Here is a 68724-nt window from a genome sequence, read left to right as displayed (position 1 = left end):
TTTGTTGTATGGAGTGGAAATGTGGATCCATTATCCATTCTTTTAATTCTAAGATTTGATCTGCATTGGATGTCACAGTGATGCTTTTAATCTGATGCTCTTTGAATTTCTTATGTAGTATGAGCTCATTATAGTATCGTGTGTCTTTTTTATGGGTGCACAGTATAGTTGTGTCCTTGTCAATGAAATCGTTTGCTTCACTATCACTTATGATTAAATTACCTAGGTAATATTGAATCTCTTCTACCGTTGGTTATCTTATTCTAATTATGTTTAAGAATTCTATGTATGTTGGATCTTCTAGGTGACGTATTGATGTGTGAAGGAATGAAAAGGTTGCAGTTGTCCAGAAACCCGAGTTTCCAATATAGCATTTTCTACAGAATTCATTTTCTTGCACCTTGCATTTGCATACTAGAGGCAACTCGGACATATCTCTAAATAAGAGCATCTTTTTATTTTCAAAAGGTTGCAAGATTGTTTGCTTGCAGGTTTCATAGAGTTGTCTAATTACTGTGTTTAATGTTTGGCATGTCATCATTTACATCTCATCAATTATTATGATTTCTACATTTTGCAATTCTATGTATCGTTCGTCTGACATTGGTAAGGAGGCACAAAACATATCATGTCTCTTTGGTAGAGCAAACTGATGATGGACAGTAGTTACTAATCGACTTAGTCTCATTGCAGGAGCTCCTGTTGTTGCTACTAGAACAATCGATTTTCCTTGTTTTACATAATTATGAGTAATGTACTTGATCATAAATGTCTTTCTTGAACTAGGAGTACCACAAATGACATGAAGTCCTGTGGGTGATCCATTTACCTTTTCGTAAATTTCTTGTTGTTCAGAAGAAAGAGTTGCATTTTCGAAATCCTTGAACTCGTTCATCATTTGAAGTAATTTTGTGCATGTTGTGTTATGTATATTGGTATCTTCATGAAGGTTGGTTGAAGCCATGAAGGAGTTCTGAATAACACGTAATGGGCTTTTTTGGAGTATCATGTTTGTTAGTTGGTGGCAATTTTGATCTATTAGCAAGTGCACTTTGCAATATTGATCGATAAGAGATTTGATGTCTTCTTCTCTTTTTACGAGGTCTCGGATATCGCATTCTAAGAAGTAAGATTTTGTATGATTGTTTTCAGAAATGAGCTCATTCTCATTTCTAAAATTTACGTTCTTTAGTAGAAGGTTGTAAAAAAATCCTTCAAAATGGTGAGCAGGGTGGTAATCTATGAAACATACGAAACGTGTTGATGGATACACATAATTTCCGAAAGAATCTATGATAGTTATGTTATCTTTGTTTTTTTTCTTTGACTTTTGGACATTGTATTTTTTCCAGAATTCATAGAAGGTCAAGTTCTCCATGACACTTGGACATCCGCAATATGTATCTATAGGATGCATTACAGAAACACAATGTTCACAAAGGTATTTTTGGTGCATAGATGGGGGAGAGGAGTCAATGAAATGCACAGATTCACTTCTTTGAATGTTACATATTTGTAAGCATGACAATGCTGCCTCTGTTGGAGATGTTGGCTTTGAAAGAATGTATGCAGATATCATTTTTAATTTAATTGGATCTAGATTATCTAGTCCTAGAAGTTTCGCATCACCAAGATTCAAGTTCATGTGTCCCATGGGTCACTTGAACTTGAGGCCTCCTTTGGGATGATGGCCACATTCTGCTCTTTGGACAATACCTGTATAGCTGAGATAGAGGAGAAATGAAGATAGAGACAGAGACTTGCTCTTTGGACACCTTAATAGGTGAGATAATCCATAGGGACTTGCTTCATCGCCAAGCCCTACTTGCAGGTGAAGATTAAACTAGCCACACAAATCACACAATGCTTCAGATTCTAGTCCACATGTTCACAAAAAGTATACTGGCATAGATGCAAAGATCTAGAGAGACGTATAGCCAAATAGTAGAAGCTCTAAAATGAACTACATGAAGTAAAAGTTAACGTGTACCATGTGAATGTGAAGATTGTGGGAGAGAGGGAAGGAGTCTCACTTGCGGCTTTCTCACATGCACAATGGGGGAATACACACAAAGGTGGAGGCTGAAAATAGTTTTCCTCTTCTTAGTTGTGTAAGCCAAAAGAACTCTAGTACAAAGAAATAGAAGAACCCTATATGTGGGTCTAAAACCAAACTCAACTAACTAAGGTGGCATACTAACTGAGCCACGCACTAGTGTAGATAAGGATAGCTGTCATCCAGCTATTATTCGTGAGCGGTGTACCGACCGCATCTCCAGCTAACAAGTCGGTGACATAAATGCACAACAGTCACCCTGGCATATCGCGAGTGGAGCTCGATATCTCAACACTCCCCCTCGAGCTCAATCCCAAATCCTGCACACCAAGCAGGTCTCTGAACTTGCGCAGCTTCTCTGCGCCCAATGCTTTCGTGAATATGTCAGCTACCTGATCCTCTGTGCTGACATAAACTAGATCAATAAGACCTAGTAAAACCTTCTCCCGCACATAGTGATAATGCACCTCAATGTGCTTTGTTCTAGCATGAAAGACTGGGTTCTTTGCCAAGTGTATGCTACTCATGTTGTCACAATAAATGACAACTGGCCCATCTGTAGACTGATGCATATCATAAAGTAGCTTATGCAACCAAGCTACCTCACATGCAGCCATTGCTGCACCCCTGTACTCAGCCTCTGTGCTCGACAAGGCAACTGTAGGCTGTTTCTTGCTGCTCCAAGTGACTGCAGCACTCCCAAAAGAGAACACATATCCACTGGTAGATCGTCTATCTGAAATGCTACCAGCCCAATCAGCATCAGTGTATCCATGCAACTATATCTGAACCCCAGCCTCATAAAATAGTCCATACTGCAATGTGGACTTCACATACCTGAGTATGCGTCTAGCCGCATCCAAATGCAGTTTCCTTGGAGCCTGCATAAACTGACTTACCAACCCAACAGCATAGCTCAAATCTGGCCTGGTAATAGTCATGTAAATCAAACTTCCTACTATGCATCTGTACATAGTAGGGTCCTCCAGAAGCTCACCTGCATCTGCGCTCAGCTTCACATTCTGCTCCAAAGGAACTGAAATAGGCTTACAGCCTGTCATCCCATATTTGGACAGCATGTCTAGTCCATGCTACCTCTGCAAGAGCTGTATCCCACTTGGTGATCTAATCACCTCAATGCCCAAGAAATAACGCAGCTCTCCCAAATCCTTCATCTCAAACTTCTACCTCAGTAGCATTTTCACATGAAGGATATCTTCATCACTATCACCTGTGATGATCAAATCATCAACATAAATGACCAGCAGCATAATCCGTTTCTCTGTTTTTCTCACATAGAGTGAGAAATCTGCCTTGGAAATCTGAAAGCTAATAGTGACAAGATACTGTCCTATCTTGTCAGACCATGCTCTAGGTGCTTGCTTCAAGCCATACAAGGCTTTCTTCAACCTGCAAACAAACTCAGGATGAGTAGCATGAACATAACCTACTGGCTGCTCCATAAAGATCTCTTCTTGCAAATCACCATGCAAGAAGGCATTCTTTACATCCATCTGATGTAAAGACCATCCCTTTGATGCAGCCATAGCAATGGTTGCTCTTACGGTTGCCATCCTTGCAACCGGGCTGAAAGTTTCTTCATAATCAATGCCATATGTCTGTGCATACCCCTTGACAACTAATCTTGCCTTGTATCTATTCACAGAACCATCTGCATTGTGCTTGATCTTATAAACCCACTTACAACCAATTGCATTCTTGCCTTTAGGCAAAGGCACCAATTCCCATGTAGCATTAGCATCCAAGGCATCCATTTCTTCATCCATGGCTTTCTCCCATTTTTCATTTCCCATGGCTTGCTCAAAAGAAGTGGGTTCTGGTTCCTGTATCACTTTGACCATATAGGCATAGTGAATGGTTGTAAATCCATCATATTTCAGCCTATCCACAGGATACCTAACCTTGGTAGACCTGCGCAAAATAGGCTCACTTCTAGGTGCTCTCAAAACATCCCTGGTCTTCCTTACTCCAGGTGTAACAACAGAAGGAATACCCAACTCATCATCAATGCTCTGTTTTGAGCCACTGGATTCACCATCCACATAAGAGTGACCTGCATTCACATCAAACATGGGCTGATCTACCTTCTCTTTTCCTTTTCGTGATACCTGCGTACCACTTTCTGCATTGCTTTGAGGAGATTCTCCTGATCTCAATCTGCCTATCCATGGTGAAGTATGTGAACCACTGGTAGAGGACACTCCAGGTCCACTGATATTTTGTGATTGCTGCTGTGCATTCTGTGCAGCATTACCATTTTGTGCATCTACATCAATCATCACATTTACTGGTTTATACCAGTTGCTCATCTCATCAAAAACAACATCTCTGCTCACTGTGAACTTACGTGTAGAAGGGTTATAGCATCTATACCCTTTCTACTGCAGAGAATAACCAATAAAGACGCACTTCTCAGCTTTTGGATCCAACTTGGACCTCAACTCATCTGGCACATGGACATAGGCAATGCAACCAAAAATCTTCAGATGAGAAATATCTGGTTTCCTACCAGTATACATCTCCTCTGGCGTCATGCCATGTATTGCTGCAGTGGGAGTCCTGTTCATTATATAGACTGCTGTAGCAACTGCTTCAGCCCAATAATAATCTGGAAGATCTTTTTCATTTAGCATAGCCCGAGATACCTCTCCAATATGCCTGTTTTTTCTTTCTGCAATTCCATTTTGCTGTGGGGTATGGCTGCATGAATATTGCTGCTTTATACCATGCTCCTGCAAGAACCTTGCAAACTCATTTGAGAGGTACTCTCCCCCTCCATCTGACCTTAGGCATTTTATTTGCAGGCCTGTTTCTTTTTCAACCATAGCTTTGAAAGCTTTGAAGTGCCCAAACACTTCACTTTTCTTTTTCATAAAATACACCCACAGTTTTCTACTGAAGTCATCAATAAATGTGACAAAATAGTGACAGCCTCCAATAGATGTAGCTTTTGTAGTCCACACATCAGAGTGGATTAATTCCAATGGCTTTTTACTCTCTTGAACATGCTTAGGAAAAGGTTTCCTTACCTGTTTCCCAAATTGACAGGCTTCACAAACCTTGTGCATTTCTGCAACCTTGAATTTAGGCAATCCTGCAACAATATTTTGGGCTTGCATTGATTTAAGTCACTGTATATTAACATGACCAATGTGTTTGTGCCAGATATCAATATCTGCAACTACATCGGTCCCATGTACAAACATTGCTGCACTCAATTCAGGCATGTTTGCATCCAACGTAAACATCCTACCCTTCTTCTTTCCTTTTGCTATCAAGCGACCATTATTTTTCATATCCTCAACAAAGCATCCATGAGGATTAAATCTGACCTGCAAGCCCTGCTCAACCATCTGACTAACAGAAACCAGGTTCTTGGTGATGTTCGGGACATGAAATACATCAGACAAGTATTTCTTTTTCCCATCCTGCATAGACAAAGGAATTTTGCCAATCTGCACAATAGGATGTGCAGTATCATCACCAGTCTCCACAAATCCTGGCTTTTCCATCTTCCTTGCATCTTGCATCCATTCTGCATGACCTGTCATGTGGTTTGATGCACCTGAGTCAACATACCACACATCATTTTGTTCTTCTGCACTTATCACAGAATTGGTCATATGCTGCACCATAAAAAGATGCTCATTTCTGTCATCACCCTGCCTGCTAGAAGATGCATAATTGCCTTGCTGCAATTTTCCATTCATAATGTCATTCTGCTTTTTGTAGCAGTCCTTAGCCATATGACCCATTTTGCCACAATAGTAGCATTCAACATTGCTGTTTGCATTTTGGCTTCTCTGCCATCCACCACGGCCTCTTTGACTCCCCCTGCCTCTAGAGTTACCACGTCCTCCTACATAGGACTGGTTTTCTTGCGTTTGCTGCATATTCTGATTTCTACCACGGCCTGCAGATCGGCCTCCTCTACCTCTGCCTCTACCTCTGCCAGCATTTGAGTAGAAGACAGTTTCTTTTGAAGTTCCTGCTGAAGAAGATGCACCCCCATTTCTCTGCTCTTCAGAAATTAGAAGAGCAATCAACTCCTCAAAATCAGAAAATTTTTCACGGACGGCAATGGATGTCCGGAATTGTGCATAATCCTTTCCTAGACCATTCAAGGTCACAGAAACCAGATCGTCATCATCCACTGGCGACCCAATGGAAGCAAGTGCATCTGCAATTTTCTTCACTTTCATGTGGTAGTCATTTATGCTCAAATTTTCTCTCTGCACATTGTGCAACTCCTGTTTGAGTTGCATTTTCCTAGCTTGCGTATTTGTGCTATACATTTTTGCCAAAGTATCCCATGCCTCCTTTGGCGTATTTGCATCCTGAATATGCACAATCATGGAGTCCGAAATACTGATAGACAGCCAGTACATAACTTTCCTGGCTCTCTCATGCCATCCTTTGAATGCCTGCATTTCCTGTTGACTGGGAACATTAGAAAGAACAGGTTCTTCTTCATTTCCTGTAATGAATTCCCAATAGCCTTTTCCCATCAAGAAATTCGTCATTCTAAACTTCCATGTCTGGAAGTTGTTCTTGTCAAGCTTTTCAGTGACAATCTGTGAAAGAGAATCAGATGCCATTACAAAACACTGCGAAATATTCTGTCACTACAAAGAACACAGCTTTTGCCTCACACGGGCAGATCTGCAAAATTGACGAAAGTGGTATTTCACCACACAGTCACTTCCTAGTGACGATTTTGCATCAACAGGCAACAGGCATGAATCTGCAACTCCCAATATCTCTGCACACAGGCATACGATGCAATTTCTGTGGCACCTTTACACCGACTAGCCGCGCAGTGGTCGCACAGCAAAAAAACAGGGCCTTTTTCTGAGTGCTTGCGAAGAACTTCCGCCTTCAAAACGGGCCCCGAAATGGCCTCAAATCAGAAAAATAAAGTCATAAGGGCTTCGCCCTTTCCTGCAGCATATACTGTGCTCTCGCCACACCGCGAAGGGCGTCTCAATCTGAAACAGTACACTCCTGCACTTCTGGCTGTGCTACCTGCAGAGATTTGCTCCCAAACTCGAAATAGGAAAGCAACACTGGTCCTCTTACCAGGACACCACGAACTTGGCTTGCTTTCTTGAGCTCCTTACCACGAACAAGGCTCTGATACCATGTGAAGATTGTGGGAGAGAGGGAAGGAGTCTCACTTGCGGCTTTCTCACATGCACAATGGGGGAATACACACAAAGGTGGAGGCTGAAAACAGTTTTCCTCTTCTTAGTTGTGTAAGCCAAAAGAACTCTAGTACAAAGAAATAGAAGAACCCTATATGTGGGTCTCAAACCAAACTCAACTAACTAAGGTGGCATACTAACTGAGCCACGAACTAGTGTAGATAACGATAGCTGTCATCCAGCTATTATTCGTGAGCGGTGTACCAGAGCTCGATATCTCAACAGTGAACAGCCAAAAATCTAAGGGGTAGATCTATTCTATCTGATGCTCAGTCTCCAAGTTCTACCACATGCCCTTTGTAGGCTCTTCTTGGCTGCTGGGAAACCTGTTGGATTGCATCCTTGCTACCCCATAGCAGGGCAATTTAAAAATTGAAATGGAGGTTGCTTGCTGTAGCCCCCTTGCTGCTCTGCACTGCAACCAATGGTGAGGTACTATTCTTGGATTGATCCTAGACCTTCCTGTTGCTCCTGTCTACACCCACAGTATGAGGTACTGTAGACCCTAATCCGGGCCTTGCTACTGCTTCAGTGTGTATCCAATACTAAGGCACATGAATACCTTTGCAAGGTCCCTAATGGGCCCTCTTATATCGGGCTGTGCTCTAGAACAGCTGTATAGTAGGGCTGCCCACTTCCAAGAGTATCCAAGATAAGGGATGACTATAATCCTACAACATGGATGTTGGAGGTGACCTCAAATTTTATAGAGACCCACCTGCAGATAGATTTCGCACAGTAGTATACCAAAAGTCTGATCTCTTTGTGTATGAACTATTTCGAATCCTTTCCAGAGCACTATCTAAAAGTGAAGCCAATAAAATAACTACTCTGGAACTTTTGCTGTTGTTCGTCTATATGGTGTACGAAAAGAAACGCCATTAATTACTTACACATAAAACACTTTGGCTCTATGGAAAATAGTTAAAGGGTTGACACACGGGTAGTCACATGGGCTAGAATGGGCCATTTACAGGCACACAAATGGTGGGCAATGGCCAGTCTATAGCATCGTTGAAAAAAGTTAAGCGCTTGTTGGCAGCATTACATTGATAAGGTACTTGGATTAGATGATAGTGGACTCAAGTTATGTAAAACTTGGCACTAAAGATTGTATCCATATACTCCATTCACTCAAGATATGTAAAACTTGACACTAAATCTCGTATCCCTATAGTCCATTCACTCATCATGCATGAGAGGAGTATATACACTAGGGATGCACTGATAATGGCATTTCAAGAACCCACGTTTTGATGTAGTATTTCTACAAACACTACCCTTACATCATCTAAGGCTATCACACTTTTCATACACTACAGCTCATATCCCTATAGTCCATTCATTCATCATGCATGAGAGGAGTATATGCACTAGGGATGCATTGGTAATGGCATTTCAAGAAACCTCATTTTAATGTAGTATTTCTACAAACACTGCCCTTGCATCGTCTAAGGCTCCCACACTTGTCATACACATTAATAAGGGCATTTCTCATAGTAATATCTGACTCAACAATAGAGGCTTGAATCATTGGAATTTGTTCTAGGGTTGCTACACTCACAGATGCATCCACATCACAAATGAAGATGATCTTGTATAGCTATTGGCAATGGATGGGAGTTTGTTGTTGTTGCAAGGAATGCCCAAGAAAGCGCTAAATCTAAAGGATTAATTGGTCCAAGTTTTGGAGCATGTTGAACTCCCTACTTGTCCCACAAAAATTGTAAAAATACTCCATCTGATCTCTAATGCAATAATAATTTGGAGGTTTGGAGGAGGTCAAGGCTTGTTCTTGTATGGGTTGAGAGTGTTGTATCCAATGTCACAAGCATCTTGCCCATATGCTGGCTCACACTGCACTCAATTAGGTGAAAAATCAAGAGATACGTGAGGAGAAGGTCAGACATCCAAAGTAGGCCAAAAACTAAGGGGCGGGGAATAGAATCAAGTTGCGCAGGAACATGGATTGCAATTCACGATGGCAGTCCACAACTATTGCTCATCTCATTGAGGTTGAGAAGTTTTCAAGTTGCTACAAAATGGGCACCTTCCACTCCTTGTGGACCTGAAGGTCCAGCAACAAAATTTCAAAGATAGTTAAGAGGTCGGACCTTTGTTTGGCATAAAGCTCTGACAATGAAGCGCATCAGAGGTAAAGATGGCATCCTTTTGATCAAAGATTTCAATTTATCCATCCCCAAGCTTGCAATCAATGATCCAATACATGTCACTCAGACAATTTTTGATATGATGCCTTAGGAAGAAGTAAGGAAGGGAAAGCATGATGACTGGGAGAAGAAAGCACGAGCACGCAACTGATTCTTTACATCAGATAGGTATGAAAATCCGTGTCTCAGCGAGTCTAAATTTTGAAGGCATGATTCCAGTGCAGGATGAGATTTCATGTGGCTCATTTGGATAAAGAGGCTTTTTCTTACCGAAAGAAACAAAAAAATGTACAGAAAGGGAACCTAGGGCCTTAACATATGAGAAATCGAAAGATTATAGCAAAGGAAGGAACAGAAATATTGAACCTTACTCATGTCAAAAACCTCGCAAAATACTTCTAAAAGGTGAATGGAACTTTTCTTGCTAGAACAATTCTGATGATTCGAAATCTAATTTGGTAGCTAGGCCCGTTTTTATTCATTTTCTAGAGGACAAAATTTTCAGTGTTTCGATCAATTTAACGCTGGTTCTTCTGGAGTTCTTGTGGAGGGTAGCCCTGTTGCCACCTGAGGATGGAACGAAAACCCTTCTAGGAAAGGTGGGAAGAGGTCGATGATTTGTGATTGCCATTCTAGGCACCTGCTTTCCCTGATATTGCAGAGTGAATCACTTCATGCTATTTTTGAAAGCCTCGTGAGCAATCCACAGGCACATAATGACGAGGGGAGACTGAAATTTTGCTGCTCTAGTGTACTCTCTCAGGTGTTTTCTATTGTGGTGGACCGTGGTGTTCCAAGACACTGCTTGGTTATTGCACAGCTGATCGTGCTCTCAAAAGACTCTCGAGCAATCCATAGGCACCGGATCATATTGATAAACAGAGCATTCGCCATAAATGTGTGGTCTTCCAAGAGGCTTTGCATCGGAAAAACATTGGCTCTACATGGTGGAAAATTTATGAGGGAAAATCGAGCAAGAACAACAAATGAGACTGCAAAAATGATCATGGGATGAGATGAAGGCAAGAAAGGAGAGTGAATTGCAAGAGCAACAAAAGGTGTGAGGCGCATACCTATTCAAGGGCAAGGAGGCTGTAGCGCCATGTTGGTGTGATGCGGAGAAGAAGACATTCAAGAGAGCATCAGAGGCCATAGAATTGAATTTTAGTAGTCTACAAGTTTGCTATAAATGAAGATGGTAGAGACGTGTCTCTTGAGAGGAAGTTTGCTCAGCTTGTAGGGGAAGATGAGTAGAAGGGGAGAGAGAGGTGGAGGTGACCAGTTTGTAGGGGAGGGCAGTTATTTCTCCACGATGATGGAAAGAGGTTAAAAGAATATTAAAAAAGATTACTCTTGATTATTTATGGAGCATGACACGTGGCTTAACAAGAGGTCAGATTTTCATTTCATCCCACAATGCTACCAGCCTAACAAGTTGAATTACATTCATAAGGCCTGCCCTTAAGATGAATGTATGTTTGTGTAAATGAGTGAATGGTTAGACATTTTCACTTACAGAAGAGTGTTGTAAATTGGGAAATTTTTTTACAAACTAAATAGGAAAAGAGTGCTCTTATTGATGAAAAATTCATAGATAAGGGGATTTACAAATAGCCATGAATGCACACAAATATGGGCAATATATAGGGTTTATACATAGTGACCCCCCTAGGTCTTTCTTGATGTCAACATCTTGCTTCCTTTATGCAACTTGAATCATATAGCACCATTTTGCGTACATAGATTGATCCAATTGAAAAATAGCTTGAGGATAACTTCTTAGGTGCATCAATGATCAGAGTACCTATAGTCCAAACTATCAAATAAGAATAGTACAAAATGTACATGTTCACATTGGTGAGATAGAACAAATGTATTTGTATGGTCATTCCAAAAATTTGGTTGAGTCTATGGCAAAAAATCCATTTGAATCCATAGTTGCTTGAGCCCCTCTACTCACAACTTTGACCATTTCGCTTCAAATATAGACATGTCAAATCGTGAAAACTCAATTTCATAATAGCTTGTATGCTTCCAATTCTCTTTATCTAAAAATTTTGAAGATGGCTTTAGAAACAATTTTGAATATGTGCATTTGATCCAAAATCCTGATGGATGACTTTTTAAACGTTTCCAAAAAGGAAGGTTGCATAAATCGAAAGCCTTTCCATGCCATGTGGAGATGTCAATGTCTTAGAATCATGCCATTCCACCAAGCAATCCCTTACTGTCATCATTGGATGTGCTTCTTTCATATTAGGCCCACTAAAAAAAGCATGGGTGCGGTAAGGATGATAGGAAGATACGTGCAATGTTTTTCATACACAACTTTTTCAACATTAGATGCCAAGATAGCGACTCTCCAAACTATCTCCATAAAATGGACAAGCATAATGTCCTTGCATTGATAGACTTGCACGATTTTGTAGATCCATCTTCCACAGCAAAACATTAGGTCTCTTGTGCCAGTGGGCTATGACATATCATACACTTGAGTGCCATTCCACAAAGTTGGAAGCTCCTCCACCAATGGCCTAGCTCGAATTTTTTAGTCCACTATATATTGATTTTAACTTATAGAACTATTATAGGTAACCACATCCAACAACACATAGTAATGACTATAAACAACCAAACTAAGGTGATAATAAAATTCCATGTCACATTGTACAGAGCATACCTTACCATGCTCTAACATAGAAATATAGGCACAATTGAAGCCAATGGGTTCCTTAAAAGCAGTCTTATAATAAAAAGTGTCCAAAATTGCATTCGTTTTTTTTAAATTTCAACATTTTAATCAAGGTTATTATAACCCTTTTTTATTATTGATAGTTATTGCAACATTTATCCTATATCAATGGTTTTATCAATGTTTAGGATATATTATCTACATTTAGATTTTTTATCCAATTGTATCAATGTTAGAGGTTTTTATTGGATGAGAACTATATTTTCAATGATAGATAATTATTGGTTTTGCATATTTTATAATAAGATTTAATGGGATTAAATTTGTTTATTTGGGTCTTAGTAGGATTAGGTGACTAAAAAGGTATTGTTTGGAACATTTCCTCAAATGATAAAATGTGCTTTTTAACACTCAATGAAGATTTGTACTTGCCTAAATCATCGGATTTATGTGGCATTTGTAAACTACAATATTCCTCAATGGCATACTATAAAGAAAGGACATTTTTTGCTAGCCCTAGTACTTTGAGGCAAGCATAAGTTGAAGAACATAGGCGTGTACCTTGCAAAGTCCAATTAGATTCATACAAATTAGGGTCCTATGGTTCAACTTGCAACTACCTAGTTTTCCATAGGGGAAAGCAGAGAGAGCGGCTAATTTTTGACATAATAAATGCCACACACAAATATTGGTGCATGAAATGACCTACCACCATTGTAATTCATTTAACCATTCAAACCCTTTACTGCTGATGTCATATTACACATAACATGCCTAAAATTTTAAAAAGATTTTAAGATGGCTTTATGATGTTTAGTCGAGATGAAACTTTGGATGGAGGATGTTCAAAGTATCTTTCATGCACTCGCACCCCTGTGGTGGATTCTAACTCTTATTAACATGTGCCTTTTAAAGTATATTTTAAATAGAGGCTAAGCGTTGATATGTACATTAAAAAAATCGCCGCAACTTTAATTTGTTTGTGTCTTAAAACCATGATAAATTCATCGAAATAGCTCTTGAAAACATTCTTTCATGGATATATCGACATCTATGAGCTTTTTTGGGCAATCTGTGATGCTAATATTAATGATGTTGCTGATAAGTATCTAAATTAAATATGCCCGATGTATTGCACCACCTTTCTACTGTATAGTTTTGTGAGACTAAAGCTCAAACACCTATGCCCTTTCTAGCACACTCAAGCTCTCCTACACCCTCTACTTCTCGACATTTTGGATTAATCTCTCATCTTTTGGCATTTCTCTTAAGCATCTTGATATGTTCCAACCATAGCTTGCATTCTGTCTTGGTATAGTAACCATCTTCCTAAGAGAAAAAACATCTTATTCTTGGTGGGTCTTGTCCTTGATGCTAACTTTGTCACTACAACTTTTTCCCTCTTCATGGCCTTGATCGAGACTTGGTGGATGCTCAATCTTTGGCTTGGATTCCTTAGCAATCTATTTGTCATCCACTATGTGTTTATGAGCATACCAACATTCTGAGCGATCATGCCCAAACTTGGTACACACATCACAATATTTGGTTCTATATTCCTCCTTGGTGTGCTCATGAGATTAGCACTTGTCACACTGCAAATATTCATTTCTCGCAATGCATTCTTGAGTTTGGAGGTAAGCGTGTCCTTTTTATTTGTAGTTGAGGCATCTTCATCCTCGCTCTCACTTTCTTCTTTTGCTTCAGCTTGGCTGCTCCACTCTTTTCCAAGGTTTTAGCTTGGTTTAAGTGCTCATCATATGTCTTGGAACTCTCCACTATTTGCAAGTGAATGTAGGTCCATGTTTGACCCAGTGTGAACAACCGAGTATGCATTGAATTGCTATTCAAAAGATTACTTAATTAAGTTGTCATTGCTTTGATGCAAAACACAAAATCTTGTATGGCCTCTCCTTACTTTTGATTTAGATCTTTCAAGTTGTTTCAAACATCCTCCTCATTGATTTCCAACTTGAACCTTCTGAAGAAGGCCTTAGACATGTGCTGCCAACCTATGAAGTACCCAGTAGGAAACTTACTAAACCATCTTTGGGCAATGTTAACAAACGTGCATGGAAATCAATTCATGTACTCCTCCTTGGTCATGGCTTTGTTGATGTGGCATACTCACAAAAAGGTTTGTAAAGTATTGTAGGGGTCTTCAACCTTGGCCACCTTAAAATCTTGGAATTTTACCCTGATGAGTTGAGCAGATTTTAACTTTTTTGTAGTCGATGGTGGTAGCTTGGCCTTCACTCTTCCACCTAGCCACTAGTTATGCATCTTAGCAATCATCACTATGGATGTGCTTAAATATAGGACTCTATCTTGCTTCCAATTTTCTATTTACTCTTGATCGCATGCGTGAGGTGACTTGGGATTCCTTGTCATTTCATATCTGACATGTCTCTCACAATCAGATGCTTCTCTAGACTTGGCATGTCATTCCTCAATCTTGGTGCACCACTCACTATCAGATGCTTGTCTCAACACTAGATATTGTGGCTCATGTGTAATGTATCGCTTGTGGTCAAAGTCACATTTGGATTTGGTGCTTATTGTGCCTCACTCATAGATCAAAACCATTTTTCTCTTGATTTTGACTTCATTTTGGGACTCACCAATCACGGTCAGGGCTTGTGCTCGTGGCTCATCCTTTATAGTACGATGTCATTGGTCTGAGGTTACTTTCCTCATGACATAATACTCACTTAGTGGATCACTAGCCATGCTCATAGCTTGGCTCATAAGTGGGTTCAAGGAGATATTGTAATTATTAGCTCTCCTTATCTAGGTATGCTCGAAGTCTTGACCCTATAACAGCCTCGGGGGTCCTTTTGTATCATGCTCCTTGGCATAACTTAGTTGCAAATCAAGGATTGTTTGCTCGTTGTCTTGATGTAGTAGTCACATAGTGTCTCTCTCTAAGAAAGGCTAAGCCATTCTCTTTGCCTCCCATCTTGAAAGCCCTTTGTTTTTGCTTATTCCTGTGCTTTGTCTTCACATCTTTCTTGTCTTACTTGTCTCCTTTATGCCCTCCACTTGCCCTCCATTTCCTTAGTGTCAATTGCCATGGGCACCCTAGTTTCTTCTCTGTATCCATATGAGAAGGCTAATACTCAGTAGGGTAGATATACCACTTTGGCGAAATCATTGAGCTAGAGCTCACAACCTCATTTCAAGCCTCCACATCAAGTAGAGCTTATGATGGACATGACAAGAATTGCCAAAGCAAAATAGACTTTACAAGTTTATTAAGATGTCATCGATGGAGACATGGGATGCTATAATATGCTGCTAGCTTTTTGGAGAGCCATTGTACTAAAGATCATAGATTATTTTTTGTTGGACCATCTATGCTAGACTTAACACTAGAGATCATTGAAGTTATGTTTTGTATTTCCCCAGGTCCAAAGATTCCAACTCTTCCCAATAATGAATAGTTCAACTATCTTTTTGAGTTTGGTAGCTATTCATTGTCGCAAGGGTATCTGAGTAATAAAATGAAGGATGTTCAACTCTGTCCATTCTTTCATTTTTTGTCAAAGTATATAGTCCTTAAGCAGAGTTTGCAGAATGTACCACAAAATCATGTTGCTTTAGCTTGAGTAGCAGTAGCAATGAAACAATACTAATGGATTAGCTATGAGTGTTTATTAAAAGTTTTGAAACATAGATGTAGAAGATAGTGAAAGGGAAAGCTCATTGCAAACTCGTCCCTCATCTCTACATGCTACAATTGCACTTGCCTCCAGTCAAAAGTCCCTTGGCCTATTCCATTGCACAAATGTTTGATAATCATCCCTCCACTCCTCATTTGAAACCTGTGCTAGTTTTTTCAGTACCTACAACCATAGAATAGCTCCTTATGTCTACTCCACTTCCTCTACTAGTTGCAAAGGCCACCATCCCTGTGTCTACTAATCTCCCTCTACCAACTGCCAAGGCCATCATTGTCTTTGCTCCATTATCTCCATCCCCAAACGTGTCTAGTGTGGAAACCCTCATCTATAGAGAGCCCAATGCACCATAGCCTAGTTCGAGGCATTATCCCAGCCCAGTATGGCAAGCTACTCCTCCCCAAACCTGCTTTCCCTCTTATGCACCTATCAAGCCACTACAAGAGACCAAGAAGGAAGAAGGGGAACTAGAGGTGACATCTTGGAGGCCAATAATGGAAAACATTTCCACCACTACACTCTACTGTGCCCATTGTGTTCGTTGGGGAAATCATGACACATCCCAATGTCATTATCCTAGGGTGATTCCTCAACCCATTTATAAGCAAAGGCCACATCTACCATTGGTTGCACTGCCCAATCCATCCAATCAGGCACAATTGGCAATACAAGGTTCCACATCATCCAATCAAGGGCAATTTAGGGCTGAAAATATTCCATTACCCCTGCTAGTATTGGGACCTCAACCACCACCACCACCACCATGAATTACTCCCCTCAATCAAGTATTGGTGGAAGAGCTACCTAGTGATTGGGGAAACCCAAAATCTACCTTCAGTAGAAACAACTATCCCAAAATGGTGACAATGCAAATTAGTCATGACATTATAAGTCACTACATTATACAAGATGACCAATACATTCCAGTCTACCGAATGGCACCAATTCCTCAAAAAATGGGATATATGGAAATCCTGCACAAGACACCACCCATCCAATGGTCACACCTAGCCAATGAATGTCCATATAAGGGGCAATCTGCCCATCACATGTGCACCAGCATCTAATACACCACCGCCATTGTGCACTCGGTGTGGTGTGGACAATCCCTTTCAGGATTGTCGGCGATGGAGAAGGCCATATAAGTCCACAAACCTTAACTTGTTAAGCATTGAGAGAGGCCAAGTGTCATCAATATCCTTAAATGTAATCATAAGGTTATAAGCTAAATCACTTGATAAAGAGCTTCGCAAACAATCATGAGGCAAATGAGGCAATGATAATGGATTCAACCCATGGCCAAGCCATAACACCTAAGGGTCATGATGAATATACCAACCCATGAGTGGGAAAACAAGGTCTCACCGAGGTGCATAAATTGGTATGCAAGTGCCACGAGGAATGTGAGCAGAGGTTCAAGTCAAGCAAGAGTGCTAATACAATTCACCCAAGACATGAGATAAGCACTCGAGCCTCAAAAGCCTTGCAAATACTTAAAAGGGTATATGAAGAAGGTGTGTCATGCCCTTCGATAGGGGGACCCACCCTAATGCAACATATGATTGAAAAAGACCCCACTTTGCAACAACTAAAGGAGGATGATAGCATGTCTTAGAAGAGTTAAAATCAATAGGGAGGGAACCTATCATTGGTCCTTGAGACATCGCAGGGTTAGCCTCATTCCTATCCACTAAGATCAAGATGCCCATCGTGACACTATTACGGGGTAATCCTACTTTATGGAGAGACCTCTCGGATTGGATGAATGGGAAAATAGTGACACCCCAATCCACAAATTCTAAGAATATTTATCTCCCAATCAAGCTCAAGACCTTCCAAGGGTTCCAGTCAACAAACTAGGCTAATAATTTGAGAGTGATGTCACAAATGTAGTGTTATCCATCTCCTTCCGTGATCAAAAAGCTATGGCAATCTTAGACGGAGGAGTAGGTGTTAGCATCATCAAAACAAAACAATGTTGGGAAAAGTGGGGAAGTCCTGACTGAGAGAGTAATTCCTTGGTTGTTAATTAGCTGATGGAGGCATGGCTCATCCCATAGGAGTACTCAAGGACATTAAAATCAAAACCTTTGGTCTCACATATCAGGTGTGCCTTGTCGTAATGGACTTCCAAAACAACCCTGTGTATGAGTCTTTTTTCATATATAAAAGATGCATGTTGAAATTCATAATATTTCCACACATCATAGAGAATGCATTTTAAATAACTTCATTGGCTATTTTCTCATACTAATAAAAATGCAAACATGGCCAATCCAAACAAATGTAATAAAAAATGAGTGCAAAAGGGCATAGTGACACACTTAGGCAAAGGAGGAAGACACAAATTTGTTGCTCAATTTGTAATTATAAGTATTGCTGTACGTTTCTTCTTTAATTCAATGATTTATATTCATTTGAAGCTAATATAATTTTCACTTAATTACAAACAAAATATTATGCAAGAGAGCCCATCAAGGAAGAGATGGAGTATAGACTATCTTATGTGGATATCTTGCTCTTCAAGAAATACAACAAGCAAGAGGTGTGTGGACCCTTTGTTGGAGGTATACGTATCTAGACTGAGTGCAATTTTATGTTGGTTTATTATATTTCTATAGCGAATTAGTTTCTCCTATAATGATAATTTCAAGAACTAGTATTATATTTATATGCTTAAATATAGCTATTGTCACATCAATAATGATAGTTAATAGTTCTATATGAAATTAATGTCTACAATATGGATGCAAAAGGCAGAGAGAAAAGGATATGAGCCAAACATGGAGGGTAGTTGAGCCTACAGTTGACTAAACAAAGCAAGATGATGATAAGGTATCCAGAATTGCTAGTAATGATAATAGCCATTGGGTGGTAATGTTTAAGAGCAAAAATGGGCTACAAGAGATAAGGTTTTTGATAGTTGGGGACAAATCTAGTAGTTTAAGGTTGCGTGATATTGGTACAAGCTCGCTAGATCCAAAATAATGTATAGCTAGTAGATCAAGGATGGGGAAGATTGATATATTTTCTCTATATTTTTGCATGGCTATAATTCTAGTACAAGAGTCAAAACCATTTTTATTTTTGTATATACGTCTTGCATGTTTTTATGACTTACAATAAAACAAATAAAAATTTAATGGATGTTTCAAAATCTCATATGGGTGACCGTGTGTGTTCATCCTAGCAAATAATCTATCCTTCTTCACTATGAGACAAAATTCATTTCCAACAAAATGTTGAAGTGAGCCAGATGTGCCCACTTGCTATTGTCCATTTCCAAATCACGAGTTGGGGTAATCCATTCATGTTCAACTTCTTCTGACAAATTTCTAAATTTGGAGTCAACTTAAATAGTCACAAATGGGAATCATCCATTATTACTAAGCCCCTTCTCAAAAATTACAAAGGTGGAAGTCAACTTAACAATCCTTCTCATATTAAGAAACTATAAAACAAATACAAGTCTCTAACAAATAGGTCTTTACTATAATACAATAGTTGGAGATAATCTAGGATAGAGTGATCCTTGAAGTTGCCAATGTCCTTTCTCCAATCCGTCAAATCATGCCAAAGAATCACCTATGCAAATCTGATGGAGAGGTATGTTGAATCACCTGCCACCATCATAACCGATGACAGCTAGAACAGTTCATTCAAGATGTAGTAGCTAGGCTTCAATGTTGGCATACATTTCTTATCCATGTCACTCAATCTACACAAACATAATCAAATCTTGACATTTTAATATTAAAAGTAATAAGAGTTGGCATTTAGATAGTTAATGAAATGCTTATAAAATATTAGAGCAATTCCCAAGGGAGTATATGGATTAATCTAAATATACATGGATTAATCCATGTACATTTAGGTCTGTCAATCCCACTCATGTATTTGAATTTCTTCCTGTATCAAACATATAAGTTAGCTATCAAGTATGGTATGGTTATGTCCACTTTCTATCACCGAAACTATGCTTTTGAAGGAATTAGTACATGGTATATATGGGGGATTGCTTAATCCTTTATAAATTTGGGTATCCCGATAAGGGTACCATGTGCCTTTTATTAGTTCTAGATAATAGTAACACATCACCTAGTTCTCTTGTATCAGCTAGCCTGTACTGAAAGCAAACATTGAGCCTCTCTTTTTATTATCACTCAACCTAAGACTTGGTGAAATTCCTCATTTCTCAAGTTTAAATTATCATTTTTTCCACTTCCTGTGAATGAATGCATGTACTAACAACACCCATGGTGCTTGCTAAAGCTCAAAGTGACCCCTCGGAAAATATGCTTGAATCGGTCCAAATTTTGTCTTGTGTCTTTTTTTTTCATTCTCCATTCTTGAATTGATCAAAAGTTGGTCTTCGACTATGTATATGGGATAGAGCTTCTAATTATTCTTCTAATTATTCTATCATTATATCTATCCTTAGGGAATATTGTAGTGCATGAACAAAATGTAATTACTCATCTATGTCACATCCATATTTGAGACATGATATTTATATAGTATTTACTAAACCATTATTATGTACTTGTGCTATCCTCAAAGAGTTTGGTTGGCAAAGATTTTCCTAAACACCACAAACTAGTTTTGCCCCATTGGAGAGATTCATGTCTAAACCCCCAACTGCAATCATTTCTAGTGCACACTTGTTTTCCCATATATCTTTTTTTTTGGTTTGGCTCAATTTGGGCTCAATGTTATTATAGATTTAGACATTATTAATTTTATCCTTTTTTGGCTCCTTTCTTCTTTGCCTTTTCTACTTGCTCTTTGACTCTTAATAAGCACATCTAATCGTTCATAGGTCCTTATTTTTAGCATATCATTGCTAGATGATCTTAGTTCTTATTATGATTCTATAGATGTTGACCTATGTGTGTTGGACTTAGAGCTAGCACCACTTGCACTGTGACAAAAAAAATTCATATTTTTTATTTGGTATTGCTATCACTTTTATGCATGTTTGATAAGAGTGTGAGAATCAAGTAATAGCCTAGTGGCTCACTTTATTTTCATTTTCTAAGATATTTTAATTGACTGAGCGGATGAGTGGAATGGATTTTTGTAAATACCATGTGTGTGAATGATAAACACCATGGTTCCTATGTGGAGTAGGGAGGATGTGGACATATGGAAAAGAGAGGCTCCATATGGGATCCATGTGGGAAGACTCTCAAATTTCAATTTTTAAAGAGTCATGAGCATCTTGGGAAACTTGTCAAAATGTGCCAAAAAGGATGGTGACCCAATTTCTTATGTCAGCAAGGGGTGAAGGTATCTACTAGATGGAAATGTAACAAGTTAAAGGGAAAGAATTGCTCTATAAAAAGGAGCCTCTCTCCTCCCTCTCAAGTGTGACATTCTTCTCCTTATAGCTATGCCATCACCTTGTATCTTGCTCCACCCATAATTCCTTTTCTCCCTATCACTTTTGTACTTATCTCCAATTGGATTTTCTCTCTTGATGTCTTGAACTAATTCCATGCTCCCTTTTCCTCATTCTTCATGTGTTCGTGTGAGGATGTCTTTTTCAAATATAATAAGAGTGTATCTACTACTTTTCTAGGAGACCTCAATCCACTATGAATACTGAGGCTACTCCAACATTGAAGGAAATCGATACCTTTCAAATAGATCTGGATTCAGGCTTTGTATGCACAATTTTGATGGTACTGAGTAACCATGTCATAACTTTTTGCTCTAAACTTTGATTTTGGTAAAAGTTAAATAAATTTCTTTTTGCTTTCAAACTAATGTATTTATACTTTTGTTCTTAGTGGAGGAAAAAAGATATATAACTGTCTAAGTATTTAGGTCTATTATTTGGGATAGCTTCACTCATCCATAGAAAATTTTCAATAACCTTTCGCTCAATTATACAATTGTAAAAGTTTATCTATGTACAAAAATCTAATCTTTATATCTACAAGTCTATAATATCCATTTCATGATAAGAATTGATTGATTCATTACTTTATCTCTGTATACCATTGGTTTTCTACACATTAAACTCCTCTTAGTGTGGGTCACCCAACTAGTCCTTAGTAAAGTGCATGATTTTCAAAACATCCATTTTTTAAATCTATGATCTTTATTATTGTTTGAAAATTATTTGTCCCAACCATCCAATCGATACAAATTATCCGTATCAATTCAACTCTTTCACATCGATCCATGTGTTGTTGAGTCACAATATTTTCTTCCAGCAATAGTTTTCCCTCACTTTTAGAGATGATTGGTTAGCTAAAATAAATGCTTCCCCTGAACTCTTCCTATTTCTATGTTGGAGTATGACATCCCTTTGATTTCTATATGCTTTTTGATCTAGGGAGATAGAGACTGAGTGTCTATGGGCTTCATTTAGTGCCAAAATCTCCTTCCTCTTCTTCAATATGTGGGTTTAAGTCATGACCTAAAACTAAACCCCTAATTTTGTGCCAAATATTTTAGTAGAGATGCCAAGTACATTTTGCTTAGAACCCTTCTATCACAACCTCACAATCTTGCTAGATTGAAGGAAGCAAGGTCATATTTGGGAGAGCAAAATTTTTCTATTTCTACTTATATTTTGACACAAAATATTCAACATTCTTGTGCTCTATGAATCAGGAGAAGATCCAAGGAGATATCTTTGAGATCTCAATTGAGCATGCCATTTGAAAATTTTTTCTACGAAGGAGAAAACTAGAATACTTCTAGATTTCTTGGAGGGGATGTCTTAAACTTGGAGGGCATGGCCTAAACTTGACATGAGGTTTTGCAAGAAGAGACCAATAGTGATTGGGTAAAGTTGAGTAGAGGAATGAAGGAAAGATTTGGTATAATGGAGTCACCAAATGTTTTACTATTACAATTGGATCAAATTTCTTAAAAAGAAGGAGAGTTAGTTTCCACCTCAATTAGGTACGAGGCTTTGTTTGTTCAGTATCATCAAGCTTCTTTACATGTTGTTGTTTCTTCTTCTCCTCCTAATATGGGGGACTCTAAGGATTCCTTAGCAAGCGACCACTTAAGATGAGCAAGTTTGTCATAGCTTTGGATTCTGGCTTGTGTGATTTTTTTCTTAGGGATAATCCTTGTAATTTCAAAGCTCTTTCAAAGAGGCTTTTTACATTGCTTTGAAGAATCTAAATTGAGTCTATTCCAATCTTCTCCAAGTGGACTGACTCCATCACCTCATGTAGAGGTAGCTTAAATATCTTAGGTACTAGCCCCATCATTGAATGACAACTTTGCACATCTCATGGAATATTTTGCTTACTAATTCGAGGAATTTTGAGATTAAAAAGGGCCTCTTGCATTAGGCCCTTAAGAAACTTCATTAGAGGGTTGGCCAATGACAAGTCTCACACATTAAAATTATGGAGGATTGTAAACTTCTCCTCATTGGTGGACAAAAGGGCTTGTCATACATCACTTTCACCATGGTAACGGGGAATTTTAAATCCATGCTAGCAATTATAGCCATTAGATCAATGAAGAGCATTAGGGGCCTAAAATACATATTCATAATAATCGTTGATCTCAAATGATCTGATGGCTCCTATTCGATCGTGCACACATCATTATTGTTCCTGGCAACCGGATTTGGACCATTAGATCAATGTAGATCTAATGGATATGGTAGACTATAGGGTGAGCAGGCTCTGAGCATTGGACACATGGCATGACTCAGGTGGGGATTTAATTAGCTGGTGCACATGATCTTTTAAGTGTATAACGGCCAGCATTGGGCCATTAAATCAATTTAGATCTAATAGATGGGTACACTATAGGTAGACATGTAGAAACATGGAGCGCTTGGCGTGCGACTTGGCACACGGTTGCCCATAAGCACTTATGACCTATTGAAGATCTAACAATGCGCATTTGGTGCCAATTGTTCACCATTACATCTTCATCTAATCCTATACTATGCAATAGGTGCCTATCGGCCCTTGGATCTCCTACCCCTCCCATCTATCAAGCCTTAAATGCCTCGATTTGTGGCCATTGGATCCCAATTTCTCATCCAATAGATGAGAAAACATAGCAACTTCTCACCATAGGATCAATATTAAAGATCAACGATCATGAGGGGCCTCTTACTACCACCATTAGATGGGAGTTGGAATGCATCCAAGCCCTCCAAAGTGCCACATCACGTATTTAATGTCTTTAAGAGCCATCAAAATCCCTCCTTACCTTGAGCTCTTCACTTAGAATTAAGGAATTAATCCATTTCCCTAATCTCTCCCTTATGAGGCCCTTTTCGAGCTCAAAACTCCCCTAATAAGTTTGAAGTTGCATTTAGCAAACTCAAGGTCACCTAGGAGTGCATGGGATAAGACTAAGCCTATAGATACAAGCAATGTCATAAGTTATGAATGTCAAGAAAAGGGACATTATTTCCCTGAGTGTCCAAAATTGAGGAAAAGGAAGGATACAAATTTAGTACTAGGAAACATGTTCAAAAGGAGAAGAAGAAACCTTGATGCCATTAATGACAAAAAGGGGTCAAAAAGCTAGGAGTCGAGAAGAAGAAGAAGAAGACAAAGAAGTATAAGACAATGTAGAGAAACATAGGAAGAAGAAAAAGTCTTCTAGAAGGAAAATTGGATAGTCAAATCTTTCCCTTGGACAAGGATCTCTTAGTTATGGCCTCCTAACAAAACCTTAGGGAGAAAACTACATAGATCACAATTGGACAACTTTTGGCACTTTCACTAAAAGCAAGAAAGAATGAGGTACGCTCACCAGCAATAGAATCAAAGAAAAATAAGAAGATGCATAATGGGACTCCTATGGCTCAGAAAGTGGACATAGATGTTGGAGATTATGTATCATCATTTAAAATCTTCTTATCATATATCAATGGAGGTGCATCAATAAATTTCATGATTGAAAAGACAATGAAATATGTTGGTTTAATATTGCCTTCTATCAACTCTCTCTATTGCATCAAAATTGCTGATAACATGAGTGAAATCCCTAGGAGTGATAAAGAACTTGGTAGTGGATGTACGTGGTATTTTTGTGCCTACAACTTTTTAGGTTATTCCTAAAAAGCTAGATGTTAGTGCTTACCCATTGACCTTGGAAAGGCCAAGGCTTCACCAAGTGAAGGCAATTCAAAGTGGGAGACAAGTGGTCTTATCCTTCAAGAAGAGAATAAGAAGATCTACTACAATATCAAGAGTCACTAAAAAAGTGGTAGATATGTTTCTTCAACTTCCAAAAGTTTTTGAGTCAAAGTCATTTGATAAGAAATAAACAATTGCTTGCACCTAGGAGTCCATCTCAACAGGAGAGGTGGAAGGAGTTTATTTGGTCTTTACCTAGGAGTTGATCCAAGGAACCATTGAAGGAGATCAAGCTTTGTAAGAAGGACTTTATTCAACTAAATTCAAGGGAGAATATGAAAGTCACCAATATTTGCCAACAAAATTCCATAATAGTGCTAAGAGGGACAATTACTTGAAAATATTGGATGGATTTCCTAACCGTTTTTTAAACAACTACTCATAACTATGGTAACCTACTTTAGTAGAGCACAAGATTGATCTTAATCCCCAAATCAAGCCAGTGGTGTAGTAGCTAAGGTGCTTGTGGGAGTAGTGCAAGAAGAGGTGCTTAAGAAGGATGTAACTAACTTGCATCAAGTAGGGTTTACTTTTGTAGTAGAGAATTTATATAGTGGATTTCTCCAATGGTGGTCACCCCAAAAAAGGATGGAAAATGGTGTGCTTTGTGGACTTTTGAATTTTGCATTTGTTAAAGCCATGTGGATAACTTGGAATGGAATTGCAAAGAGTTGATGATGCAAAAGGGTGCCTTAATCCTAGAAAATGCTACTTAACACAGAAGAAGGTAGCTCTCTTGGGACATGTTATCTTATAGGAAGGCATAGATATGGACCCCAAGAACATACAACCAATTATGGCCCTTCCACCACCCACCAATGTAAGGGAGGTAAGGATATTTTGGGTAAAACAAAGTACTACCAACACTTTGTTGACTGTTTTTTGAAAAATTGTATCCTATAGATTTGTAGATAAAGAAAAATTTTCCCTTTCAATGGGGGCTAGATCAAGCTAAACCCTTTTTTTGACTTAAGGAATACATGAGTCAGGGTCCAGATATGTAACATCCTAGGTGGAGGAATGGCTTTTATGTGAATCCAAGTGTATCATAACATTTAGGGGTGTCGTACTCTTGCAAAAGGGAGAGCAAAGACACATGCAACCTATGTATTATGGAAGTTGACAACTCACCTATGCTAACCTTGGAGAGAAGTTCAGATCATACCTGCTACCTTGCCCCTTTTTCTTCCTTACATCTCAACCTTCTTTACAATTCTTTTTTTGGAAACCCAATCCTATGGGAGATTCTGCATGATGGATTTGTGAGCTTTAAGAATTCTCTTTCACTTTTTTTATAAAAAGTACCACTAGGGCCTCCCTTTTACATGAAAAGAACGAGAAGAAGAAAGAAGGACAAATGAAGAAGTATGTGAATATTTAGAGACTCCACCAAGTACTCTCACTTTGCACTTTGATGAAGCTTCTTGGTAATGTGGACTAGGGGGATAATTTTATTTGATTTAGAAGGAAAAGAGGTATGGGTCAACTATGGAGAATTTTCAAATTCTATATCAAATAATGTGTCTGAATACAATTATTAATATTTGTATTAGAGGTTTGACTAGAGGAGGAAGTCCAAGAGGTATAGTTTAAAATATATTCTCAATTGGCTATTATGCAAAAGAAAGGAGAATATCTACAAGGCAAGGAGTCCTAATATGTAAGAATTATACAAAAGAGTAATGGAGAAATGGATTTAAAACAACATTTTGAGTTTTAAAAATATATGCATGTTTTAGGGAATAATAATCAAGAAATTGATGAGTTGGTGACAAAACTATATTTGTTCAATATATCTACTTTTGCTTTAGAGCTACATGATTTTCAACATAACTTAGATATAGGATGCTTCCCTCATGGATTCAACCATCAACAGAAGTGAGGAAATCTTGTCCATACACAATTCTAGGCAATGCTCTCTACGGGCAAGGTAGAGATAAGGCTCTTAAGAAGGTCGTTAAAAGGATTATGGAACTATGCCATGAATGCTCGGGTCACTTTTCCTCAACTAAAACAACTCAGAGGATCCTCAAAATAAGTTATTACTTGCCTAGGCTCAACAAAGACTTCCATGAGTGGTGCTAAAGCTGTGAAATGTGCCAAGCATATGGGTGCAAGTAGTTAGTTCTTGGACAACATATGGTCCATTTGAGATATGGGGATTAGATTTTGTTAGTCCACTCCCTTGCTCCTCACATGGGAACTATTATAGATTGGTGGCCACATATTATGAAACTAGATCAAAGACAAAGGCTATAGTCAATAATAAGGCAACAATGGTGGCATCTTTTTTCAGAGAGTACATATGTGCCTAAATTTGGTCTTCCATTGAAAATCCCTATAGATAGAGGGAGGTCCTTTAGGAATGAGTTGATGGAATATTTGGTACATAAATTAATAATAATTCATGTCAAGTTAACTTCCTATTATCGTTAATTCAATAATTTAGTAGAAAAAACTAATGGTTTTCTTTGTGGATCTTTGTCAAAACTAGTGGATGCCATGAAAAGAAAGTGGGATGTGCATGTGATGAAGGTCCTATGGGGTTATAGAAACACGCATGATATCTCTCTTCATTTCACACCTTTTTATCTAGTTTATGGGGTGGAGGCCATTTTGCCAATAGAATTGGAAATCACAAGCCTTTGCACATGTTTTTCATGATCAAAAGATGAAAAAGAAACTCATGCCCAAAATCTAGTACAATTGGAGACCTTGGATGAGAAGTGGCTTTAAGCAATTCAAAATTTGGAGGCAACACAACATAGTGTAAAGCAAGGCATGATGATCTCCCAAAGAAGAAGAAGAAGTTAGAAATCAAGAAAGGAAGTTTGGTCTTGAGATTTGATGGTTGTGTAGAGAAAAAACGTCTTTGATGTTGGGAAGGCCCCTTTAAGGTAAAACAAATGCACACCTATCTTTTGGAATATGTAGACAACCAAGAGCTTTTGGGACATACCAATGAATACCAATTGATAAGTTTTTACCCTAGACACCTTGGCCAAAAAGCCCTCAAGGAATTCTTGGGAATCTATTGGGCGGGAAAGATATGACACAAAAATTTAATTTGATATTTGTATTACTTTGGCTATCACTTTATTTTCATTTTTTAAGATATTTTATGGGATTGAGAGGATGATCGGAATGGATCATTGTAAATACCATGTGTATGAATGATAAATACCATGGTATGGGGTGAGATATTTGCAAATGCAATATTATGAGGGCTTTAAAGAATAGGAAGAGTGAGTCATATAAATAAGTGGGTCTCATACCATGTGTGCTCTCTTATGTTTGCTCAATAACATAAGAGAGATCCCAAGCCAAGCATGTGGAGGCGATGTGGAGGAGTGTGGAAGATTGTGGGATCAAGAGGAATCCTTCTAAAATTCCTATGTGGAGTAAGGAGGATGTGGACATATGGAAGAGAGAGTCTCCTTGTGGGCTCCATGTGGGAAGACTTTCTCAAATTTTAACGAGTCATGAGTATCTTGTGATGGGATATTTGTCAAATGTGACCAAAAGGATGATTGATACTAACCCATGTCCTTATGTCATGACTCACCAAGGGGTGAGGGTAACTACTTGATGGAAATGTAACAAGGTAAAGGAGGGTGAGAATGGCTCTATAAGAGGAGCCTCCCTCCTCCCTCTCAAGGGGTGAAGGTATCTACTAGATGGAAATGTAACAAGGCAAAGGAGGGTGAGAATTGCTCTATAAGAGGAGCCTCTCTCCTCCCTCTCAAGTGCCTCATTATTTCCCCTTGTAGCTATTTGTGCCTCATTCTTCTCCTTGTAGCTATGCTATCACCTTGTATCTAGCTTCACTCATACTTCCTCCTCTCCCTAGATCATTAGTCTCTTACTTTTATACCTCTCTCTAATTGAACATTCTCTCTTGATGTCTTGAATTAATCTTGTTACCTTTTCCTCATTCTTTTCTTATCCCTCTCCTCTTTGCTTCAAAGCTTCATGCATCCAGATGAGGAGTTCTTTTTCAAATATGCTATGAATAGTGATAGGTACTACAAAATTGAGGGAAATTGCTGCCTCTCAAATAGAATTGGATTCAAGCCTTATATGGATCATTAATTTTGCTCCAAACTCTGATTTTGATTAAAATTATCAAAATCTTTATCTTTTTAAGATCTATCCACAAATGTATTTGGATATTTCTCCTAAGTAGAGGAGAAAGAGATATTAGTATCTGGGTATCGTGGTCTATTATTTGTGACAATTTTTCTTATCCATAGAAAATTGCAATAACTTTGTCTAATTGTGAGAGATTTTATATGGATGAAAATATCTTCTCTATCTCTATAAGTTTTTAATGTCCTTTTTATTAATAAGAATATATTTCATTCATTAGTTCATCTCTACTTTTGTTGGTTTTCTACACATTTAAACCCCTTCTAGTCTGGGTCACCCAACTAAGAGTATCTTTTTTGGAATAGCCATTTTTTCAAATATATGGTCTTTGTTTTTTTTTTAAATGATTTAGATCACTGTTCAATATGTCCAAATAAGCCTTAATTAATTCACCCCTTTCCATCAATTCATATGGTGTTGAGTTATAAGATTTTCTTCCTATAAAGGCTCACCCTCACTCTTGAAGCTGATCAGTTAGGTCAAATCAATGCATCCCCTGATTCCTTCCTTGATTGTAATCTCACCTTTGATGTCTACATAGTTGTTTTGATCTAGGGAGGTAAAAGTGAGCATCCCTTTGGCTTCATTTAATGCCAAAAACTCCTTCCTCTTCTTCAACATGTGGGTTTGAGACATGACCCAAACTAAATCCCTAGGTTTGTGTCACCATACCATTAAATTATATTTTTTGGAGTTTTATCTTTACAATTGTACAATGATCATTGCCTACTAATTCTTAATTTAATTTTCAAGCATCCTTATAGCATTGTCTATCTGTTCTATTGTTTGCAATTGTAATGATCCATTTAGTGGTGAATTTCTACATGCAATACTTTGACAATTATTTCAATTAGCTATTAGTGACATATCTCTCTGTGTGGTTATACTTTGTAGATTTATGAAATTTTCTATCATAGTTTATCAACTCTTTTGAATTGCCTTTGGCAATCTTAGTTTCTTTATAACTTTTTTTGAGATTTTATGACTACTTGAGCTTGTGTCTAAGACACTTGGGGGGAGATCCAGGCACTAGGAAAAATCTTGTAAATACAATATAAAGTAATATCTGGGTCATGAAATATTTGTCTCCACATCCATATTGAGGTACTATTCCTATGGCTCCCCTATGAGAGCTTATATAAATGCTCAAATAATCTTCCTCTAGTTGTGATGTACCTCATAGCCATCTTTGCTCAAAGTGAGAGATCTCAACAAGGGAAGTGGAACGGAAGAGGGTGACAGAAAGGGAGAGCCAGAAGAGAGAGCCACACAAGTTTTGGTGGGTGCAGAACACCCTAATCTTCTATGTCATCCATATATATAGGTGTTTGAGTATTGTACATAACCGAGGCTAAGGTACAATGGCCTTTAACACCCACAACCTCCCACTTAAAGGCCAATATGCCTTTAAGGGAGAACATCCAGTGAGCATACTATCCAATGCCCATCAATACATTAAAATACTCAAACTGCTGACTAGGTAGACTCTTTGTCAGCATATCTACAGGGTTGTCATCTATTGAACCTTGATAAGCTCTATGTGCTTGTCCTCAAGTACCTCCCTAATGAAACGGTACCTGACCTCAATGTGTTTGGTCTTTGCATGAAAGACTGGATTTCATGCTATAGTTAAAAAGCATTGATGGAATCACTATGCAATGTCGGTACACCTATATGAATCCCCAAATCCCCCACTAGCCAATCACATTTGGAAAAAAGGGAGTTCAATTTGGGGCCTTTTAGGGTTTATAAAAATATTCTCTCAACCAATTACAAGAGGGCCAACATAACGTTGGAAAATACCAAAAACCATGTAAAAATATAAAATAAGTCATATTTAAAATCTTTTTCTTTTATTATGTTTGACATACGCGATCTTCAAAAGATGAATTTTTGTGCACTATTTGATGATCTGACATTGCCAGCACATCCAAACAGGCCAAAACCCTCAAATCGACCCTGGAGACACCGAAAATTGATGCCCAGAGGTTCGAAAAGGGTTAATATGCCCAAAAAGGGGGATTTGCACAAAAATGTGATTTGTCCAACTGGCCAAATCGCATTTTTGTGCAGTCCAGCTAGCCAAATCATGTTTTTATGCAAATCCCACATTCTGAACATTTTTGCCCTTTTCGAGTCTCCAAGCATCAATTTTTTGTGTCTCCAGGGTCGATTTGAGGGTTTTGGCCTGCTTCGCACTAGCAATGTCAGAATCATCAAATACTGCATAGAAAATCAAGGTACTTATATATGCATTTAATATGAAGCTTGAGTATTAGACTGGCATTTTTGCAGTAAGTATCCATATTTTATGGCATTTTCCATATTTTGAGTGCAACAAAAATAGATAAATAGTGAATTTCTTACTGGGCCCCAAAATGAGTTCCCTTCTTTCCTAATGAGCCATATAGCCTCCTTGCAACCCTCTATGGCTGCAACATACTCGGCTTCTGTGGTAAACAAAGCAATGCACTTTTGTGCACGAGACATCCATGACATTACACCACGTAGAAAGGTGAACACATAGCTAGAAGTGGATCTCCTACTATCCATATGCCTTGCATAGTCTGAATCTGTCTACCCAAGTACACGCATCTCTCCTCTCCCAGAGCAGATACACATCTTCTTGGTACCCTTCATGTACCTCATGATGCACTTAACTGCCTCCCAATGCCTCTTTCCTAGATTATCCATATACCGGCTAACAACTCCCATTGCAAATGCAATGTCCGGTCTAGTAGCTATCATAGCATACATAAGACTCCCAACCATTGATGCATAAGGAACCTTGGCCATCATGGCCCTCTCCTCATCTAATTTGGGACTATCTGCCTCGCTTAGTTTCACATATGGAGGCATTGGAGTACTTATTGCCTTCCCCCCCTCGATATTGAAATGCTACAACACTTTTGTAACATACTCCTTCTGTGAAATCCAAAGAAGTTTCCTACTTATTTCCTTTCCCCCCTCCATATTGAAATGCTGCAACACTTTTTTAACAGACTCCTTCTATGAAAGCCAAAGGAGTTTCCTACTCCGGTCACACGTGATGTGCATACCAAGAATATGACTTGCAGGTCCCAAATCCTTCATGTCAAAGGCCTCATGCAGGTTGGCCTTTGATGCAGCTAGCTCATAAGTGTTCTTGTAAGCCAATAGCATATCATCCACATAAAGTGCCAGAGTATCAGGCTATTATCCCTAGCCCTTTTAGTGTAGAGGCAGTGAACAATCTCACTTCTTTTGAAACCCTGGGACCGAATGAAAGCATCAAACTTTTGATACCATTCTCTAGGTGCGTGCTTAAAGCCATAAAGACTCTTTTTCAACATGCAAACCAAATGCTCTTTGCCCTTTTCTTCAAAGCCTTCCGGCTGTACCATGTAAATTTCCTCATACAGATCTCCGTGCAAGAAAGTTGTCTTAACATCCATTTGCATAAGCTCCATATCCTCTATTGCCACAAGTCCAAGTGTGCATTTAAGTGTGGTCATCTTCACAACTGGAGAGAAGATTTCATCAAAGTCCACACTCTTCTCTTGCTTGAACCCTTTAGCAACCCAATGTGCCTTGTACTTAGGCACATCATCACTTGTGACCTTCATCTTGTAGACCCATTTACATGGCAATGTTTTCTTTCTATGTGGCAAAGAAACCAAGTCCCAAGTCTTATTCTTTATGAGTGAACTCATCTTTGATTTCATAGCATACTCCCACTTGCACTGATCCTTGTGTATCCTAGCCTCACTATAGCAAGAAGGCTCCCCGCAATCAGTAAGCATCACATAGTTTGCCCCTGGAACAAATCTCTCAGGCGGTCTAGACACTCTAGATGATCTTCTCAAGGACATTTCAGCTTGCTGTCCCACCTACATATTAGCCACATTTGGCTCATCATTGTCACCAATAGATGATCCGCCCTTGATTGTGTACCTCTGGGAGTACCTAATGGCACCATTTCCTGCACATTCGGTGCATGGATAGCTTGCTGTCTATCAACATATGTGGGTGGCTTCACATCATGGAAAGTGATTCTCCTCATTTCAATATCCCTCATGGGTGTCTTATGCATCTTCTTCTCATTGAAGACCACATCATGGCTTCGTATGATATTCTTTGCTTATAGATCCCAAAGACGATAGCCCATCTCTCCACTTTCACCATAACCCAGAAAGATGCATTTCCTAGACTTAGGATCTAGCTTCTTCTGAAGCTCTTTTAGCACATGTGCATATGCCTCACACCCATATATATGTAAATGAGAGTAAGAGGGCCTGCCTCTTCAGGAATACCACCATCCAAACTCTTACTAGGTGATCTATTGATAACATGCACTGCAGTCTTCATTGCCTTAGCCCAAAAACCACCATAAATACTTGCATTGGAAAGCATACATTACAACTTTCTTGAATGGTGCAGTTCATTTGTTTTGCAACTTGATTTTTCTCTAGTGTACAAGGGGATGTGAGCTCTCTCTTGAGATCCCACGTGTATCATAGAAATGTTGAAAGGCATGAAAGAGATACTCTCCACCATTGTCAGTCCATAGGCATTTAAGCATTCTACTTGATTGATTTTCAACCAAGGCCAGCCATTTCTAAAATACTTGGAACACATCGCTCTTCCGAGCTATGGCATAAGCCACACTTTCCTAGTTGTATCATCAATGAATGTCACATAGTATTCAGCCCCACCTAATGACCGTGTAGGCATGGGACTACATACATCTAAATGCACTAAATAAAGCCTTTCAAGCTCTTTCTTTCCCCTTCTTTTATGGGTTGATTTAGTCCACTTCCCCTAGAGATAATGCTCACAAAATTCAAAGTTAAAAAAACTCAAACGCAGTACATAACCCAAATGACATAAGACTCTCATTCCATTCTGACTCATATGCCCCAACCTGCAAAGCCACAAAGAAGTACTTGGATGCTCGGTTATTGCAACAACATGATCAGACACCCCTGATACATGTAAGGGATACAAAGTCCCACACTTGGCACCCCTAGCTAAAACCATAGAGCCCTTCTGAATTTTTCAACTTTGAAAGCCAAAAGTGGTCTAAAAAATAGCATCATCTAGCTGACCCACTGAAATAAGACTCTTGGTCAGCTTAGGAACATGTCTCACATTTTTCAAAGCAAATGCAGACCCATTTGCAAAAGAAAACTTTATATTACCTGCTCCCACTATGTCACATGCACAGTTATTTCCAAGATGCACACAACCTATCTTTCCACTGTCATAAGTGGAGAACCATTTCCTATGGGAGTAACATGGAATGAAGCACCAGAATTCAAAATCCAATCTTGGGAATCTGCATCGTTTGAAGTGGTAAGCAAGTCTACAGGAAGACTAGACATGAAGAGAATGTCATTGTCACTATCATGAGTGATTGCATTGATCTCCTTGATCTTCACTTTTCCTTTGTCCTCCCTGGGACTCTCTTCCTTCTTATTTGCACCCCGATTTGCATTATTTTTCTTATCCTTTTGCTCTCTTTTCAGCTTGTAGCAATCCTTTTTCATGTCGCCCTTCTTGTTGCAATAGTAACACTTAATGTTCTGTGCCCTGGATTTGCTACGAGATTTCCCTCTTTCTTGGGACTTCCTCCTAAACTATGATCTACCCCGTTGCACATTTAAGGCTACATCATGCTTGTTGCCATCCATAGACTTACATCTAATCTCCTTGGCCAACAGGCTACCCACAACATCATCAAACTTCAGTATTCCACTAGGTGTAGAGTTATTGACAGCTGTACAAAAGGTATCCCATGAGGATGGTAATGAACATAAGAGAAATATTGCCCTAGTCTTTGCATTAAAAATCATATTCTGAGCCTGAAGCTAGCTGAAAATAATATGAAATTCATTTAAGTGAGAAGCAATGGAGACCCTTCCTTCATTTGTAGCTCAAACAACCTCTTCATGAGGTAAACTTTATTAGAGGCGGTTGGAATATGTCTTTCCCTTGTTGACATAGGGTTTACATTTTTTTAATATAAATAAAAAGAAGTTTTTTGTTGCTACAATATGAAGCTTCATTTCTAAAGGAACTTTAAAAACTTGTTGATTTTAAATTATTATTTGGTACTTGTTTGCATTTAGAAGTCCAAAGGTAATAGATGTTGTACTCAATCTTTTAATTCTCTTATTATACTAGATTACTTTCTATATATGTATTGAATATATTGATAGACACTATATATTCTCATTCTAAAAAATATCTTGGCAGTATATCTTCATCTATCGCCTAAATAATGCATGTAAGAATCACAATGACTTAATATTCAAGAAAAGATATCCACTTAAATCCTCATAAATTGACATTTAAGAAATTTATTACACTTGCACATAAAATAGACATGCAAAGATTATCATTTAGGGAGATAAAACATGTAGACCAACCTTTCAGTTGGTTCTTTAAAAGGCACATTCCAAGCATTGCTCCTCTAAGCCCATAACTATTCTAGTGTGTTTTTCATTAAAATATTCCAAACTTGTATGTGACTTTTGTACCTCTTTTGTATTTTATTTTGGTAAATGAGTGTATAAGAAAAAAAGTTAATTTGTTCTAGCATTTCACTAATTACTCAAGCATTTCACTAGTTAGCATACTTTTTTTCAAACTAATATGTACTTTATCAAATGCATTGTCATCCTATGAGTAAGGACAATAAATATTAGGGCTCACTTATTTTTGCACTTATAAATGATTACCTTGAAGATTTATCAAATATAGCTATGAAAACTTTAAATGATTAAATTTTTTATCATACAAACAGTGCCTCAAATTTCTTTATGCTACAGGATTAGTTCTTTAAATGATCAACATCTTTGTATGCTACTTAAAAACATATAAATATTCCTAATAAGAGTGGTATTTTTAATGTCATTATTATTTTTAAATAACAGGGGTATTGTTAATGTCATTTTCATCAAAAAGATACATATAGATAAGGAAGATAGTCATCCAAATTTGTTGAGGTTGAATCTTTATTGCATAGAGAACTTTGAAAATATTGTATAACTTGAAGTTTTTTTCCAACCCCTTAAAGGCACATTTTAAGGTCATCATCCCCTCAAGCTTAACATTGGGGGAGATCATCAGGTGGTGGTGGAATGTTATTGTATGCATCTTGCTTACTTTTGACCCAAAATACTGTTCTCATCCCCCAATATTGATGGACTTCAACATGGCAATGGAAGAGCCAAACACCTACAAGAGTAAAGTTTTAGTTCCTTGTAATAAGTTTTAGTTCTCATCCATAATGAGCATTGAAAGTCATAAATGAGAGTATTCAACCTTGTCTCATCAACCTTGTCTCATGATCTTAAATATGGACCCAATAAGACTCTTCTTGAGCAATATGGTATTATTTCCTTTGAAATTCTTTTTTTTTGTGTATGAATCTAGGATTTATTGTTAGAAATCAAAAGAGATCACCAAATCTAATTGCAAGAACTTATCACCTAATAATTATCCTTGTATGTTTTTTTCTTGTAAACACAATGGTATCCTCCTTAGTCCTCATAAGTTCAATCAATAATGGAACTCTTATTCATCTATATTATTATCAAACTATAGACATCAAATGTTTGAATCACATTCATTGAGAAGATAAATATAGATACAAACAATAAGACATATGAACATAAAGGGAACATGAGAAGTATTTTGAGATTTTAAATCAAGAGAAGCATGTAAAAATGTATCTTATCATGATTTTATCATTGATAAGAGAATCACTAACGTAATATGCCATCTCATATTATCTCATCCTATGTACATAATTCCCAACTATGTAGAAAGCTAAATTTAGATTGTGACAGTTCAAGGCGTTTATCAATTACTTGAAAAACATGGATTTCAAGAGTATAGTTTTGAAATTTATGCATGAACTCAAAAAGTCAATGAGAAACATAAAGACTATATGAATTTTGAAATTTTAAAAAAGTAATAGATAAAAAATAAGCATTAGTTTTTTGAGAAATTATCCTTTGGACTTATGAAAAAGATGATATCCTAGAATTAACTTATGATTAAATAAAACATTTGACATATGGAAGGAATAAGAAGAGTAATGGGGTGGAATAATGCCAAACAACATGATCATGATGCTAACGTAGATAGCAAGGAATTTAAACCTTATTTATCTATGCTTTTCTCTAGTTATTGACATTTCTACTAATTAATAATGTTTTAAGGGATTCTAATTGTAGTTTAACAACTTATTCCAACAAACTGAATATGGGTGTTATAGATACTTTCTTGATGCCTAGTTAGGTACCTCAAACATGCAACATCTATATTTGTGAGATCCACTGCTCACTTGGGTTTTTCTTGGGAGTGGGGCCTCTTAAGAATACCTAAATAGGTTGAGACCCATCTAGGCTTGCATCTTCCTAACAACATCTCTACATATATGGGGCTACAAATGGTGGATCCCACATCTGGATAGATAAAGGCTGGCTCCTAATGGTCCAAGTTCCATTTTGGACCACTGAACTTGCCATTTTTGGCTTTTCAAAAAGGAATACTATGAATCCATTCCTCAAGAAGCGAATGTTGGATAGCACTAGGCCTTTTCATGACCACAAGTTTTGTACCCATCCCTCTAGGGATGCTACTAGTGGTCTCGAGGTCATGGATGTACCCAACCACCGCACAAGAGCTAAGTCATTTCCTTGATTTGTTTAGCAGACCAATGTGGACTTTAACATAGAGGAGCTTACCTAACAAGATTTCTCCATCTTGTTTATCATTTCTGTGAGCTCCTTGGCTCTATTGTTCATCTCTGTTTCTTTTGGGAGGGTCTTGGAAGATCTTCCTTGCCTTGCTGCTGCTGCTGAGGGCTGCCCATGATGTGTGTCTTGGCATGCCTCCTTCCAAAGCCCCTATTTAGGTCGAGTTTCCTGTCCTTTGATTGTCACTCTTTTCTTAAGTGGAGATGTTACTGTGGTTGTTCCTAGGGATAAAAACGGAAAATTTTATTAACCCATAGTGAGGCAACCCACACACATGCATGCTAATGAACTTTGGCTATAGATCCCCCCTTTGATCAAGATAGTAGATGGGAATGGCTATGAGATCATCCAAAAGGTGTTTTTTAAGAACATCCTAAATTCTTTCTTCTTGTGTGGTTTAGGGGTCCATTTCATTAGAGAAGGTCCCTCTAGTACTCATAGAAATGTGGTAAGAAAAATTGAGGAGGCGCCAACAAAAGCAAATAAATAGGATCAGAGAAAGATAGGGGAGAAGAAAGAGAAGGCCAAGACATAGAAAGAGAAGGGAAAGGCAATTGACCTAACAAATAGATTCAAGACCCTAAGAAAGGAAGCACAAAAAGAGGAGGCCACTGAAGATACCAGGTTGGAGGAGGAGGAAGAAGTAGTCCCAAAAATGTAGGCTTTTAAAGAACAACTACTCAAAGCAGATAAAGAAAAGGTAGTTAAGGCTCCTTTCACAATTGTAAGGGAAAAATAATCGACCCAATAGGAGAAGAGGGGGCAAACAAGCAGGTTGGGGGAACCACCCCCTGGACCATCAAATGTTGAGAGGAAGAAAAGTAGACTATCAAGAGGCTTCACAGTCTCCCCCCAGCAAAGCCCAATACAATTCAAAAAGAAGAGAAGCAAAAATTTTTAACAATCATGCAAGACACCAATCAAAACACCTTTTCACTTTTTAGTGTCAACGCCCAAGGATTGACCAACGATTTGAAACCAATCATTTTCAAGTAGTGGATGCGCAAGTCTAGATTAAAGTTATATTTTTTAGCACTACAAGAGGTCAAAGTAGGAGGAGAGAAGCTAAGATGGCAATTAAAACAGATAAATAATAGATTGCTTTGGTTCATAATGAAGCACGAGGACAGGAGAGGTGGTGCAGTTCTAGGAGTAGGAGCCCATTTGACAAGCTTTCTAGAAAGGCCGCTCAACTCTCTAGGGAAATGTGGAATTGGAGTAGAGTTTAGACACAAGAATTCAAAGTGTGACATTTTTTCAGTCTATGCTCCAAACACGGCAAGGTAGAGAACATTGCTAAGGGAGACATGCGCCCTTGGTAGGGATACTATACTTTTGGGAGACTTCAATCATGGTAGAGACTAGCATAGGTAGATGGAAGGCTTGGAACCAATATCAGAGGGAGTGAAGCCAGGGCATGGCAAAAGGTCAAAGAATGATCAGAGCTGATTCACATCTCCAAAGAAACTACTTTCACGTGGACCAATAATCAGTGCAGATCATCACACAGGAAGGCAAGGATCAACAAAATCTATGCCTCTAATTTCATTTACAAGGATGCACTAATGATCAAGGTCAAAGGGCTCACCACCCTCCCTTTCTCACATAATAACACAGTTTTTTTGCATGTGGATAGGGGGGAGGAAAGAAGAGGCAAGTATTGGTTTAATGCTAACCCTTTCTTCTTTCAACTACCCTATGTCAAGGACAAAGTTAGCAGCATTTGGCAGGTGACTTTTGGGGGAACAACTCACACTTTTGACAAATGGGTCAGGGCAATAGAGAGGAAAAAAAATTTCCTTAAGTCAATTAAGAAAAGAGCGAAAAAGTCAAGAAGGGAGAGAAGGGAAAGATTGGAGGAAGAAATGAAAGCACGAGAAGAAGATTCTACTGAACACAGTTAGAACAAGTACGAAGAATGCAAGGAAAACCTTATAAGAGAAGCTTTAATTGAAGCACACTAGGCATCCCTCTATTCAAGAGAATGGTGCATGAGCAAAGGCGATAGGGCAAACAAAGGGATGTTCAAGATGCTATGGAAAAAATACATTGAAGAAAGCATTGAAAAACTCAATGTTGGGGGGCAGACACTAAGCATCCAGGACTAGATTCTATAAGCGGTAGCGCAACACTTCCAACATATAGTGGGGAACCAAAATACTCATCTGCTAGGAAGTAAGAAGCAGCGAGTGGTGCAGTCAAGCCTCCTAAAGTGGTAGTAGGCTTTGACACGGCCTTCCTAGAAAGGGAGGTCACAATGGAGGAACTAAAGGCAATAGCAAATCAAATGGAAAAGGGGAAGACATCGAGGGAATATAGCCTTCCAATTGAATATTTTTAGGTCTACTGGGAGACTCTAAGCCCTTTCCTTATGATGTTGTGGCATGAAACTATAGAGAAAGGATTTTTTGACTCTAGAATTAACACAAGAATGATTAAGTTAATCTCGAAAGGGGTCCGGAGGAGGAGATTAAGAACTGGAGGCTGCCACTCACAATGCTAAACACTTGCTACAAAATATTTGCGAAGGTATTATCTCTTAGACTAAAAGGGAAAATGTAGGTCTAGATTAGAGAGGAACAAAAAGGCTTTATATAGGGATGACACATTCTTAAAGCAATCCTCATGCTGTGGGAAGGACTGGAATATGCAAAAGGTCATGGGCAGGATATTTGCTTCATGAAAGTCAACTTTGACAAAGCCTATGATAGAATGGAATGGGGTTTTATCCTCCAGCCCCTACAGGACATGGGAAAAGGACCTATCTTTAGGAGCTATGTCAACGCATTGCTACAAGGGGCAAAAGCAAAAGTGCAAGTCAATGGCCACACATCAGATGCTTTATCTTCAAAGAGGTCCATCATACAAGGCTAACCTCTGTCTCCACTACTCTTCACCATAGTGGTTAACTCACTAGGATGGCTAATTCAAAGAGAAGTCAAGCAGGGAGCATCATGGACATCCAACTAGAAGGGAACAAACATATTGTGTGCCAACAATTCGCTTGATGTCATGAACCTCACCCCCGCAAACGACCCCAGGTCAGTAGACTTAGTGTTGAACTGCCTCGATAACTTTTGTCTAGCTTCTGGGTCAAAGGTCAACCACAGCAAGACTGGAATTTTTGGCACAAGATCACAACCACCAAATGAACTTCTAGCAATGGGTTGCAAAGTAATTAAAGAAGGTGAGGTTTTCAGGTTGCTCGAAATCCCAATGGGCTTAGATGCTCAAACAAAAACAGGTGGGAATGGGTCATAAAAAATATCAAAGAGAAGATCTCAAAATGGCAAGGTCTTCAACCCACTCCTGCCAAGAGAAAGTTTGTTTTGAACCACCACATCTACCCTTCACTAATTTACTTTATTTCCTACTCGTTCTCATCAAAGAAAGCACTCAATCATATCAATACACTCTTTAAGGCTTTCCTATGGGGAGGAGACTTGGGGCAAAGAAAGATGGCTCAAGTGCAATGGAGATTTTGCACAATGCCCAAAGAGAAATGAGGTTTTGGCATAGTAAATAAGGAAATGAAAGTGGTGGCAAGATTCATGGGACAATGGATCATAAAGACCTTTGAGGCACCTCACATTGACTAGGCCTTTCTTGTGAGAAAAACATCAAAAATCTCAAACCCGCTAGATGTAAAAACTGGAAAGATCTCCCTGAAGGCACAACAGTCTTCAGTAGGGAACCTTTTGTGGCTAAAGGTTCTGAATTATGGAAGGGGATGTGGAAAGCGTGGAAAATTCTCAAACTGCATCTCCTTTGGAAAGGTTTTTTTGAGGAAAACACGAACCTTTTGTAGCCAAGACTCTGTCTAGTTTTCGATTATCCTATATTATTCTCCCATAGATGAACGCTCCATCAAAGGGGCCCTCTACCTTAACAAAAAATAAATTAGATGCTGGTAAGACTTGTGGCACTGGCCAAATAGAAAGTGGAAGAGTGATGAGGTGGTAGCAACATAATTTAGACTAAACCGGTTCGATACCAACCTAATCAAGGAACGACAAAATATGTGGGATGTGGAATCTCTAGCATGGATGGGAGGAAGGTCCAAGCCTTCGATCAGAGAATTCAAATGGGTGGGGTAAAATCAACTCAGCCCAATGCCCATTATTTAGGAACCAAAAATGGATAAGATGGGACTCGGCGGCAAAATGGGAAAGGAGGATTGAAAAGATGTGGGACAAGGAAATCCCAAAAAAACAATCGTTCTTGCTATGGCTCATCATACCAAGGGAGTCTGGATAGTAGGTAAAGCCCAAAGCATTGCGAGGGGATGGGAAGTGTGCACATTGCAAAAGGGAGACAGAGGATATTCCCCACCTCTTCATGAACTATATATACGCAACCAATGTTTGGAATCTTACAAGAAGACAAATAATGGGTTTCCTGATGCATTATGCATACCTATTCTTGGGGGACACTCCATCAAGAGCATCGAGGCACTGGCAATAGTACGAGTGCACTTTGGGTGTTATGGACTCAAAGATGTTCTGTTCATTTTTTAAATGATTTTATTGATGTTGCTCTCATGTTACTACATGGTGGCTGAATGTAGGAACGAAGAAAAACTGGGAGGCACTTGACAAGATGACAAAGGAGGTAAAGGAGGGAAAGGAGTAGGCACTCATTGCAAACCAACAGGACCAGCTCATACAGAAGGTGCAAGACCTCATGGCGAACTATGCACATGAGCTTCAGGAGAAAGAAAAGGTGCAAGATAGTGCCCAAAGGTAGCAAACGTCCCCCATCCCCACAGAGCCAATGACAACCCGACGGTCAATGGCACCAACAAATGCAACAATCCCCTCTCTATCTCAATGGAAGGAAGCATCCTGTACATGCAATACAAGCGGCATGTGGCCTAAACCAATCCAAGAAGTGCTACTTACAGAGTTTGGAATGAGAGTAACTGGAAGAGTCAATAGCAGCTCAACGCTTCAACTATGGAAACCCCACAGAGATAGGTTGAACCCCAATGTAATACAAGGCTAAGAAACACACAATAGGCACACTGAGTTTCTAACACTATTTTTGTATCTGTTACCTTTTGTCCTGGCATGTCTATCCCAAAGGAAGAATATTAGATTCTCTAAGTAGTGATGATCATAATTTCTGAAAGGAACAATTGTATTTACTATAACAATTCACTTTGACTTTTTAATATAGAACCCTCCTTTTGGAAAAGTAGATAGGGCTATATGGTATGGGATGTGCAATCTTACCTAGGATGGATGATGGTCAGAGGTTGCATGACCTCTAGTTCGGGGGTGATCTGGAGGGATCTACAATTAGGTGGTGATGTGCTAGCCAACACCATATGTGTCCCTTTGTTTGTATACGAATGTTGGGCTATGCATGTAGATTAGCATGGAGATAGAGGAGATCCTAGAACCACATCTTTGGGTGTTGTTTCATTTTATGGTTGAAAGTTTCCTAATCTCTAGCTCAGGGGTAGTGTCAGGGGATCTACAATTGGGTGGTGACGGGCTAGCTAACACCATATGTGTCCTTGTGTTTGTATAGTGACATTGGGCTATGCTTTAAACTAGCACATAGTTAGAGGAGATCCTAGAACCCCAGCTTGGGGTTGTTTCAAAGAAAAGTTACAAAGAAAAGCATGAAGGAGCATATATTTTATGACATTTATGTCTTTTTGTATGCAAAAAAGGTCATGCACCCGAATTTGAAATATTCATGAATCTTATAGTTAGAATGAACTTACAAAATAAAAATAAGGGCCAATAATACCCATCAACCCCAATACAAATTGATGGAAAAAGAAAAATAATTAATTGGAGCCTCTTATCAAGCTAATCACTTATCAACTACAAGCTAGGAAATTTTTACACCACATGTCTAGCATAAGTTCTTAAGTTCAAAAGTTAAAGTAATTTTATTAGAACTTCTCTCATAGAAAGTATAGATGGATGAAAATGAACAACAAATATAGAGGTGCATCCCAAGGCTTAAGATGAATATAAAATGCTCCTCTAAGTAGGGAATGATTTCAAATTTCTCCTAGCATGGGATCCTAGTTTCCCAATCATAAAGGGTGGGCGATAACCTCACTTGAAGTCCAAACATTGGCACAAACTTAGTAGTAATATTAGGAGTATAAGAGCACCTAGAATCAAGTTTATCTATTCATACTCATACTTTTAACTTTTCACATGGTACCTACCAAAGGACTTCTCTACTTACCAAGCAGGCTATAAATCAAGGACCTCTACTTACCAAGCAGGCCATAAATCAAGGACTTCTCTACTTGCCAAGGAGGCCTAAATTCAAGGTACCTACCAAAGGACTTCTCTACTAACCAAGGAGGCCATAAATTCAAGGACGTCTCTACTTTTCACATGGTACCTACCAAAGGACTTCTCTACTTACCAAGGAGGCCATAAATTCAAGCAATAATTTTGCTTCCAAAGTAGCTCATATGGATTTATCATCACCACTCAATTACAATCTCTAAACACTCTAAAAAATAAAAGAAATAAAAATTCAAGACATAAATAATCTATTTTTTATAGTCTATAATAATTTCCATCCTGGGATAAAGGACTAGATTAGATTCACAAATGACAAGAAGGAAGTTTGAATTTGAACCTCCTATCCTTGTAATAAAGTCCCTTTATATCCCTCAATGAGACAAAGAATCAAAGGAGGAAGCAAAAATACAAAAAGGTAGATGGTTAAACATTGTTTGATAAAGATTAGGAGTACTAAAAACATTGTCTTATAAATGTTAGGAGTACCAAAAAGGGGAACCATGTTTGACACAAGATGCTCTAAAACATTTCAAAAAGTACAAAGTGGAAAATGGTGAGATAATCTCATTTACCAACAAATAAGTCCCTCATACCTAATGATAATGATTATATTGCAAGGCCCCCTGAGTATTGGACTCTACTTGCTTGACTAATTCAACAATAATGGTCTTTTTCCACATTTTCTATACCAAGCCATTTTTCACTCATACAAGTATACAAAATGGTTAAGGGCCCTCTAGTCTATAGATAACTCTACAAGAGTCTCATAATGGATAAGGAAACTCTACAAGGCTCTAAAAATTCATGGTATTGAGTTTGTGGCAAGGCCACATTAGCATTGGATTCCACTTGCCCCTTTAGTTCAACCATAAATGAACTTTTTATGCATGCTTTCATTGATTAAACCAATCTAAGTTGGCAAGGGCCTTGAGTAAAGAAATGAGCATGGAAGGACCTTATAACTAATTTCATTGAGCTTATAGCAAAGCCACATAACAATTGGATTCTACTTGCTTAACCGAGTCAACCATGAATGGTGTTTTTCCACACTTTCTATACCCATGAACTATCTTGCTCACTTTGGGCATATGGAATGGGTAAGGGAACTTAAGTGCAAGAACTTGAGTCCAAGAAATTAGTGTTAAATCCAACATAATTTATGGGATTCATCTTATGGAAAGGCCACATGAGCCTTGGATTCCATTTTCCTCTCTAATCCAACCATAAATGATCTATGGCATTTCGATAATGTCCTTTTATTTCACTCGTTTTGGCTTGAGCCTTGAAAAGAGCTTTTGCCACAAAAAGGAACTGGTCGCTCCAAATCATGAAAGGTTGAGAATTTACATTCTCATCATCCTTCATAGAATTAAGTCCACCACGGAGACATTTGTAAACATAGTTTTTAGTAGATAAGCCCAATTTTGGCTTGAATGTACATCCCCGCAAGGGACAACCATATTTGTTCAGTTTATCCCTTTTGACTTAAATATTGTGAGGTGGCCAAATGAAATTCTTTGAATAATCAAGAAGGATTATTAGGTCCTCCAAACAAAGATCTCGTGGGTCTTTAAATCCAGCATTAACTACAATGGACATGAACAAATTTGTAAATCAAGCAGAATATCCTATTGAGCTTGCTGGGCATACCTTTGCCCCCAACCATTGGGATTCATATGGAAATTGGAGATGAGACTAAATAATTCTCTTGGAATATGGAGACAATATTCTTTGCATGATATATACCAAGGGAGCCATTTTCATTGGTTTCGCCAACCTCAATGGGTAAATAGTCTTGAGTCAAGGAAACAAATATGAAGTACCTCAAACTTGATGTGATTGATACTATCTTAGGGCCACTTGATGCTATATTCCACTTAACTAATTTAACCATAAGTTGTATTTTACACACTTTCCAAACTTAGGTGATAATTTTCTCTCACTTGGACCTACAAAATGGTAAGGACACTCAAGTTAAGAAATGAGTAGGCAAGGACCTCATACATAATGTATTGAGCATGTTGCAAGATAACACAAACATTATATTCCACTTTCTTATCTAATTCAACCATAAGTAGTCTTTTTTCAAATTTCTCATAGCAAGTTATGTTTTTCACTATTTAGGCATGCAGAATGGGTGAGGGTATACAAGCTAAGAAATGAGTATGAAAGGACCTCACACCTAATGGGGTAGAGATTTTGGAAAGGTCACATGAGCATTGCATTCCATTTTCTTAACTAATTCAATAATAATTAATATTTCTCACACTTTCTATACCAAGAGAGCCATTTTTCATTCATTTGGGCATATGAAATATGTAGGGGTCCTCAAGTTGAGAAATAAGTATGAAAGGTTCTCATACTTGATGAGAATGAGCTTGTGGCTAGGCCAAAATGATTGACTAATTCAGCCATAAACTATCTTCTTTCACACTTTCTATACAAAGGATCCATTTTTTACTCATTTGGGCTTATAGATGGGTAAAATCCCTTGAGTTGGGGAATGAGTATAAAAATCCCTCATACTTCATGGGATTGATCTTGTTGCCTAGATATATGAGGTTGTGGGATTGAGCTTGTAGCCAAGATGCATAAGCATTATATTCCACTTTCTTGACCAATTCAGCAATAAATGGTCTTTTTCTCGTATCTTTACACACTTTTGATATAAAATGAAAGCCCTTTTACATGACTTTACACTTAGACTCTTGCAGAACTTTATCAAGTTAAGACATCATTATTTATGGTATTGAGCTTATAGTAAGGCTACATGGGAATTGGATTCCACTAGCTCCCAGGCTACTTCAACCATGAATGATTATTTTTTACAATTTCTATACCAAGAAATCCGTTTTTCACTAGCTTGGCGAACTTGAGTGGTTGAAGGGTCTTGAGCCAGGAAATGAGCATGAAACTCCATCATGCTTAATGATGTTGAGCTTATGGGTTGGATTTCAATTGTTTCAATAATTCCACCATAAATGGTCTAATTCCACACTTTCTATACCAAGGGAGCTATTTTTTTCTCATTTGGGCATACAAAATGGTTGATAAGCATCTGCAATCCAAGAAATGAGTATCCAATGATGGAGAGGAGGTCTTATCGGAGAGCAACAAAGAAAGGGAGAACATCAAAATTGTGGGTACTAACTCACCCAAATCAAGGTAAGCTCTTATTATGTATGTATGGTACAAAGGGGTATATACTAGGCCATTGGCCTTTACCCCAACAACCTCCCACTTAAAGGCTAATGCACCTTTAAGGGAGAAGATGGGCATCCTAATGTCATACGACACCCATCAATACTCTGCAATGTGCAAACCGCTCTAAGGAAAGACTCTTTGTAAAAAGATCTGCAGGGTTCTCATCTATGTGAACTTTGACAAGCTAGATGCGCTTGTCCTCAATCACCTCTGTGATGAAGTGATACTTCACATCAATATGCTTTGTCTTCACATGGAAGATAGGATTTCGTGCCAACTGGATGGCACTCTGACTATCACAGTGCAAAACTGGAACCTCTCCTGCAATGCTCAAGTCTCCCACTAGATGAGTAAGCCATATAGCTTCCTTGCATGCCTCAGTGGCTGTAACATACTCTGCCTCAGTGGTAGACAAGGCCGTACATGGCTGCAAATGAGAGACCCATGAAACTGCACCTCCAGTGAATGAGAAAACATATCCTATAGTAGACCTCCTGGTGTCTACATTCCCTACAAAATCAACATCTGCATATCCAACAACATATGTGTCCTTCTTCCCAAAGAAAATGCACATGTACTTTGTACTATTCAAGTATCTCATGATACCTTTCACTACCCCCCAATGCTTCTTGCCAGTATTTGCCATATACCTGCTAATAGCTCCCATTGTAAAAACAATATTTGGACATGTAGCAACCATGGCATACATCAAGCTTCCTACTGTGGATGCATAAGGTATCTTTGCCATGTCAGCCCGCTCCTCATCTGACTTAGGGCTATCCGCTTAGCTGAGTTTCACATATGGAGGCAACGGAGTACTTATGGACTTCCCCCTCTCCATATTGAAATGCTCAAGTACCTTGCTAATGTACTCTTTCTATGACAAATGAAGGAGTTTCTTGTTCCTATCCTGAACAATCCTCATGCCAAGTATGTGACTGGCATCACCCAAATCCTTTGTGTCAAAGGTCTCATGCAACCTTTTCTTCAAGGCATCCACATCTAAAGTAGATTTCCTAGCAATAAGCATGTCATCAACATATAAAATTAAAATAAGAAGGCTGCCATGTGATGCCTTCTTTGTGTAGAGGCAATGATCTGTCTCGCTCCGTGTGTACCCTTGGGATCTCATGAATGCATCAAGCTTATGGTCCTGCTTCAGCCCATAAAGACTTTTCTGAAGCTTGCATACCACCCGTTCTTTGCCCTGCACAACAAACCCCTCTGGCTGCTGCATATAGATGTTCTCATGAAGATCTCCATGTAGAAAAGCTATTTTTATATCCATTTGGACAAGCTGCATGTCCTCTCTGGCAACCAATGCAAGCACTATACGAAGGGTAGTCATCTTCACCACTAGGGAAAAGATCTCATCAAAGTCAGTACCCTTCTCTTGCTTAAAACCCTTGACTACCAACCTTGGCTTATACTTAGGCAATGCATCTGCTGGAGACATCTTTAGCTTGTAAACCCATTTGCATGGCAATGCATGCTTTCCTTTGGGCAAATAAATCAAATCCCAAGTAGCATTCTTCATCAAAGAATCCATCTCTGACTGCATAGCCTTCTCCCACTTATGCTTGTCATTCCTAGACATAGCATCCTCAAAGCATGAAGGCTCACCACAATTTGTCAACATGACATAATCTAGAGATGGAGCATATCTCTGTGGAGGTCGTGAGACTCTAGTGGAATGTCTCAACACTTGCTCTCATGAGCATCTTGCTATCCCAACTAATTTTCATGCACAACCTGAGGTTGTCCACCTAGATGTGGCTCTCCCACCTCATGATCTATGGGCTGTCCATGCCCTACATCATGTGGAACAAGTTCTGCATGCCTCTCATATGGTGGTTGTCCATCCTCTTGAAACATCACTTTGTCTATCTCAACATTCTTTTATGGCTTCTTGTGCATCTTGTCCTCATTAAAGATAATATCATGTGTGCGTACTATCTTCCTGGCCTCTAGATCCCACAATTGGTATCCCATCTCACCTAAGTCACCATATCCAAAAAAAATGCACTTCCTTGTCTTTGGACCAAGCTTGCTACGTTTTTCCTTAGGGATATGAAAATAAGCTTCACAACCAAATACACGAAGATGCCCATAAGATGGTGGCTTGCCTGATCAAACCTCTTCTAGCACTTTCCCATCTAGTGCCTTGCTAGGCGATCTATTGATAAGATGTACTGTTGTCTTGATAGACTCAACCCAAAAGCCATGAGGTAGACTGGCATTAGAAAGCATGCTTATATTCCTTTCTTGAATAGTTCTATTCATCTTCTCAGCAACCCCATTTTGAGAAGGATTCTCAGGAGTAGTCAACTCCCGCTTGATGCCACGTAGCTCACAAAATTCTTAAATGCATGAGAGGTATACTCTCCTCCATTATCAGTGCACAAGAATTTAAGCTTCTTGCCCGATTGATTTTCAACAAATGCTAAGAACTTTTGAAATGCATCAAAGACATCACTCTTCTTCCAAAGATGATAGCTCCACACTTTTCGTGTAGCATCATCAATGAAAGTAGCAAAGTAAGAAGCACCACCCAATGAGACAGTAGGCATAGGTCCACACACATCACTGTGAACCAACTCCAATGGTTCAAGCCTCTTTTTGCCCAAAGAATTTTTACGTGAAGACCGTGATTGCTTCCCATACATGCAATGCTCACACATGCTAAAATCTGAAAAGTTAAACACGGGAACGTACTGCAAACCAAAAAGTATCTTCATTCCTGTCATGCTCATATATCCCAACCCAGGATGCCACAAAGAGACGGATGGCTACTCGGTCACATTGATTACATTATCTCTTATGCTTGACACATGCATTGAGTAGAACGTTCCATGCTTGGAACCTCTAGCAATCACAAGTGACCCTTTGCTAATTTTCCATGTATTGTGCCAAAAAACACATGATAGCCATCATCATCAAGCTGTCCCATACTTATCAAGCTCTTTTCCAGATTTGGAACATGCCTAACATTCTTGAGTACAAATGTAGAACCATTAGGAATAGACAAGTGGATATCTCCCACTCCAACAATGTCACATGGATAATCATTTCCAAGTCTCACAGTCGCTTTCCTTCCTACATCATAAATGGTAAACCACTCCCTATGTGGAGTGACATGGAAAGATGCTCCTGAGTCTAGTATCCAATTCTGTGACAATGCATCATAACTAGTCATAAGAAAAGCATGCTCAAACATAGAGGCATAAAGAATGTCACCCTCATCACTATTGTTACCTATGGCATTCACTTCCTCTATATTGACAGTTGATTTCTCTTCCTTCTTGGACTGCACATTAGCTTTGCCTTTGCCTTTATCGTTCTTCCATTTGTAGCAATTCTTTTTGAAATGGCCTTTCTTCCCATAATAGAAGCATTCCAAATCCTTTTTGGCATGGGATTTTCCTCTAGATTTGCTTCTAGACTTGCTTCTATTTCTGTCGTGGTATTTCTGCCTAGAATATGACCTCCCTCTCACATTGAGAGCACTTGAACTTTTAGTTCCAGCATTGGGAGAACACCAAAATTGTGGGTGCTAACTCACCCAAATCAAAGTAAGCTCTTATTATGTATGTATGGTACAAAGGGGTATATACTAGGCCATTGGCCTTTACCCCAGCATCCAAGTCTCTCATAATTTATGGGATTCATCATGATATAAGGCCACATGGGGAGTCAATTCCACTTTCTCTGCTAATTCAACCACAAGATTTGTTTTTACCTTTCTATATCAAGGGAGCCATTTTTCATTGTAGAGTGGGGGCAACGAGTTGAAAAGGCCCCTCATACTTGATGGAATAGAAATGGTAGCACTGAAGTGAGCATTGTATTCCACTCGATCAATAAATTTAAGCATAAATGGTCTTTTTTCATGACTTCTATAGCAAGTAGCACAATTTTTCTCTCATTTGGGAATATGAAATGTGTTATGGCCCTTGAGTCAAGAACCAAGTATGCATACATGATGGGGTTGATCTTGCAAAAAGGAGAAATGGTTGCAGGTTGGCATATAAATTGTGAAAAAATACCAGTAATTATCGAATTAGTCAAGCAACTTGAAATTAATGCTCATATTTCCTTTCCACAAGCTCAAGGAGTATGAGGGCTTTGCAAGCTTTGTACTTGACTTGAGTCTCTTTATCCACTTTCTTTGGCCAAAAAAATGAAAAATAGATCCCTTAGTATAAACAAATGTGGAAAGACCACTTATGGTTGAACTAGAGAGGCAAGTGAAATTCAATGCTCTATGGCTCATTTGGATGTTCAAAATGGACTCAAAATGGATAAGATCCCTTGAGTCAAGAAACGAGTGTACAAAAACCTCATAATTGATGGGATTGAGGTTGTGGCATGTCCACATGAATATTTCATTCTACTTGCTTGAATAATTCAATAATAATTGTTTTTGACTCTCTATATCAAGGGTCACTTATTTGGGCCTACAAAATGGGTAAAGTTCCTTGGGTTAGGCAATGAGTATGCAAGGCCCTCATGCCAAATGGAATTGCGAAGGCCACTAGATGAGTGACTAACTCAACCACAAATGATATTTTTTACACTTTCTAAATTAAGGGAGCCATTTTTCACTACTTGGGGTTATGAAATGTGTAAGGGCCCTTGAGATTCTAGCAAGGCCATATGAGGATTGGTGTGTCCTTACTCGTCTAATGGAATCAAAACAAGCATCACTACATATTTCTTTATTGTTATTATTTTGGCTATGTCAAAATAAGTGCCACTATAAAGATGCACTTCGTTGGCTTTTTCGCGAATGAAGGATGAAGGCGCAAAGCGTTCGCTGCCGTTGCCATACCAGTCGTAGTTCTCGGCTTATCATATGCGCAGGTGCAAGCTTCATCAGTTATTAAGAAATGCGATGAAGCTTCCCAGACTTCGGACCTTGAGTATCGTCGAATGAAATAGGTTCGCAGACGATTTTTGCTAACCGGCGAAAAGCCGCGGCTTTCATTTCTTAAGGAAATGGGGCAACAACATGCTCTTGTGATGGAAAAGTTTGCACATGTACCCTTAGAAGATGCCCGGGACAAAAGAGTGCTAACGACAAAAGCACCTCCGAGTGACCCCAACAAGAGAGGCCACGGGCTTGGATCGAAATTGCCGGGCACTAAAAGCAGATTGAATTGAGAACAGGTAACGGGTACTATTAAGTTTTAAAATGTTCATGCTCGTAGCAATGCTTATTCTAACACCTATTTTGATACTAGGGGACTTTTTTGAATTTTGCATCGCTATCCTTGCTCATTTTCATTTTCTCTTCCAAACTTTCCTATAATCCACTCTTGCAATTCCTCTCTCCTTGCACCACAACTCAATAAATCTCTTTCCCACCACAACCTTATTTTCCCTCTCACACATCCTCTTTGGTAACTTGCAGAAAAGGCACTCAAAATTTCCAAGATTAAGGAAGTAAGTCAATAACTCTCCCTCTTCCTATTTTTACCCCCCTCCCTCTCTCCCTCTCCCTCTCCCTTTCTTCCTCTTCCTTGCCTCTCCCTCTCCCTCTCCCTCTCCATTCCTTTTCTTATCCTTTTCTATTTTAATAAATTTTCTTACGAAAGAGAGTCATAAACATAAGTAGGTTAGGGATTGCAAGGATTAAATCCCTTAATTTTAAACCAATCTTAAATTGAAAACACTTGAACCACCTCTAGAAACATAAAGAATGGCATTGGTGGTGATAATGAACGCCTACAAGTCCTACGGTTCACTCTTCTTTTTGCTTGAATCTTACAATGGATAAAACCTTGCAAAGCTGAAGGAAAGACCTCATCAAGCCTTCACCTTATAACCCCCTCACAATAATGGGAAACTCATCTACACTTATGATTCCTTATATTGGAATGTTTTAACATTGGATCATTCATGCACTAGGATATGCCATTGGGATCTTGCCCTATAAACCCACATCAAAGTTTCAAGATTGGACCCTCAAGCTTATAATAAACAACTAGAGGAGGTGGACATGTTGCAAACAAGAAATTCGCTTATAAAGATGAAAAATAGGGACCCACAAACATAAACTAATAGTCTTTATCACCCCTATCAAAACTGCAAACAAGAAAAGAAGTGCCAAATTATCATCATAGCCTAAAGAAATAAATATAGTTAAATAGTTAATGAGAAAAAGGGGGCGAAAGCAAACAAGTTGTCTTCATTAAGTGTTGTACAATGGCCCATGAAAATGTGTGGTAGGATGAAGAAAATCCAAACAAGAAATCAAGTCTCTTAGAATGGAAGTGAAAAGTGTTTTTTGAAGAGAAATGCAATCTTATAACCTTTCGTAAAAACCAACATGGATGGGCCAATTGATCAAGGAAAGGATAGTTTACATATAAATCAAGACCAATCTTAAGGCGAATTAAATGCATCAAAGGTAGAGCTCGGAATTGCCAATAGAACCTAAAAACAATCTACACATCATAACACAAAAGTTTATAGAAACATTGGTACAAATACCTTTACCCCAATGTTGGAATAAGTTTTTGCTATCATTAGATCTCTACTTAAAATTTGGTAGGCCTTGCAATTTCAAACAAGATGGGAGTTGTATAGATTTGATTCTCATTATAAAGAGAATCAAATTTGGCATACCAAAGCAATTATTGTAAATCTTTGCTTGAAAGGAGCATTTTTCCCTTTCCTATTTGAGACACTAAATGGGGGTTAAATAGCATTGATAATAAAGTAAGTTGGATGAGCTCTATACTTGTCCATCCGTTGATTCTTGAACAAGGGTCCAAGGACCAATTTTCTTGTTCATACTAATTCAACATTATAAATTAACCTAGAAAATACCCATGATCCCCACACACATAAATGCTCCTCTACTTTCAATAGGTACGTCCTCTATGATGGAAGGACAAAATTAGTTATATGCTACTACTACGTCATGTGTGATGGAAGGATGGCTTGAAGAGTATGATGCTATTCACCCTTGCATACACTATAGCTTCAAATAGTGATCTTGAAGTAGTACTTAGTGATTTCACCCATTACACATGGACAATTGACCACGTATAGTAAAGCCTAATTAAATTCCTTTAGAATCTGCATATATTGATGCATTCTTGAGTGGAAGTCTTTCCAATTGAGGTTGGTGCAAGGACATGAAACCCCAACGAGATTAAGGGAGAGAGGTTTAGAAGGTGAGGCTTCCATGACGAGCACATGTGGAAACTTAAAGCACACAGTGAGTGATGTGAAAAACAAACTGAAGGAAAGAAAAGGTACCTGGATTATCAGCTTTGAATCGAATGACAGACCATCCGCCCGCCGGGACCGAAACTGTGTTCCTGAGAGGCGGATCATCCAAATTGAAGCTTCTCGGATCAGAAATGGGATCGAAAATACCCAAGCCACTGCCCACTACGTAAAAACTGTAGCCGTGTAGATGCATGGGATGGCTCTCGAACTCCGGAAAGCTCGTATCTTGTAGCACCACCTCCACGTTGTCACCTTCATCGATTACGCTCACCTTGGTCGCTTGCAGGGGCTGGAAGAAGTCAAAATCTTCGGGTTCCTGCTCCCTTGTGTAATTATAAGGAGTGGGTGGATAGTCGGGGAAGTCGGTTGCGAGAGAACGGCCAGCGTAAACCGTTTCCAGGATAGAGACATTGGGCAACACGAAGGAGACGTTGTTGAGAGAAGCTGAGTAGCGCTCATTGTGGAGGCCTTGGCATTGGCCAGAGGGGGAGTTGGGGCAGCTAAGGTTGAGGAGGCCGAGGCTGATGGCGAAGAAGAAGAAGCGGTCGATAAGGAGGGGCAAGGGGAAGGGAGGGGGGGAGGAGAAATGGAGGAGGCTACGGGGGAGGGAGTCAAGGGAGAGCTGGAGGGAGGGGAGGTTGAGGGGGAGGGGGGGAGGCAAGGAAGGGGGGGCATTTTGGCCGGAGGCAACGTTGTAGAAGAGGAGGGCAGCTGAGGGGGTGGGGTGGATGGAGCGAAGGGAGGTGGTGGGAGAGGAGAGGATGCGGTACCAGCCAGGGGGATTGTTTGCTCGCAAGAGAACGTTGAGAGTTTGGCCAGGAGCCAGGAAGAGAGTCTGAGAATTCACAGGTTTTGTGTAAGCTGCATCAGCTTCGACTATTGTTAGCGTATGGTTGGCTATGGCGAAGAAGAAGCTCGCATGCAGAGCTGCGTTTATCACCCTTAGTAGATACGTCTTCCCTGGATATACCTCCAACGTATACATCTCGTTGCTTTCTTCTTGCCCTGCCCACATAGTTTGTATTTTGTTACTAGCCTCTCCCTTACGCTTTTTGTTAGCCTCTTCTTCCTTCTCCTTAGACTCGCATTTTCCTTCACACATCACAAATTAAACCTTTCCACACACCTCCCTACAAGTTTTTTCACAGCCTTCCACACACTCCAACCCGTTTAGTACACTCTCCAATCAACCATTTAGCTTTTACACACACACACACACACACACACACACACATGGCACAACATTTAGTACACTCTCCAATCAACCTCCACACATGGACACCCTTTCCCACATCTCCACTTTGCACCCCTTCCACTTCACCCCCTCATCTACACTTGGCATCCATGGGAAGCAGGCTGATGGGTGATAGCTCAAGGAGAGGGTTACATAAGGGAGAGATTATGAGGGAGAGTAAGAGAGAGCTGAGGGGGACCCGAGGGGGAGAGATCATGAGGGGGAGAGGTAAGGGAATTAGAGAGATGTCACTCCTACAAAAAAGTTTGAGGGAGAGTTTGGGGAGGGGGGTGTAACTTACCTTATTTTTATTTTTTCCTTTTTTTTGCCAAGGGATATATCAACCTATTTTTAGCATAGTTTAATTAATAGGGAAGACTAGTACTCAAAATTTTAAATTTTGAATTTATATTGAAAGGGGGAACATATTGAATCTCATTACATATTAGTGCATCTACAATTGCACTTCAAAAAGCATCCATGTCATGGTAAAGATGTTATATTTTCTTGCTTCTTTGGGCTATTATGCTTGCACCTGCTCCTCCGCATCTCTCTAGAGGGCCTGGCAAACCATTGATGGTGTTGGCATCTGCTGTACGTGCCGGGCCTCCCGTGGTAGCCAACTCATCCTCAATGTCTGAAAAATCCTCCGACCACCATTCTCCTGTGCAATACAAAGCACTCATAGTTTATCGTTTGAGCACAACCTTAATCTCCCCCCCTCCATCTTGTTGTTAAAACCAAAAGATATAATGCCACACACCAATTAGATCTAGCAACTACCAATAATATTACATTCACTAACTTAAAATACAATTTAAATTGAAAATTTTTCTTGAGCTATCTAAGAAAAATTTAAGACTTCCTTTTTCTCTCTAGTTGTACTTTGTATACAAGATTACACAACTTAATGGCATTGCATTCCAACATACTCCTTGAACACATATGATGTCTTTGTGCCATTTGGGCCCATGCTAGCCACATGATAGGGAAGGGCAACCCTTTTTAATCCATGATACTATAAAAAACACATGGCAACAACAGTGATCACAGCTTCATTTGGTAATGATGATTGACATATAGGGCACCTAAAATGTGATTAATTAGTTACATAAGGGCACTGTCTATGATCAAGAATCAACACATGCCTAGATTTAGCACAAAAGCTCATTCACTTCAACATTGGAGGTTAGGGCAAGGACAATGACATACCCATCAATGCTACCACACTAGCCACCCTAGTTTTAAGGCAATACTCCCAAGAAAAAAACCCTCGTAAGGCCCAATCTTATATCAAAATAGCATGGGATGAAGGTTTTTTATGTCATGAATCTATCACATAATCATATGTCCTTGGCTTATCTCTCCTCAAGAAATCATGTTGGTAGACTATTTTTACACACTTCTTGGGTACATGGGTTGCTGAGACTTGGATTTTTATATCTCCAAAGCATGATGCTCTTTATCAATCATCAACTTTGAAATATTGACCTAGTCGCTCTAGATCATCATGCTTGCCATAATAATCACAAGGTGGAACATACTATTTGTCCCTTCAGTCTACGCACTAAGAAAATTGTGACTAGACCCCTTGTCTCCTATTGAAAGTTCCAACATAGTTTCTAGTTTTTCACTTTAAAAGTTCGTATGTTGCAAAAAAGAGGGGCACATTTAATTTCTTGAGAACCAATTTTAGGAATCTCTCTAAAAAACACGCCCTAACCTAAATTTAACATAGTGACTAGCCCCTTAACTTTCCTTCCCATCTAATACAACCTATGATTACATCATAAATTTTGTGATGGACCAAGGCCATCATTGTCTAATCTTTTCATACAAGTATAAAGTATCCTCCATATCCAAATGTTATATAAAAGAGAACATGCCATGGAGTATTGTGCAACCAAGTTAAATACAGTAGCAAATGAAGGGGGTGGTGACTTACCAAGTAGGATTGCAGCCTCAGCATCTGGTTGTGAGAAAGGGTAGGCTTCATGCGTAGGCAAAATTATGAAAGCACCGTAGACACTAGCTCGCAGCCAATTGACATGGGCATGCCAATATAAGGTCCCTCGTTGGTTGACCACACGAAAATCATAGACATAAGAATTGCCATAGGCAATGGGACACTGTGTGATGAAAGCCGGTCCATCGGCCCATGGACTGCCCATCTGGCGTACTCCATGCCAATGGATTGTTACCGCTGCACCCATAGCATGGTTGGTCACGTTGACCAATACACGGTCTCCTTCCCTCGCATAGATGGTGGGTCCTGGGTATTGCCCATTCACAACAACCATTGCGCGTGTCCGACACAATCGTGTGACCTCAATGTATGCTACCTAAGCACAGAGAAAGGAGAAATGAATACTCAAATATTTACAAATTCATATGAGATTATTTGATGCATTATGAATATAAAAGATTTGAAACTTCAAAATATGACCAAATCAAATGCATCCATCTTTCAAAATGAGCCGGGAAAGTTTCCCATGATATAAGCTGAATCTACGAAAGTTTTCCCATGATTCATGTGGGCTTTTCGAGATTCACGTGCCTTTGCGAGGGGAAACTTAGTAAATTGCACAGTTTACGTTCGAGTATTTCCAACAGGATAGATTTAGCCTGAGCAGATCAGTTTCGACACAGCTGCAATATCTGTATACGTTCAGCTCAGCAGCTTAGAGCCATTCTAAAGCACGAATTCTGTAGCCCGAAGAGATTGTTTGTGTTCAATTGAGAGCTTAGATTGATCTAACCCGCAAATTCAGTTCGCGAGTCCATTTGGTAGGGCTACAATTAAAATTGAATGCTGTCTAAGAAGCATGTCTCTCAGATTTAGCAGTGAGCGGCGTCTGGTGGACACTCCAAAATGCGAGTCACAAAAGCCTACCTTCGTGAAAAACCGGTACATTGTGGGAAAAGGGAAGCCTGATTGCTTACTTCAAAGTTATAAATCCGTGTTATAGGAGTGTAGACGATAGAGTCATCTGAACTTGATAAGTGACCTTCCAGCAAGAGAACGAGCAAGCTAAGCCAAATCTTCCTTCCCATCCTGTTGCTTCTGAAATTCGTGGAGAGCTAGGAGCGATAAGGGCTGACTCGAACCGCAATGAAAAAAGTCGATACAATGCCAATAGTGAGCAGGGATGTTACAATACGAAATGCCTTCAAAAGTGAGGGATGTTTTGCATGACAATAAGGTACATGGAGGCCTTTTTGGTGTGTGGGCTTCGTAGGATGCATACACATTCGGTGTGTGTGAGAGAGAGAGAGAGAGAGACTACCCCTTTAACCCATGTTCCACATCCCCGGTATTGGACTACAAATAGCAATACATTAGGCTAACTCCATATCAAATGGAGAGCATCTTGCGCATCATATTATGATGTCAAGGATTGAGCTATGGTAAAGCAATAATTGAGGTTATCTCCATAACAAATGGAGAGCACCTTGCACATCACAATATGATATCAAGGATTGAGTCATGTTCTTGACTTTCCAATGTAAGAATGTCTTACTAGCAAAGTTAGCAAAATGAGTATCAAGTTTACCATCCATGATTTGACATATTTTTAAAGTCTTAGTTAAGGATGCAAGGCTTGACACATTATTGAAGGGTCAACGGTGGAATTTGCATTTGTAGAACAATCAAGCAAATAGCATAGCCTCCATTTCACCATCTTGTGTAGGTTAGTTCACCCTCTTTCGTTTCCAAAGGCATGGCCTCTAACCACTAAGCCAAAAGCTTCATTATTTTGTTACACTAATACTCAAGCTTTACTTTCTTTTTCTCTTTTTTGAAAATGAAGAGTAGACTTATATTATGGGGTGGGTCAAGCCCAAGAAAAGACCCTAAATACAAAAATTGGCATAAATAAAGGGTTTTACCCAAGGCCTACACTATTGGACTGGAGGTAAACCACGTATGTCCCCAGCACCGTGGCTACATCAACCAAACTAATAGCCACTATAGGATCACTACTACCAGAATCCTAGAGATATCCCAAAGAGAAGATTGGACTAAACCCAAAAGAAAGCCAACATTCACCAAGCCCATGAACATCGTTTGATTCTGACAAACCATTGAACCGATAGTAAGATAGCTGCCCATATGTACGGCCAGCAAGCCACAAGTGTAGACGGGCCTTTTGACAACATCTCCTAATAGCCTCATTCTCCAATCTGAATCGAGGTAGAATTTTGACATCAGCCCAATCTTCCTAATAGCAGCTTCAACTCTTTCCCTAGCACTGTGAGTGGCTGTACAATGCCACATCAAGTGGGGAATAGACTCCATAGATCTATTGCACAAAGGGCACATAGGGTTGATTGGAAAAAAAAATTGAGCTTGGCCCAAAGTGGCAACCATTGGTGGAGCACTTTCCAAGCAATAGGGTCATTGTTTACTTGGGTGTAGCCATTTTTGGTGAGGTCCAGGGATTTTTCTATACATAGGTATCCTGCATGACCCATAACTTATGCATTGCTCAATGGAATTCGATAAACTTTGTCTTCAACTTGTAGTACACATTCAAAACTTAAACATGCAAGCAAAAAATCATGGAATAAGGATATGGAATGAGACCGTTAAAGCATTACAAGTTCTATGTTGCATGTGAAGCATGCATCTTGAAGACTATAGGATATATCAATTTATTCAAAAACATCAAAATTTTGATCTATACATACATGCAACCAAGTAATCATTCAAAAGTACACTACATGACCTTCTCTTCAACCCAAGTACATACCTAAATGAGAACATTAGGCATGGGTTAATGGGCCTCCAATGTTGTGCCAAAGTGATGCATACCCATTTGAGAGCACACTCCATATCTTTTTTTTAATTTGTTGAAAACCAAAACGCATTGAAAATTTGGAATCCAAACTAGTGGGACTATTGCATGGTGGTCTTAAAACATCGATAGTTGTTGGTATTGGTATCTAGATTCACCCTAAAATGAAAGAAGTTGAAAAAGTGCAATTTGTAGATGTGCAAAGATCTTTTAATAAATCCAACACTATTTATAATTTTGAATTGTTTCTTTTTCCATGCTCTTGCTTGCTATATGGCTCATAAGCATGCCAAAGATCATTGCATTTCATAATGCACAGCATCAAACCCAATAGCATGTCCTTTGGCCTATTTGTGTTTTGAAGCATTTTAGGCCACATTGCACTTGTTTGGGATATCTAATTCTGCTGACGTGTATCGTCGAAGGGGGGGAGATCAGTGACTGAAAATTTTGCTACACCCACGAATTTTAAAATTTCACACCTCTCGCCCATCAAATCTTGGAACATTAAGTACCTACAACCTATCCCCTGCCTTGAAAATGCCCTACAACCTGCACGCACCACCTGCACGCACCTTGATGTGACCTTGCACAGACTTTGGTTTGCCATTGTCTTCTTTTGGGTAAGTTGTTTTCTATTCTTTCTTGCTGCACCAGCTACGTTCTCTGGGTCTATTCTAGACTGATCTTAGCCATGGCATCAATGGCAACATGCAAGTCACCGTGGCTTACAAGAGAAGCAGATAGAGGTTGTGAGACACAAAATCTGAAAAGCCAAGTCAAGGCACAAGGCACAGAGTGCAGATCGAGGAAAGCATTGGCACAGTATCGAAACGATAATGGAAGACACTTTTGTAACATCTGTGAAGGGAGAAACAATGTAAACAAAGAAGACTCCTTGCAGACCAGCAGTAGGCAAGAAGCAGTTGCAGATGCACACATTTAGAGCGAAGAACACGAGCTGTGGTATCACAATTAGTGGGAGCATTCGAGGCACCAACATCAGGCCATTTAAGTGATTACCAGTCTCGAGTCTTCACAAGCTTTAACCTGCACCCTAAAGTTCGTTTTTCTCCATGACACTATTGTCTCTGTCATCGATTTTGCTGAAAATTATTCATTTCAAGAACAAGATGAGATACAAAGTGCTCACCGGTACAACAAGCAGAAAATAATTCTTATGCATATCACATACAATCATGTGCGTGATTCTTTCACGCATGATGCCAATCTTCTTGCTAACTCACAGGAGTCCAGGTCAGTGCAATGTACATACCATTTCTACATTTCAGATGATAGGGATTATGACACCTTATTTGTGCAGCATGCTTTTTTATTGCATTGGGAATGGCTAAAAAAGAAAAATCCCCATGCAAAAAATATAAAACAACATTATGTGGGGTCAGATGGTGCTGCCTCTCAATTTAAATCAGCTCGTGGATTCTACTTCGTCTCAAAGTTCAAATCCCTGACCGGTGGTCTAGACATGATGTGGAATTTCTTTGGGTCTAGCCATGGCAAGGGTAAACATGATGGACGTAGTATTGTTATTAAGCAAGCTCTGTTTAAACACTAATTAACATGCCCTCAAGAAAAACTCAATGATGCCCATGATTCTATAACATGGCATACAGCCAACCTCTCCATAGGCGCACATTCAACATATAGCAAACAAAGCCTTAAGAATATTGTAGTACACAGAGTCTTCCATGAAGTGAAAGTGGATGAAGTGCAAAGGAGAAGCTAGCACGATTGTGAGAAAATTAAAGGAGTTCATGGTCTGCACTGCATATGGGGCTTTTCAAACAACCAACTGATTAAAACAATAAAACTTTCTTATTTTTGCAGTGCATGCGTCATAGGGGATCATGATGATTGTGAGAAGATTGCAACTATGAAGACATGGGAACGAGTTCAATTTTTCCCTCTACGTTCAGATTGAGTGACAAACAATGGAGAGACAAATGACTCACCACAGTTTGGGGAGAGTTTTGATTACCTCACTGATTGTCTAGAAGAGGGGGATAACTTTGCAGTTATCACTGCATCTGGGGAGAACGAGGAAAATGACCCATACTTTTTGTTGCAGTGCACAAAACCTAAGCACAAGGTTGAGGAAGCATTTAAGGATAATTGGGGAGCAACCTATGAGAAGTGGGAAATAGTAATCAGAGCTTTTTGGTACAAAAAAACATCCAAGAGAGGCTACAATTACAAACTACTACATAAGAGTCCACAAACATTTGTGTACTCTCATCTAGTAAGAGCTATTAAGTTCCAGATGTAACTTGTGCCACAACGAAAGAAGGGCAAGAGTGTCTTCAAATTGGACAACTAAGACAGTACTAAGAAAAAGTAGTCTCATTGCAAGGAAACAATATTCCACTTATCCTAGAAAATGGAAAAATATATTTGAGACTATGCTTCTTTTAATAAATCCCAAACTAACCACCGCACTTGTTTTTTTTAATCCCAAATAATAAATCCCATGCTTTTTAGTATATCCCAAACAACCACCATGTTGGTTTTCTTAAATTATTTTTGTAAATCCCAAACAATAAATCCCATGCTTATTTTTAGTATATCCCAACAACCACTGTGCTAGTTTGATTAAATCCCATAACGAATCCACACATCCACAAATCCATTCATCTTGTAATAATAAAAGCAAACCACCGCACTGGTGGTGGCTGTTAATAGCCTAGTGCAACCAATCACCACACTGGCAATCACTTATCCTACACTACTAACGTGCACTATTGCTGTGCTATCCAAAAAAATTTTGCACAGTGCTATACTAAAGCAGTCCCCTCTAGATTAGTTATCTTTAACCATCAAATTTCAACCATCGGGCTACTTAAACATTTAAGTACTAACATGGAAACAGGTCGACACAAAATCAGGTATTACGAGGACCATAGATCATGGATGATGGTAGGTTGAGAAAGTTCACAAGTCCCAGAAATGTCTACAAGATTTTTACTTTTTCAAAATACAATGATATCTTGCGGCTCAAGGAAATTCCAAACTCCCAACTATATTATCATCCTCTCTATAGCAAGCATCTCCCATCTCTTTAGGCTAGTCTGATGCACTATGGTAGACCTCTTCACATACTCAGATCACACACTGCTTGCTTGAATTTGCCGACTTGTATGCCCATAGTAACTCCTCCTTTTGCTGGGGTCTCATCTTGGTCTTTGCACTCTATACAACTTCGCGCCTCCATCATGTCCTACCAAAAGAAACCTACATCATGAGCTTGACAAGCACCTTAATGGAGCAGGAAGAACAATAGCCACAAAAATTAATATTCACTGTTTGGGCCGAATCCAAATAATACACCCACCACCGAAGCATGTCCTTCTTGTAGCTATTTTCCTCCTTCTCCGAATCTGTTTTTGCGAGGAGGTCATCCAACATCATTTTCAAATAGAACAAAAGCATTCTAAATTCTTTTGAGTATGCCATAGATTTGCAGTAGGTGGATCACTGTACAAAGTTTTGGAACTAGATTTCATAATGGGCTCTTAGTTGTGTCTACACTAAATAGGGAGATGGTTCGTTGAGCCCGACCTTCCTATTCTTCAGTATCAAATTAGTTGTCTAATCAAAATCTTTTGTCTCACATGAGTTGTCTAATCGAAATCTTTCATCTTACATTAGTTGAGTAATTGAAATCTTCTAGTGTCACATTAGTCACCTATTGAAATATTTTGTCTCACATTATGGTCCTTGACATGTCAAAGGACACTATCTGGTCACATAGCTGAGAAAACATTGCTCAAGTAACTCTGAAGAAGAATAACAATTCAATAGATTACACATGGATTACATAGATTACATTTCAAAGACTTCTTTCCTTCAGATTACATCTCAAGGACTCCTTTCCTTCAAGGGGCTGGTTCCACATTCCTTTGAGCAAGTCACCTTTTTGAGCTCCCTAATTGCAAGCTCAGCCCTCCTTGCTCCTTTCCAAAATGGGGCTGCTTCCTTCCTTCAGGGGCCCAGCCCCTCCCTTCATGTTGCTTCCTCTTTCCTTGATTTGAGCTTCCTGCTTGTAGGCTCAACCCTTCTTGCTCCTTTCCTCAAAGGGGTTGTTTCCTCCCTTCAGGCTTTTCCTCACAGTCAAGCTCGGTCTTGGCCTTCTTCAATTTGAGGTCCTTGTCTTTTGCATTTTTTGCCCAAATGGCAAATTGAGCTACAGCATCTACTTTATCATCATAGATAGCTATAGCAGGCAGGCACATTTGATCTGTCATCACCTGGCAATGGAAAATGGCATTCTCTACATAGCAATCTTGCATGCACAAACACCCCAAAGCAAAAAACGTGCATAGGGTGGTAGCACACAGGCCATCGGATCATGTAGTCATCTATGATGGGGGTATGGCAGACCATGCATTTCAGGCCCTGCTTCATAGCAGGACAGGCATCCGATTTAACTATTGCAGCCGTCAATACCATAGTCTTGCTCTATACATGACGAAGTTGCTTCTTGATTCCTTCCTCCCTCATCCTAAGGCTGTGGATGTTCTCCTTCATCTCCTCCACTCTTTCCTCACTCTGAGCAACAACTTCATCTAAATCCATCAGCATCTATTGAAGCTACTTAAATTGCTCAAAGACATCAACATGGGCCGTTTCCGAGACATCCAATCTAGTTTGAAAATCTCTCGGGATGACGGACTACTTTTCAAAACTATCGAAAGCCACAGCAAGCTCGTGCATAGCCCTATCGTAATCTTATTGCAGGGTCTTGTAGCTTACTCTTTGAACTTTCAATAGTGTTTTGAAAAAACAACCCTCATCGTGGCTGCTATAACTTGCTCCACCGTGGCTGCTGCAACTTGATCCAACGTGGCTGCTCTCTGCATCCTTCCTTGCCTGGAGATCACCTTTCTGGTTTCTATATTCTCCCTTTTTCAGCTCCATCATCTGGTCTTTTTCAATATTCAATGTGTTTTGGATGTTGCAGAGCCGTTTGTTAAGACCCTCTTTTTCGGCTCTCTGATCTTCAAGCTCCTTTTGCATCATTACTAGCTCCTTGTCCATGACGTCCCCATCACTTCTCACTTCTTCAAGCCTATCTCAGAGCTCCTCAATGCACTTATCTGCTTCTTCTCTTCTATGCCTTTCCATGTCGACCATTTTTGCAGTGGCCTCAGCTTGCTCTTGTGCCTCATCTACGTTGGCTTTTGCACCTTCATTGAGAATTTTCTCAAGTTGTGCTACCTTTGCTACATCAGTGGCTTTCTCTTGTAGAAAAGTCACCTTCTGAGACATCTTCTTATCATATTGCTCAAACATCCCTTTGAGAGTAGATGCCATCAGGTGCATTGCAAATCCTGCAGACTCAAATGACAGTTGGGATTTGCCATCCATGCAATTTTTCAGGTTGGTTATCACGCTCTTGGAGATCGCCCTTGAGAAAGATACATCACGTCCTTTCAATTGCTCTACTATTGCTTGAACCTGCCAGAACTTCACGGTTCCTCTTGTAGTAGGAAAGAAGTGAATGGTCTTCTTTAGCACATCTTGGAGGTTTGTTGGCAAGCTAGAAAGCTTGACTCCACCATCTTTACTAATCTAAGCGTTGGGGTATACATCTAGAATATCATGTCTCTTCCACTGCTTCTCGAACAAGTGTGCTTGCAAATTGCCTCCAGGAATACCTAGCGTATTTTCAATCACGCTTTCACTGATGGTAATCTTTTGACCTTGACAGACTAGTTGCCCCTCTTTTACGTTCACCTCCTGTAGCAACCTGGTGAAGTTTTTGAGAGCATCCAAATTGGGCTTTTGAAGAGCAAGAGAGGAGCTCCCATATGTCACAATTTCAAGACAAGGGGAGGAGAGGCTCTCACACTATGCTCCAGAGAGAGAGGAAAGATTGTGTGAGGAGCTCCCAGACTATGCAAGGTCCATTTACGAGAGGGGATAAAAGTTGTAGGAAGAGTGCAATGGAGATAGAAATGCTCGAGAGAGATAAAAGATGAAACAATGAAGGAAATGGAATAGTGAAGGCTTGAGTTTGCAGTCTGAGTGCAAGGGAGAAAGAAACGGTTGAGAGGGATAGAAGATGAAACAATTAAGGTAGCAAAGGCTTAAGTTTGTAGCCCGACTACACTGTCAAGGTGAGAGCCACCATGGTGGTTGGCCCCAAATTTTGGTTAATTCAAGAAGGCAGTACTATCTTGCATGGTAATGAGTGATTAGAGGTGGCGGCATCTAAAATTCCCTGCCATGTCTATGGTGGCAGCTAAGACCCATGGGCTGGCAATCAATTACCAGCCATTGCAGTGGCCCGCAATAAGTCACATTCCAGTTACCACCACCGAGCTTGCATGCATGATTACTACGAGTGCAATAAATTACCAGTCACTGGGCTTCCATGCTCACGAGAGTACTAGAGTGCATGGTAATGAGTGATTAGAGGTGATTAGGCTTCATGATTTACTTTTGTGGGAATTACTACTCGGTGGTGGTGGCTCTCATCAGCCATGTTTGTCGTGGCTATGATTCCATCAGGCTGGAAGTTAATTACCAGCCAACTATAGTGGCCTACTCACCCACCACCGAAGCTTAAGCATGCATGATAACTATGAGTGCAATAAAAATTACCAATCATCAGGCTCGCATGCTCAGTAGAGTACTAGAGTGCATGGTTATGAGTGATTAGAGGTGATTGTGGGAATTACCACCCCATGGTGGTGGCTCTCATCAGCTACATCTGCCGTGGCTACGACTCCATCGGGCTGGCAATTAATTACCAGCCATAGTGCAGTGGCCTGCTCACCCACCATCGGACTTAAGCATGCATGATCACTACGAGTGCAGTAAAAATTACCAGCCATCGAGCTTGCATGCTCAATAGAGTACTAATGAGTGATTAGAGGTGATTAGGCTTCATGATTTACTTTTGTGGGAACTACTAGACCATCTAGGGTGGCACCTGATATTCCACCACGGTGGCTTGCAATTAATATGGATGGACCCCGGGCTTTGGCTCAAACTTTATAGTATATAAGATCTATGGCATTTGGCATTTTACTACATTGCTCTCATCCGCCCTTGCTTTGCCGCCCCTGCTCTTGCAACTTTGCTCCACACCCCTCCTCCAGCTCTTTTTCACCCTTGCTCTACTTTTCTCCATGCTCCCTCCTCCAACTCTCATCACTCATCTACTCCCCTGCTCATCTGTTGCTCACCCACTCATCTTCACCATGCCTACTACCACCACCCCTTGATGCACTATGATCCCAATGTTATCTGCCTTCTCATATAAGGTGATTGCATTGCACTCACCTGGAGTAGAAAAGTTGGCACTAATGGAGACCCTTCGATCCCACAGTCGATTTCCCCCATATCTACATGTCACCACCTTAGATATTGTCATGGCATATAGCCCACACTTTTCTTCAAGCCAATGAACTCTAATAGAAATTTGTATCCCAACAATAGCTCTTGCCTCTTTATGGCTGTGCTGTATGGGTTCCCCCTAGACATCGATGATGGCCTCAATATTTTCACAGTAGAGTACTCTCGACTTGTTGGGGGGGTCGTAATCTGATTCCTAGCAATGTCCATGGTCTTCGGCCTCTCCATCGTCTCCTCCTTTGGCTCCCTAAAATATTTTAATGCAACAAGCTAGACTAGCAAAAATACTGAGTTATACAAATTCCCTCTTGCTCAAACAAGGCTCATAACCAATCAGCAATGGGCTCACTAGATGTAATGTTTTGGTCTCTAAGGCTCTCAGCAATTGCTAAGTTTTTAGTACATTTATGTAATCTCTTTTTATTCAATTCGAGGCTCTCAGTATGCACTGTTGTTAACTTTTATATTTGAATAGTTATGGTCGCTAGCTGTAATCTTTTGTCGTAAGGCCTTAGCAATTGTCGAGTTTTTATAAATGTAATATCCTATGTTCAATTTTTGCTTGGTATAAGTTGTTAATTTTTATATAACCTGTTATTGGACGTAGATGTACATTGTAATCTCTTTTGCTCAATTTTCACTCAATGAATTGTACTTTTGCCCTCATTTATATATATTGCAACAAGGACTAAAATACCAGTAAAGAAGGACTACAATTTCCTTG

The 68724-nt window shown here is 39.3% G+C and overlaps 1 protein-coding gene across 1 annotated transcript; it reads right to left on the bottom strand.

Annotated features, from left to right (window-relative positions):
• Positions 1-36032: 36032 nt before the first annotated feature.
• On the bottom strand, positions 36033-58875 carry LOC147899216 (laccase-2-like). Its single transcript, XM_087377661.1, has 5 exons — positions 58765-58875; positions 57767-58163; positions 56357-56485; positions 54615-55592; positions 36033-36331 (listed from the first exon to the last, which is right to left on the bottom strand). The coding sequence occupies exons 1-5, from the start codon at positions 58873-58875 to the stop codon at positions 36201-36203; spliced, it is 1746 nt and encodes a 581-aa protein (XP_087233787.1). The 3' UTR covers positions 36033-36200.
• Positions 58876-68724: the final 9849 nt, after the last annotated feature.

This window comes from Dipteris shenzhenensis, chromosome 8 (genome assembly GCF_047967505.1).
Source record: "Dipteris shenzhenensis isolate YYH24624 ecotype China chromosome 8, Dip_SZ_1.0, whole genome shotgun sequence".
Taxonomy (NCBI): domain Eukaryota; kingdom Viridiplantae; phylum Streptophyta; class Polypodiopsida; order Gleicheniales; family Dipteridaceae; genus Dipteris; species Dipteris shenzhenensis.
Note: the sequence above shows the minus strand (reverse complement) of the source record. Positions and strands in the feature narration are given on the sequence as shown.

What these genes read in the sequence shown, in the direction of transcription:
- LOC147899216 (XM_087377661.1), bottom strand. Translation starts at nt 58,875, where the DNA reads ATGGGAAGGAAGATTTGGCTTAGCTTGCTCGTTCTCTTGCTGGAAGGT. An exon ending in TGAGGCTGCAATCCTACTTG is followed by an intron (nt 56,486 to 57,766) that starts GTAAGTCACCAC and finishes TGTATTGCACAG; the next exon opens with GAGAATGGTGGTCGGAGGAT. An exon ending in AGAGAGATGCGGAGGAGCAG is followed by an intron (nt 55,593 to 56,356) that starts GTGCAAGCATAA and finishes CTATGTGGGCAG; the next exon opens with GGCAAGAAGAAAGCAACGAG.